Here is a 59,875-nt window from a genome sequence, read left to right on the forward strand (position 1 = left end):
GTGGCGGTCTCCGACGCCGTGGCGGAGGAGGCGCCGGGCGGGGGCGGAGCGGGGCGGCGGGCCCCGCAGGGCGTGGCGGTGACCAAGCGCCGGCCTTTGTGGTCCGAGCGGTTCGTCTTCGCCGCGGCCGTGCGGCTCGGGGACGGCGCGCACGCGGCCGCCCAGGCCGCGCTGCCCTACGAGGACGCCGACGGCCTCACCAAGTACTTCGCCGTCGGCGACTCCCTCGGCCGCGTCTTCGTCTTCTCCGCCGCGGGGGACGCGCTGCTCGAGCTCGGCCTGCCCCCCGGCGAGTCCTCCTCCAGCCCATCCTCCCCGGTGACCGCCCTGCTCGCCTACCTCTCCCCGCGCCGCGCCGACTGCCTGCTCTTCGCGGGCCACGCGGACGGCTCCATCGCGGCGCACCGGCTCACCGAGTCCTCCCCGCACGGCGACGACTGGCTCACCCTCGCCGCGGCCTCCTCGCGGCTCCTCGTGCGCGGCCTCGACGGCGCCCCGGTCCTCCACCTCGAGGCGCACCACGCGGGGCGGTCCCGCTACGTGCTCTCCTGCGACGCCGGCCGCCGCATCCGCGTCTTCACCGAGAACGGCACGCTCTACGGCACCGCCATCGCCTCCTCCACGCCGCTCGCCTTCGTCAAGCAGCGCCTCCTCTTCCTCACCGAGGCCGGCGCCGCCTCGCTCGACCTCCGCTCCATGACCGTCCGGGAGACGCCCTGCGAGGGCCTCGCCGAGGCGCTCAACGGCTCCCGCCCCAGGTCCTACTCCTTCGACCCTTCCGAGCGCTTCAAGGCCTACGGCTTCACCGACGCCGGCGACCTCGTGCACGTCCTGCTCATGGGCGACGTTGCCAACCTCAAGTGCCGGGTCCGGGCCGTCAAGAAGGCGGAGGTCGACAGCCCTGTTGCGATACAGACCATCAAAGGTTACCTCTTGGTGGCCAGCCAGGACAAGATCATGGTGTACAACACCTCGTCTCAGTACTATGGGAGGGTCGGGGCGCCCCGGCCGCTGTTCACCACTGCCATTAGGGACATCAAGGCTGTGTTTGCGGGTTCTAGCGCCGTCATGTCAGCCGCACCAGCTGGGAAACCTCTTATTGCCGCGGACCGTGAGAAGCTCGTCATCTTGGGGCTTGGGGATGGTTACATCGCCATATACCGTTCCAACTTCCCGGTGTACAAGCCGGAGAGCAATGCTGTTGTGTGGAGTGGCCCGGCGCTGCTCTTCCTCCTCTTCTTGATTGGCATCTGGCAAGTCTATGTGAAGAAGAAGGATTCGTTGGGATGGACACCGGAGGAGACGTTTAACACCTCGGTCACAGCTCCTACAGGGAGCATCTTGAATCATCCAGCCAGTGAGCGAGCATTCGCAGACAGCACGACAAGAGCTGCTGATCGAAGCTATGTGGATGGCACGACCAGAGCAAGCGACAGAAGCTATGTGGATGCCACTGCAAGATCTACTGACCGAGGCTATGCTGAGGCTACCAGGGCTGTGGACCTACGCGGCGGGGCGTTGAGAAGTGCTCCGAGAAGGTACGTGTCCCCTACTAGGTATGCAGGGGCAGCCGGTATTCCGTATCGACCTGTTTCGGCCGAGCCCGGGCTTAGAGGAGCCACTCCAGAGCTGAAGTACCGAGGCCCAGGTATGGAGCCCCCTGGTTTCCCCAAGAAAAGGGAGACATTGTTCTCGAACAACCAAGCCGTAGTAGATGATCACGTCGAATGAGGCCGCCGGACTGTCGGTGCAGACAGTCGCCCCTAAATTTTGGTCTGGCTTGAAGTTCCTGCACCTAAGAGGGATATATGCCGCTGATCCACCCGCCTGTTGTTGTAAGTTGTAAAACTCAGGAAATGTTTGTATGGTACGAGTACATTATGGCCATTAGGATATCCGGCTGCAAATGGTGGAATAACATGAAGACTATGGGTTGCATCTGTGCATTTTACAATTAGAGGGACTCCAACCGTCTAAGCATGTTTACTTTGCTTTTCACCTTTAGCAATGTAAGGCAATCACTCTAGTCTCAAGTTTACAATGATCTCCAGCTGTGCTGGGATGCTTGGAGTCCCTCTACTTCTGAAGTGGTTTTCTAAGTAGCAGCATAAGATTCTCTTTTTATGGTAAATAGCAGCATTAGATTCTCTTTTTATGGTAAGTAGCAGCATTAGATTCTCTTTTTATGGTAAGTAGCAGCATTAGATGTCTTAGTTGCATGTGAAGATTTGCCCCAGCATTTAAAGTTTTAAACTAGGAAGAACCAGTAGATTCAGTCAATTACATTAGCATTCTGGTAGCCATAGGCCATATGTTCAATGTTGCTGAAGATGCAGGGACATCTTTTTGTTCTTCTGAGAACTTGCGAAGGATCGATCTGTGCACTCTAAAAAGTTTGGTGCGTCACGTGCTGCATTAGAGCTTCCGTTTCCTGTCACTATCTAATCCCTGTTCTATTTTTTTCTGCATCAATGTAAGGATGATCTGCTCACTTTCATTGAAGATACTTTGGCAGTGCTTGATAGCGCCATTTACCAAATCTGCTGACATGGACATGGGGGTGCAGTTATCCAATTTTGAGTTTTTTTTTCTCCTTGTCCGTTTCTCGTCAGTTGTGGCTCCTTCTATCTGCTTATCTGCTTCACATTTGGACGATAACAACGTTTTGTCTGCTTCATATATGTATGCTCCCAAACGTACATAAACATCTTTCTTTTAGTGAAAATGTACATAAATATCTTGTGACAACAAGGCCGGGTTCCGTCTATGCATTTCATACTATCCATGGGTAGGTCTAAGTCATTTTTTATATGCTTTTCATCTTCAACTTTCACCTTTAACAATGTAAGGACATTGCTATCAAGTTCATAATTACCTCCAACTTGCTGGGATGCTTGAGATTGCTTTGGGACTGAATTTCTAAAGTAGCGGCATTGGGCGTCTGAGCTGCATGTGAAGATTTGCCTCAGCATATATTGTATAGAGGTTGCGTCAATCAATTCGGATTGGAGGGAGTAGAACCAGTAGATTCAGTCAATTACTTTTAACATTCTGGTAGCCATAGGCCATATGTTCATGTTGATGTGAAGATGCAGGGGTATCTATTTTTTTTCCAAGAACTTGCGATTTGTGATTTTTATTTCAGGAACATGTGACTACTCAGGAAGGGCACGGTTTGCCATGTCACGCGCTGCATTGAGCTTTCATTTTCTGTCGCTACATAATCCTTGTTCATGATATTTGTTGACATTAACGTGATTTTTTATCTGTTTTTTAAATATGCATATAATATATTTTTAAATACACGATGTAAACTTTTGAAGTGCACGGCAAACTGTTTTAATGTAGGGTGAACTTTTTTTAAAAACACATTGAAAATTAATTCAAAGTCCACGATGAACCTGTTAAAAGTACACCGAACGATTGTGAAAACACCATGAGCCCAAAAAGAACCGGAAAAAAAAGAAAAAAAGAAAAAAAATGGAAAGAGAAAACTGGGTAAAAGGAACGAACAGGATAGGAAAAAAATCGAATTAAAAATCCTGATACTAGCGGGCTAGTAGGAGGAGGAAGTAACACACAGAGGAAAAAAAACGCACCAACTGTAGGTGGAATGAAACACACAGAAGGAACAAACAAGTTGTAAAGACAACCGTGCTACATGAAGTTGCACAACAAGTGCAGTTTGGTGCTAAAGTTGAAAAATACGGAAAATTGGTGCCAGAACCTGTCCCAGCGTGCACGCACGGTCCAATTCTCGTCTACATAAGTCATATGTAACGCTTCGCCAGTTTTCCTCTCGTCCCTGGCGGCTGCAACCCTAGCCGCCGCCAGGGCCAATCTCCCAACGCCGTTCTTCGGCGGCTTCCCTCCGCCGGCGACCTCGGTCGTCGATGGTGAGGGGGGCCGCCAGATCCATGCGTGTGGATCGATTTTTCTCCTTTATAGTTTAGGTTTTTAGGTTGTTTATCGTCTTTATTTCGGTGATGGCGATGGCGGCGCTGAATAATGAATCTTCGGATCCTTCTCTGACGAGGCCATCGGTCCTATGGTTGGGGATGGATTTGGAAACCAGTCTGTTCAAGCAAGGATGGTGTGGCGGCGGCGGCATCCTTGTGGTGGACCTGTGCCCTCGGGCTCCGCCGTTGCGACGACGTTTGCTCCAGCGTCGACGCGGAGCTTGGGAGGTAGTCCAGGAGCGGATGCAGATTGTGGTCTGCATCGGCGACATCTGGAAGACGGAATATCTACTGGGTTCGTGGTTTGTGGATGGAAGGTATGGTTTCCTCCTTCGGCGTCTTAGTCGTGGTGGAGTGCCAGATCTGGAATTCGATGGCGTGTCCGGGGTGTTGCCCCGGTCTGATTCGTTCAACGGCAAGGGCTTCACTTTTGGTGAGCCACTTTGGAGGTCCGCAAAGCTGCATATCAGCGATGGAGCCGCGTCGAGCTCGGGTGAGGTGGTGATTCGTCATTCTTTTTTTCGGTGGCTGCTGTGGTGGTGCCGGAGATGTTCTACTATCTTTTCAGTATTGTCATGTCGGTCTTTACGTGATTTGTACTTTGTTCTTTATGATATGAATGAGACATATATGTAAAAAAAAAATCTCGTCTACATACGCCGCTCACGTGGCATGACAGCATGGCGCTATGCCCACTGACAGTGACGGTTGGAGGCTGGAGCATTGCTGTTTTGCAGAAAACCCTAAATTAGTACAATATCTCGTAAAAAAAAAACACCCTGAAACGGCACCTATGCTTCTATATGACTGTCGGCTCCCATCTGTCGATGCACAGTACAAAGAAATACTCCCTCCGTTTCAGAATATAAGGTGCATAAATATCCATGAAAGTCAAGAGCATGTATGTTTGATCAAGCTTCTAGAATAAAATATCAACATCCACGATACAAAATAAGTAAAACATAATAATACTTTTCATGATGGATCTAACTATACGAATTTGGTATTATAGATATCAATATATTCTTATGAAAACTTGATCAAACATGCACAAGTTTGATTTTTGAAAAAACTAACACACCTTATATGCGAGAGTATCAGCTGTGACATATATGAGCGTAGCGATAGCGGTATCTTTTGATAGAAGCCCACATGCCCACTCTTCTATCCCACCTATCCACATAGGGTATCATTGGCCTCGTGAAAACAACTATATGAAACGGACTTATTTTTTAAATGACCAAAAATACAAAATGGAACTTGAAAGAACAAAAATCACGAGGCAAATCGAAAAGAAAAGAAGGCATAGGGAGAGAGATATGGAGCGCTTCTTCCAATGGACTATTAAGAGCGACTAGAGCAGTGGCTTCGTCCGCTTCCGCAGCGGCTTCTTGATAATAATTTGATGCTTCCGCAAAATTTGCTTCGACATCACCAAGGGCCTTTTTTGCCATTGTTGCTTGCTCTTTCTAGACAGAAGCTTGCTTCAGCTCCTCCGCTGCGTTCTGGATCCGTTGCACTTCTTGTATATGAGCAACAGCCCAAATGAACCTCTCACAATGGTACCTGTTTGTGATTAAATCCAGACAGAGATCAGCCGGCCCTTCTCCCCCATTTTTTGAAACATATAAACGTGATTTTTCTAAAATGGTATCATCGGAGCATTTAGGGTGTGGTATCACTGGATATTTGCCCGCCATATTTTTTGGAATGGAGGGATCATTCATATGAAAAATCGTGCCCACACAATCGTGTTTGATGTCCATATAAAGGGATAACTGCGCTCAATGTCTGGTGGGCTGCAAGCACATTTATCCTTTGTAAGAACACGCTCTTGGGGCTTAGATGGGCTGCAATCACTGCAGCCTATTTTTACATGTTAGCTTATTTTCTTATTTTTTTTTGTAATTTTGCAATACATTTCTAAATTCTAATCACAGTAAAAATTAAAACTTGGAATATACGTGTTCATATATTTTAGAATATGTTATAGAAAAAGTGTTCATATATTTAATAAAAAATATTGACTAATGTTCGTAATATATTTCATAAAACATATACACGTAGTAATTGGAAAAGTATTCATATAACTAAAACAAATTTAAGAATTAGTAACCTTTTGTCTAATTTTAAATAATATTCAATTAAGGATCTGCAGTCTAGGGGCTTACTTTCATACATCTTTTCCTACTTGTTTTTAAGAAATATATAAATATTTTTTTGGCAAACACACAAACTTTATTAAAGCACATGAACACTTTATAAGAGAACATACCACATTTCTCATATATTACATGAATATTTTATTAAAACCATGGACATCTTACAAATTATTCAAACGTTTTCAAAAATATTTTTAAATTATAATGATATTTTTATTATATATACGTACACGTTTTCAAATTATACAAACATTTTTATAATTCATAAATATTATTTTAATTATACGAACATTTTAAAACAATAAGTGGTTTTTTAGAAATTTTGAAAACGATAAGTTTTCTTGGGAAATTTTTAAAACAATAAGTGAAATATATTAATCTTCATGCCTCACGCAAATAAGGGCACCGGAGAGAAAAAGAAGCGTCGGCTGTGGCACAAACCTCCCATCAACCACGCGTCCCTCTAGCCAAGACCATCTCCGAAAATGATGCGTCCAATGGTAATAGTAGTAGTTTTTCCAAGAAACCAAGAAGATGAATAATATAACTTTGAAGCTGTAAGTAAAGAATTAATCTGGGCCGTCCGATTTTCAGAGCCTGAACCTGAGCTCTTCAGGTGTACCGAGGCCAAGGTCCTAACTCCTAACAGGAGAGCAGCGACTGCGGAGAGCTCGGAGACGGGAGAGGAGCGGGGGAGGAGAAGGTGTGGGACTGCCACAACAGTGTTGGAGTCTCAAGTTTACAATGTTGTGCTGGGATGCTTGGAATTCCTCTACTTCTGAACTGGTTTCCTTTAGTAGCAGCATGCGATCAGTTTTTTCCAACGGTAAGTAGCAGCATTGGTTGACTTAGCTGCACGTGAAGATTTGCCTCAGCATATAGACTAGGAAGAAGCAGTAGATTCAGTCAATTACATTAGCATTCTGGTAGCCATAGGCCATATGTTCAATGTTGCTGTGAAGGTGCAGGAACATCTTTCCTTTTCCTTTCAAGAACTTGCGAGGACTTGTGAAGGCACACTGAAAAGTTTGGTGCGTCGCGTGCTGTATTCGAGCTTTCGTTTCCTGTCACTATCTAATCCGTGTTCTATTATTTCTGCATCAATGTATGGAGGATCTCCTCACTTTCATTGAAGATACTTTGTACAGTGCTTGATAGCGCCACTTAACCAAATTTGATGACACTGACATGGACTCCTTGTCCTTTTGTCATCATTTATGGCTCCTTCGATCTGCTTATCTGCTTCACATTTGGATGGTAACAAATTTATACGTTAATCTTACCATAATTTAGTCTGCTTCATATATATATGCTCCCAAATGTACGCAAATATCCTAATTTTTATGGAAATGTATATAAATATCTTGTGACTAAAAGACTGGGTTGCATATGTGCATTTCATACTGTCCTAGGGTAGGTCTAAAGTCATGTTTGATATGCTTTTTCACCGTCAATGATGTAAGAAAGACATTGCGATCAAGTCCATATATAATCGCCACCAACTCTGCTGGGATGTTTGAGATTGCTATGGAGCTGAATTTCTAAGTAGCAGCAGTAGGTGTCTTACCTGCATGTGAAGATTTGCATCAGCATTTAAACTAGGAAGAACCAGTATATTCAGTCAATTACACTAGCATTCTGGTAGCCATAGGCCATATGTTCAGTGTTGATGTAAAGATGCAGGGATATCTTTTTATTTTTTTTCCTTTCAAGAACTTGTGACGACTCGTGAGGCGCGCAATTTGCGCACACTAAAATGTCCGCCACGCACGTGCTACATCTGAGTTTTCGCATCCTTTTCATTTTTTGGGGACCGGAAGCTTTCCTTTCCTATCACTGTCTAATCACTGTTCTATCTTTCTTGCATCAATGTGTGGAGGACCTGCTCACTTCCTTTGAAGGTTTCTCTTGCATCAGGAAACTTGTTGACGTCGACATTATGTTCCATTGTTCAATTGTTCAAAAAGAAATTTTCAGTTGCTCCCACATTTCTGGCTCTTCTCTACATATAGAAGATCACACGCGCAGAGATCTGTACTAGTGTTGGGCCATAGTTGGGCTGTACTTTCACAGAGACCTCTACTAGCTGTTGGGCTATAGATAGACTTGTACCAGTGTTGGCCTATGGTTTGGCGGAAGCTCCCGCGTTGGGGGGAGCCCCAGATCGGCCGGCCCAGCCGCGCCGGGAGGCCATGGCCTGTTTTTTGTTTCATTTTTTTCTCGTTTTTTGCTTTTTTTGTATTTTTCTTTATACTTTAAAATATTTTACATATATACAAAAAACACTCTTCAAAAACATATTTGAAAAATGTTGAACAAGTAATTGAAAAAAGTTGAATAAGTATTAAAAAAATTGAATCAGTTATGGTTGGGCGGAAGCTCCCGCGTTGGGGGGAGCCCCAGATCGGCCGGCCCAGCCGCGCCGGGAGGCCATGGCCTGTTTTTTGTTTCATTTTTTTCTCGTTTTTTGCTTTTTTTTGTATTTTTCTTTATACTTTAAAATATTTTACATATATACAAAAAACACTCTTCAAAAACATATTTGAAAAATGTTGAACAAGTAATTGAAAAAAGTTGAATAAGTATTAAAAAAATTGAATCAGTATTTAAAAAATGTTGAGTGAGTATATGAAAAATGTTGAATAAATATTTGAAAATGCTGAATAAGTATTAAAAATCTTGAACACATATTTGAAAAATGGTGAATAAATATTAAAAAAAATGTTAAATGAGTATTTGAAAAATGTTGAATAAGTATTAAAATGTTAAACAAGTATTTAAAAAATGTTGAATAAGCGTTCGGACAATGTTGAACGTGTATACAAAAAATGTTGATCACTTATTAAAATATGTTTTTGACATATACGAAAATGTACAGTGAAAACGAAAACAAACATAAGGAAAAAAACAAAAAATGAAGAAGAAAATAGAAAACCAAATAAAAAATGGAGAAGAAAAAAGATAAGCAAAAAAAGGAAGAAAAAACAAAGAACTATGAAAAACAAAAATAAAAAGCAGAAAAAAAAACCCCCATGAAAACCAATGGAAAAATCGGCTTTGTTCGCCTCAAGTATATTACACGCCTAGTCCTAACCATGTGCAAGACAAGTGACCTCCTAGGAGACCACAGATCGATCCCCACTTCTCCTATATCTTTCTCTTTTTCATTTAACTCTGCGCGAAAAATAGGCTGACCCAATTACTGTACCCTTCAGCGAGAGTTCCTACGTTCTCTGGCTTAAAGCGAGATATAGTCGCCGCGATAGTATACCCCGACTTTCAAGTCCCTTTTATTAGGAACTTCAAAACCCTAGAAAGGAAACTTTGGCTCCCATGGTAGGAGCAAGGCGCTGGTCGGGCTCACACCGCCGCCTATTCAGGGCTAATTGACGATTGAGTTCTGGCGGACGATGGGGTTCATGATGACTGGCGGGTCAGCGGTGTGAGGCCAGGCCTGGAACTTGGCGTCTGTGGCCTGCCACCACTCCTTGTCGACCACCATCTTGCAAACGGTGCTTGGAGCCAAATGGAAGAAGCAGTGTTAGATGCATTCTTCCAAGAGGTTAGGGGCACAAACCTCCAAAGATCTTGTCAGAAACGATCGTGTCGCATGTTTGAAATAGAGATAGATATCTTTGTAACAACTTGTGTGTAATCTCAACAAACTCTATCTCCTCTCCCTCTCCACGCATCTATCCTCTCGATGTAACAAACCGAATCCTAGCGACCGGTTCTGATGTAAACGCCACGGTAGGGGCTTTTCCTACCCAACATCAATATAAACCACGCGGCTCTCCTCCAGGAGAGTAGGAACGCTTCCATCTAATATGGTATACAGAGCCATCCTCTTCCTATCGATCTAGCCAGAAGCTTTCTTCCCATTGCCTTCGCCATGTCCTCCACCTCGGCAACCATCACCCTAAACCTAGGAGCTCCACTAGCCGATAAACTCACCAAAACAAACTTCATCCTATGGAAAGCTCAAGTCATGCCTGGCCTGCGAGGAGCACAGGTCACCGGCCTCCTTGACGGAACCGACGCTGCGCCACTGAGGACGGTGCAGACGCAGCAGACGGACAAAAGCACCACCACAGAGCCCAACCCTCTGTATGCGCAGTGGGTCTTGAAGGACCAGCAGGTCCTGAGCCATCTTCTGAACTCCTTGTCGAAGGAGATCCTCGCCCAAGTCATGAGTAAGGAAACATCCTTTGAACTTTGGACTGCCATCACCATACTTTTTGCCTCGCAGTCTCAATCCTGCATCACAAACTTGCGGATCGCCATCACCAACACGAAGAAGGGATCCATGTCCTGCAATGCCTTCATGGCCCGGATGAAAAATCTGGGAGACGAGCTCGCTGCAGCGGGCCCGCCGGTCTCGGACCTGGAGATGGTGGACTACGTTCTCGCCGACCTTGACAGAGACTATGATCCTGTCATGGCGGCCATCGGCGCTGTCAAGTCCACGATCACCGTTGATGAGCTCTTCGCCCAGATCGCGATGTTCGATCAGCGGGTGGAGATGCTCGGCGACGGTGCAGATGCCGGCTTCAACTCCTCCGCAAATATGGTGTACAGGGGGCACGGACATGGCTACAGCAAAGGCCGCGGTCGCGGCTACAGCAGGGGGTGCGGCCGAGGCAGGCGCCCCCCTTCAACTCCCTCTGGTGGCAGCGGCGGTGGCCGCGGCCGTCCACAACAGCAACGTCAGCAGCAAACCCGCGACTACCCGGAGTGTCAGATCTACCTCAAGCATCATCCAGGAGGTGCTCGAGACTGAAGGAAATATGCCCTAGAGGCAATAATAAAGTTATTATTTATTTCCTTATAATCATGATAAATGTTTATTATTCATGCTAGAATTGTATTAACCGGAAACATAATACATGTGTGAATACATAGACAAACAAAGTGTCACTAGTATGCCTCTACTTGACTAGCTCGTTAATCAAAGATGGTTATGTTTCCTAACCATAAACAATGAGTTGTTATTTGATTAACGGGATCACATCATTAATAGAATGATCTGATTGACATGACCCATTCCATTAGCTTAGCACCCGATCGTTTAGTATGTTGCTATTGCTTTCTTCATGACTTATACATGTTCCTATAACTATGAGATTATGCAACTCCCGTTTACCGGAGGAACACTTTGGGTACTACCAAACGTCACAACGTAACTGGGTGATTATAAAGGAGTACTACAGGTGTCTCCAAAGGTACATGTTGGGTTGGCGTATTTCGAGATTAGGTTTTGTCACTTCGATTGTCGGAGAGGTATCTCTGGGCCCTCTCGGTAATGCACATCACTTAAGCCTTGCAAGCATTGCAACTAAATGAGTTAGTTGCGGGATGATGTATTACAGAACGAGTAAAGAGACTTGCCGGCAACGAGATTGAACTAAGTATTGGAATACCGACGATCGAATCTCGGGCAAGTAACATACCGATGACAAAGGGAACGACGTATGTTGTTATGCGGTCTGACCGATAAAGATCTTCGTAGAATATGTAGGAGCCAATATGGGCATCTAGGTCCCGCTATTGGTTATTGACCGGAGACGTGTCTCGGTCATGTCTACATTGTTCTCGAACCCGTAGGGTCCGCATGCTTAAGGTTACGATGACAGTTATATTATGAGTTTATGCATTTTGATGTACCGAAGGTTGTTCGGATCCCGGATGTGAACACGGACATGACGAGGAGTCTCGAAATGGTCGAGACATAAAGATTGATATATTGGAAGCCTATGTTTGGATATCAGAAGTATTCCGGGTGAAATCGGGATTTTACCGGAGTACCGGGAGGTTACGGGAACCCCCCGGGAGCTATATGGGCCATGATGGGCCTTAGTGGAAAAGAGAAGAGGCAGCCCCTCATGGGCCACGCGCCCCTCCCCTCCCTTGGTCCGAATAGGACAAGGAGAGGGGGCCGGCCCCTCTCTCTCTTTTCCCCCTTCCGCGAATCCTATTCCAACTAGGATTGGGGGGGGGGGAATCCTACTCCTAGAGGGAGTAGGACTCTCCTGGATCGCCCTCCTTGGCCGGCCAGCCTCCCCCCTTTAGTCCTTTATATACGGAGGCAGGAGCACCCCAGACACACACAAGTTGATCCACGTGATCTTTTCCTTAGCCGTGTGCGGCGCCCCCAGCCACCATAGTCCTCGATAATATTGTAGCGGAGTTTAGGCGAAGCCCTGCTACTGTAGTACATCAAGACCGTCACCACGCCGTCGTGCTGACGGAACTCTTCCCCGACACTTTGCTGGATCGGAGTCCGGGGATCGTCATCGAGCTGAACGTGTGCTAGAACTCGGAGGTGCCGTAGTTTCGGTGCTTGATCGGTCGGATCATGAAGACGTACGACTACATCAACCAAACGCTTCCGTTGTCGATCTACTAGGTATGTAGATCACACTCTCCCCTCTCGTTGCTATGCATCACATGATCTTGCGTGTGCGTAGGAAATTTTTTGAAATTACTACGTTCCCCACAGAGACTGCTGGCATAGGTATGATGATGATGAGCATGAGGAGAAGGGGACAAACCTTGTCACCGACTCCTATGGCGTTGACACAAATTGGTACGCGGACACCGACGCCACACACCACATCACCGGCGAGTTGGACAAGCTGACAACAAGAGACAAGTATCATGGGCAAGATCAAGTCCACACCGCAAGCGGTTCTGGTATGAACGTTACTCATATTGGTCATTCAATTGTTCAAACCCCTATAAAAACATTGCATCTTAACAAAGTTCTTCATGTGCCCCAAACATACAAAAATCTCCTTTCTCTTCATCGCTTTACTCGAGACAATCGTGTCCTTATTGAATTCTACCCCTATTTCTTTTTGGTCAAGGACTTGGACACGAGGAGAATTCTTCTTAGGGGCAAATGCGTGGGAGGTCTTTATCCTCTCATATCTTCGTCATCATCATCATTGAATAAACAAGCACGCATCGCCATCAAGCCTTCATCATCAAAGTGGCATAGTCGTTTAGGGCATCCTTCTTCAGTTATTGTCAAGTTTGTTCTTAGCAAAAATAAACTCCCCTACTCAAATGAGTCTAGTATTGAGTCAGTGTGTGATCCATGTATGCAAGCTAAAAGTCATCAGCTACCATATCCTGTATCTACTAGCATATCTACTGCACCCTTACAACTTGTCTTCTCAGATGTTTGGGGGCCGGCTCCCACCTCAGTTGGTAGATATTCATACTATGTAAGCTTGATTGACGATTACAGTAAATATACATGGATCTATCTTCTCAAAAAGAGGTCTGAAGTGTTTCAAGTTTTCTCAAACTTTAAGAATCTTGTTGAGAGACAACTAAACACTAAGATCATTGCTATGCAAACTGACTGGGGGGGGGGGGTGAGTACAAGAAGTTGAATTCCTTTTTTCAACAACTTGGCATCTCCCATCATGTTTCATGCCCTCACACACACACCAGCAAAATGGCTCCGCTGAAAGAAAGCATCATCATGTCGTCGAAGTAGGCCTAGCCCTACTTGCAAATGCATCTATGCCACTCAAGTTTTGGGATGAAGCATTCTTGACTACCACTTATCTCATTAATTTACTTCCCAGTAAAGTCATCAAGTTTGAAACTCCTGTCACACGTCTTTATGACACCACACCTGATTACAAATCATTATGTGTCTTTGGTTGTGCGTGCCGGCCCAACCTTCAACCATATAATTCTCGCAAACTCGCTTTTTGTTCCAAAAAGTGTGTCTTCCTAGGATATAGTCCTATTCACAAAGGAGTAAAATGTCTTGATGTCGCCAGTGGCAGAGTCTACATATCCCGTGACGTTGTCTTTGATGAGTCCGTATTTCCCTTTGCATCTCTACACCCAAATGCCGGAGCCATTCTCAAGAAAGAACTCATTCTCCTTCCTCCTAGCCTTCGAAACTTTGAGCAAGGGGGCGATGATTGTACTGAAAAATATGATAACCCAACCAGTTCCAGTTGTGTATCTTGTCCTGTGCAGATCCATGGAGAAACAACAGAAGAAAACGATGCTCAAAATGACCAAGATTTGATGCAAAATGGTGCTATATTGCATGTGCTGGAGAATCTGGAGGCAGGCGCGGCGAACGAGGCTGATTTGGAGCAGCATGCGACTCCGCAGAAACTGGCGGCCTCGGATCAGGCGCAGAGATCTTCGTCGGATCGCGCGCTCGCCAACGGCCCGTCTCAGCTGGCCACGTCGTCCGCCAGTGGGCCAGCTTCGAGTCGCGCGCCCACCAGCTCGTCCCAGCCGGCCACATCGTCCGCCAGTGGGCCGGCTTCGAGCCGCGCGCCCACCAGAAACCGGCCCCAGCCTGACACGGTGGGCTCGGGATCGCCAACTCCCATGCGTGTGCGCGCCTGGACAGCAGCGCCTGAAGGATCCTCTGCGGCGCGCAACTCTGCAGAAGCTGACTCCGCAAGTACAAGGGCAACCACACGATGGGCTACAGAATCAGGGTCTGGATCTGCTTTGCAAAGTGATTCGGGAACTGCTCCTGGATCCTCTGTGGCAGGCTCGCCCATGTCGTCTCCTGTGCAAAAATCTACTCCTGTTCAAGCACAACCGGCTCCAACCTCACGCGTGATGACTCGTCTGCAGAAAGGTATAAAAAAAATCCAAAAGTCCGAACTGATGGCACCATGCCCTATGGCATGTTATGTATTGCAGGAGAACCAACTTGCTTGAAAGATGCATTTGAAGACTCAAAGTGGAAAAATGCAATGGATGAAGAATATTCCGCACTCATGAAAAACAAGACGTGGCATCTTGTACCAGAAAAACGTGGTAAGAACATTATTGACTGTAAATGGGTGTACAGAATCAAGAAAAAGGCAGATGGTTCCATAGACAGGTATAAGGCACGGCTTGTTGCAAAAGGTTTTAAACAACGTTATGGTTTAGATTATGAGGATACCTTCAGTCCAGTTGTTAAAGCTGCAACCATTAGGCTTGTGCTAGCTATTGCTGTTTCCAGGGGATGGAGCTTGAGACAGCTAGACGTTCAGAACGCGTTTTTGCATGGTGTTCTGGAAGAGGAGGTTTACATGAGGCAACCACCTGGGTATGCAGATAAAAGGACACCTCACTATGTGTGTAAACTTGACAAAGCTCTATGGTTTAAAACAGGCACCAAGGGCATGGTATTCAAGATTGAGCTCTCAGCTGAGGTGTTTTGGCTTTGTTGCATCCAAGGCTGACACATCACTCTTCATTTACAACAAGGCAAACACGACTATCTTTGTTTTGATTTATGTTGATGATATTATAGTTGCTAGCTCTTCACAAGATGCTACTAATGCTCTCCTACATGATTTGAGTTCAAAGTTTGCCTTGAAAGATCTTGGTGATCTACACTTCTTCCTAGGCATTGAGGTTAAGAAGATTTCAGATGGCATAGTGCTAAGTCAGAACAAATATGCTATTGAGCTTCTAACTCGTATGGGAATGAAGGACTGTAAGCCTTCACCTACACCTCTGTCATCTTCAGAAAAACTTTCAGCTTTTGAAGGGGAGTCACTCAAGGAAGAAGAAAGCACAAAATATAGGAGTGTTGTGGGAGCCTTACAGTACTTGACACTGACAAGACCAGATATATCGTTTGCAGTCAACAAGGTTTGTCAGTATTTGCATGCACCTACCACTGTACATTGGACAGCTGTTAAAAGAATTGTACGATATATAAAGCATACTGTGAGCCTAGGACTTCAATTCAAACGTTCTAGCTCCACCCTTGTTAGTGCCTTTTCTGATGCTGACTGGGCAGGATGCAGTGATGATAGAAGGTCAACAGGGGGCTTTGCAATATTCTTTGGTTCTAATCTTATTTCTTGGAGTGCTAGGAAGCAAGCTACAGTGTCAAGATCAAGTACTGAGGCTGAGTACAAATCACTAGCCAATGCAACTGCTGAGATCATCTGGGTTGAATCATTACTCAATGAGTTGGGTGTTAAACAACACCGTACATCATGTTTGTGGTGTGACAATTTAGGGGCCACTTATCTCTCTGCTAATCCAATCTTTCATGGCAGAACCAAGCATATTGAAATTGATTTTCATTTTGTAAGAGAAAGGGTTGCAGAGAAGAAACTGGATATCAGGTTCATTCCTTCTAAGGATCAGGTGGCAGATGGCTTCACTAAAGCACTACCAGTCAAACCATTTGAAGAGTTCAAGAGGAATCTTAATATAGGATAGTTGAGATTAAGGGAGAGTGTTGGAAATAGAGATAGATCTCTTTGTAACAACTTGTGTAATCTCAACAAACTCTATCTCCTCTCCCTCTCCACGCATCTATCCTCTCGATGTAACAAACCGAATCCTAGCGATCGGTTCTGATGTAAACGCCACGGTAGGGGTTTTTCCTACCCAACATCAATATAAACCACGCGGCTCTCCTCCAGGAGAGTAGGAACGCTTCCATACGCAACGCCAAAGAATCCGACCAGCGCGTCGATGATGCACTTGGTCGCCATTGCTGCAACACAACAGAGAAACATGGCATATATCATCAAATCTAATGCACTGCTCTGAAGAAATTATTCACATTTCGTGTAAATCGTCAAAAAACAAACACCGCAGGATGGAAAACAAACAAGCACCACCACTAACACACACAATCAGCTGTTTTCTCGATTCGCAAAGACATGGACATGGCACATGAGGGCCAGCCGCTATGAGACAACAAAACCATCTAGTTGAACACGGGATGGATTATGATATTATTGGGTAAATGAAGGGCCATGCAACTCTCTGCATGGATAGGGTAGTTTTGTCAGTGTCTTCCTTACCCACAAACTTGTCACTCCTAATCTCAAGTGCAGGGGCAGGGGCAGAGGAAACTTACCCACAAACTTACCACCCCCACTAGGTTGCCCAGCAGCCAAAACATTTGTACATTTTGTTCCAAAATTCTTTGGATTCAGGATCTTCTTCCGCATCTTCAGTCGCCTCAGAGAGATGAAGCCTCTCTCCTGACTGCCCAAGCAGTCCAAATTTTTATCTTTATTGCACTTTGTGTGCAGGGATATGATCCTTCTAAGCTTGTGTCAAAGAGGGGAAATTGGCAGTACACAACATAACTGCCTCATACTATGGCATAACCACAGTCCCCTGCTCTGACAAAATAACTGCAGGAAAATCATTATTGGCTTCCTCTTTATTGCACTTTCCATCACCACCAGCATCATCATCAAGTTTTTGTTTTTTATGAAGCCTATATTCCTATGAGAAAATGGATTATTTGCCACACTTTACTTCTAACTTCGATCATTTGCCCCTCCCCTCCCTCCCTCGAGATTGACGGGTGGGGCCGGGCCCACTAGACATTGAGACAATCCTGGGGAAAATCATCAGACCCCATGTAAAGTGGGGCAAATGATCCAATTGCCCCATACTACATAAGGGTTGTCTAGTGGTGCACAATCTTTTTATCTAATGATCTTTTGGACATGTCTGCCATGGTGGGTTTGAAGAAGGATGTGCTCGGGGTTATGCACCTGTTGCAGGAATTTACTTTCCTTAAGATTATAAGAGGGAGGCCAACTTGCAAACTAAGGCATAGTCTAGTGGTGTGAAGGGGCTGATGCCTTCCCACCCACCCAGGTTCAAGACATGGTACTTGCAATTTGGGTTTGTTGCACCAATTATACTGTAGGGGGTTCCCTTACAGTCTTTCTGTCAAAAAAAAAGAGGGAGGCCAACTTTGTGGCTCATGAAGTTGCTAAATTCTGTTTCAATAGTAGAGTGGATGTCCGTTAGTGCGTGGAGCTCCGCTAGGTGTGGCGTGGTGGGTTGCAAATGATTGTATTTCTTGATCAATATATAGAGTGCTTTCGAAAAATAAAAAAAAAGGTTCCACATTATATTAGAAAAATGTCAAGGCGTGTCACGTAAAATGCTCATGGGTATCACGAAGCCCGAAGACCCATCTGGTTGTGCGGCACGCTTGTTTGAATCATCGATTAGCAAACCCGAAGCCCCATCTGGTTAAATTTGTCATCTTGCTCTAGAGTTGCAGTTGTTTATGAGGTACGGTAATACTATATTTGATTCGTTCTGACCAACTAAGGTTTAGTAGCACTTGGGGTTGGATGCATGCACACACACACATAAAGAACTCATGTTTGTTTGAAGAGAGTAGAGACCTCGGATGCTCTTGGTGGAGAGGCAGATGGATGAGCCATTGCATTGGGCCGATCTGGTTTTGGGAAACGAGTAGGCGGCATTAGAAAAGTTGCAACGAGCCGGCGTTATTTCCGGTCGGAGCCAATGAGGTTGAAAAGCTGTCGGCTTGATCCATGCCGCCTACTCGTTTCCCAAAACCAGATCGGCCCAATGCAATGGCTCATCCATCTGCCTCTCCACCAAAAGCATCCGAGGTCTCTACTCTCTTCAAACAAACATGAGTTCTTTATGTGTGTGTGACAAAATATTATGAGAGATAGATGTGTGTGTGTGTGAAAAGTTGCAACGAGCCGGCGTTATTTCCGGTCGGAGCCAATGAGGTTGAAAAGCTGTCGGCTTGATCCATGTCGCTCACGTGTACCTGCTGGAAACAATCAAAAGCCTCCATATTTTTTTCTACGCCTCACCACTTGCAAGGCGCCTCACTCAGCTGAAATAGCCTTACGTTTGCACTATACACCGTAATCCTTCAGTCCAGAGTTTTCCTAGCGCAAGTTTGTCCTTGGGTCTCGCCTCCTGCAGGTTAGTGTTGAACTGTTGATTCGTCCTCTCCCAACTCTAGATTTGTTCTTTTTGCTATTTCTGTTAGTCAGCGTTTGGAGACTGTTGTTTGGGTTTCTTCCTTCTTGCTAATGGGTGGAGAAGATGCATGTCTGTCTCTTTTCAGACTGTTCTGGTCTTTTTTGCCATCTGTTTACCATCACAAAATATATACTGTTTATGGACTATCATACTTACCTATCCAGGTTGAGGAGTACACAGCTTCGATCTAGCTCGGTTTCCAAGTAGCTTGATCCGAGATGGATCCTGACGGCAGTGAACTTCTTGCTCTGGAGATGGCACTATATTTTTTTTTTTGAACGCAAAGAGATGGCACTATATGATGAAAGCGTGGATCCAGCCCCCCTGTCGCTGCCACTTTTGAAGGCCATCACAAAGAATTTCTCTCAAGGTCAACAAATCGGCACTGGAGGGTTTGGAGAAGTTTACAAGGTAATTAATATGATTAGTAATGCATGTGCCGACTTAAAATCTCCTAGCCATTTGGCCATGAGGTTACACACGTAATCAAGGTTGACAATTTAAGCCTTGAAATGCAGGGAGAGCTTCGAAATGGGACGGTCGCCGTAAAGAAGCTTTACAGCGCAATTGTCATTGATGAGAAGAATTTCCAAAGTGAGGTTGATTCTCTCTTAGGGGTCAAGCACAAGAACACAGTACGGTTTCTAGGATACTGTTCCGATACTCAACAAGTAATGGACAAATTCAACGGAGTAACTGTCTGGGCAGAACAACGGCAGAGATTGCTCTGCTTTGAGTTCCTACCAAAAGGAAGCCTCGCCGACTATATTACAGGTACAATCTGGCACATTCTCTTGTTCTATAAACTTCCACGGGCTTGCCTACATACATTTATAGTATTTCTTTTGGCCTTCTTGCCCAAACAAATATAAGAGGAATCACATGCCTTTGGTGTATACACCCAACAGATCCATCTGCTGGACTTCTGTGGGAAACACGATATAAGATTATTAAGGGCATTTGCGAAGGTGTACATTATCTTCATCAGCAGCATATCATTCACATGGATCTAAAGCCCCAAAATATACTACTAGATGGTAATATGATGCCCAAAGTTGCGGACTTTGGTCAATCAAGGCGCCTAAGTGAAGATCAAAGCCGGACCATCACACAACACATAGTTGGATCATGGTAGGCAAGCTAATTCTTTTCGAGAAGTCCATTGTTTTTGTCTGATACCACCAGCTTTGTACCCTTTGTTTGTTAACATGTGAAATCACATCAATCATGATGCAGGAGATATTGTGCACCGGAATTCATAGGAAGCGGAGTAATAACAAAAAAAAATGACATATATGGTCTAGGTGTTATTTTTCTAGAGGTGCTGACGGGGTGTAAAGGGACTGACAAAGTTGAGGATGTAATTACCATTTCTTCTTATTCCCAGCGAGTTCTATACATGGAAATTTTTATTTTATATTTGAAGTTAACAAAAGATTAAAAACAATACGATGAGCATATCAAGCGCAAAACACAGGTTTGTTGCAAAAAATGCAAGCCACAATTGATAAGCGTAGGTAAATAAGATTCATATTCAGAAAGAAGAAGATGTGAATGCTGTTTTTATAGTAATCAATCTTCTGGTAATGTAACATCTATCTATCTATCTATTATACACTAAAATCACAATATGAACCAAAAAAATAGTAAAATTGGCTAGAAAATCCCACAATAATCAGAAACATCCAACCCCTCTCTAAACTAATGAATCACAACTATTGAAACTTAAATTCCATATATTTGTCAAATTTGCAGGTACTTGAAAGTTGGATGAACGTGCTTGAAACAACGCAAGGGCACCATATACCGCTCGAACAAGTAAAATTATGTGCTGAGATAGGGATACAATGCATGAACGATGATCCAAAGAATAGGCCTACTACATGGGATGTCATCCTCATGCTCTTTGATGAAGAAGAAATTTCAAACTGGTCTGCCAGAGGTGTCGTAAGGAGTGCATCTATAACACAGGTGCGATCACTTGGAGTAACTTCATTGAATACTTGTGGAGTGGGTGAAGTTTAAGTTTCCATTAGTGTTTTCTCCCTAAAACTTGTGACATAGCCTTGCTTTTTTGCTCAAAAATCGGACCAAAATATTTCCCTTTTTGTTTTCGACGAATGTTAAGTGCAGGTACGATATGGTGGTGTGAACCTTCTCTTAATACAGCCAAATAATAATGTTTGCTTAGACTAGTAAAAAAGAAGAATGAATAAATGGAGAAAGAAGCGATGGTGACTCTAAGACTTACTGAGCACAAGAGCTGCTTCGGAACAACCCCACCACTCACTTTAAAGTGATTTTTCATACTTCACTTAATCTAATCACTAATCAAAATTAGATCGCTAGTTAGATCCTAATCTGCCTCTATCTCATAGTCCCACCGCCGCCTAGTTCAGGGTAAACTCTTGCACACAATGGAGTAGTTTCTCACAGTCCCCGGAATTACTTCATGTACAATCACTTGTGTCTGATTTTTGTACGACGTCAGATGGATGGATGTGGCAGGCCCTTGATAGCTGATTAATCCATGGTTGTGATTATGTGACATATCAAAATTATTCAAATTCAACCGTATGTGCACAACAGACCGGTTATAGGGTTTACGGTACAGGGCGCACACCCCTTTCTCCATGCTCGGCCGGCCCACGTTCCTTTTTTCTGTTTAAAGACGCAAAAAAAACATGTGTACAGCGATTCAAAAAGGCGATCTCCTAGCTCAGTGTTACTTGTCACAACCAAGCAGCCACCTGCCTTGACGTGTTAACTTGTAGCTTTTTTCTTCTTTTGTCAAATTCGACAAACTTTTTTCAAATTCAGTGAACATTTTCAAATTCAATGAACATTTTCCAAATTTGATGAACTTTTTCTAAATTTGATGAACTTTTTTCCAAATTCGATGAGATTTTTTGAAATTCATCGATGAACTTTTTTAAATGTGATGAAATTTTCCAGTAAATGTTTTTTTCCGAACTCGACAAACTTTTTTCAAATCTGATGATTTTTTTTTCAAATTCGATGAACTTTTTTTTTAAGTTTGTGAAAAACAATAAAAGTCCGTAAAGCATTTTTGAATTTACGATTGTTTTTGTTTTTTAAGAAAATCCTATTTTTTTTAAATCAACGGTTGTCCAATCAAATGACCAACCGCGACTTTCTATTTTGGAGGGAGTGGTCCATGACTTGAGGGCGCTCAAGCAATCAGGGAGGGTGGCTGTTGAAGCGACCGGAGCAGGGGAGAAAAGGTGAAGCGCTCGCCTCACATGGGCCAGCTCACGAACAGGGGCTAGTGAGCGCCTGTTCCCGATAATTCTACACTTACGGGCAAGCTGACACGGAAAGCATCTACAAACTACTCCCCACCAATCTTTTTCTCCCCTTGATTTCCAGCGCGGGTCCCACCCCCTCCTTATTTCCAATCAAGGCTTCACACTTCAGTCTATAACTTCAATCTGTAAAAATCCATCGGTAAGTGTAGCATTTCTCGCCTGTTCCCCACGTGAAGGGCAAAGTGCGGCCATCGTGGGCGGTTGGCGGGGCGGGCTCCAACGAACTGCAACATCTGAAGCCCATTTAGGCAGGTCACGCACAATAGGGCTGGACGGGATGCTTTGCACACTAGTGTTGGACCAATATAATTAACAAAATTTGATTATTACTTGATTCATGTATCAATAGCTACCGATTCTGAACTTTCACTTCAATCTTGTTCAACTCTTTTTGCATGCAATGCTTTTTTTAGGGGCTGCTTCTAGGCATAACTGATTGCGAATTTAGCTCATAGAGGGTGTACCAAAGCATGAATACTAAATTTATTTCACAATACTGGTACTTTTGTGCTTGTCCAAACTCAAACCTCCCTAAGTTTGGAAAACATTACAGAAAACAAACTGAAATCTACAACACCAGATTGGATCCAGATTCATCATAAATCATATGCTTATATTGTATTTACTTGGCATTATAGATGTTAATGTATGTTCTCTAAATCTGTCGTTAGATTCATTATAAAACATATGCTTATAATGTATTTATTGGGTGTTGTAGATGTTAATATATTTTCTATAAATATAATCAAACTTAGAGAAGTTTGACTTAGGATAAACCCAAATGTACCACTACTGATTTCTAGAATCTTCGCTTCCACGTTTTCTGTTATAGGAAATGCCTCTCATTGCCAAGTTGGAGTATGAGATGAAGTTGATGAATTTGTATGGACGGCCATTCTTACCGAAGCGAGTTAGTGCACTCAAGAGAATAGAAGAGGCAAGCACTAAGGTTGGTTACCACCTAACATGTAGAGAAATCAAGCATACGCATGGGTAGTAGTAGTAGTGTAAGGCAAATTAATTTGAAGTATGCACTTGTTGTAGTCCCCTCACTTAATTTGACCCGTGCATGTATCACAATATTAGTGAAAAACGATATCTTTACTAGAGATATAACTGCCAAATAATTCCTGAAAAGCTCATCATGGTGCCACCCGTGTTGGCATATGTTGTTTGCAGACAATACACCTTGGGTTTACGGATAGTAAGATCCTGGATATCCACCCTCTCAAGCTCCAATTTGGCTTCGAGGCCGGCAAGCGAACCAGTTGCCCGTTGAGCCTAACCAGCAAGGCAGATCAGTATGTTCTCTTTAGCATTATACCGGAGTTCAAGGATATGTACTCGTGTGAAGAGAATGAACTTGTGCATCCAATGTCCACTTGTGACGTCAGCATCACATTGGTGGAGCAACAGCAGCGACCGCTAAAGATGATATATATACTGATGATTACGTCTGAGAGCAAGTCTGCGCTCGACAATTTCATGACATCCATTAGCTGGGATGATATGATGGAAGAGGTGGATTTACCGCAGCGAGTTGAGGAGCTGGGGTGCCAGATGCATGTGGCGATGGTGACGGGTGCAGTCTGCCCACAAAGTTCAACGGCAATAACCCCCAAGGTGAGCTAGATTGCTCTAGTAACCCACCAAATTAAAATCAATCCACATTATCTATTATTAGTCGTCACAACTAGCATTGGAGGTTTCACTAACCTAGCTAGGTTTTATTGTTTGGTGGTAATCGATCGATCAGATTATAGTCACCGAGGAATTTAAGTCAACCACTACGATGGATGTACATCCAACGGAACCATGGTGAGTAGATTCTTTCACGATGGCACCAAAACTAGCATGCATGATGTCATATTGAAATATATTTTCACACTTTAATTGTGCCTTGTTTACGTACTACAGGATTTTGGTAGTTGAGAACTTAAGGCAAGTTTCCATTTGGGACTACCAGACACAGTCACACAGGTAACTGTCATATAACACCTTCTATGTTAAGTTCATTATTCTGTTCATGTTAAGTTCATTATTCTGTTATTTTTTCCTTTCAGTAGTCTGAGACGAAACCTAGCTAATAAGGGCTCTATCTTTAATGAATCAACAGAGAGTAGTGATGTCGTTTGACTCCAATGAGAAACAACGTTGGGTTAAGAAGATAGTAGATAACTATGTCTGGGTTCATGCGGCAAAGTTCATCCCACGGAAGCAATGGTTTGTAACTGGGGAAGACTTTGGGAAAATCCGTGTGTACTCGTGTGTTACAATGACAGAGATAAAGAAATTCCGAGCTTATTATTCTGCTCATATCCATTCTTTGGCGGTTCACCCAACCTATCCATTGCTAATAACGCTAGCAACGTGGGATGATTGTGAGGACCCCATCAGGCTTTGGGACTGGGATAAGGGCTGGAAATGTTGTCAGAGAATTAGCGGGGGCTCGGCATGTGGACCTGACACTCAGTTAAGGTTTAACCCCAAGGACACAACAACATGTGCTGGTGCTCAAGACGGAATTTGCCATGTAAATGACTTGTTTCTTTCTACATCATTTCATTTTCAGTGGTAACTTAATGCATGCACTTGCCATAGAGTTGAATTTAATTTTGATCTCTATAATTAACTAAACTTTCCAGGTCTGGTCAGTTCATTCTTCCAAGCCTCTCATCACAATAATGCCCCCGAACTGTTATGGAGACGTGTGTGACTACCTCTACACTGATAGTCACCGACAATATCTTATTACCATCACTGAGGACTGTGCTTTAAGGGTATGCCATATCTCCGCTCAACAACATGCATGCCTGATTGCAGTTTTAATTGAACTTCTTTTACCTTCTGTACGTGTTCAATTAGGTATGGGATTTGCAGACAGAGAAGTGTGTTCATGAACTCTCTTTATGTGGCAAGTCGATTGGCCTTGTCGTTTGCCACCCGGAACTTCCCCTATTAGTTGCAGCAGCCTCAGGAGAGGGGGATGACAAGACCGTTTGCTTCTGGAACTCCGCTAACTACAGGTAATTAATACTACTACTGCATCAGCTCAATATTTCTTTTCTTTACAGACGGAGTACTTGCCATGGAGTAGCATTTTGAATGAAAATGTCATTTACTGAAAAATTAATAAAACTACTGCTGATTTTTTGCATATACTACTGTCTACATAAATGCGCTAGCACTAAAATTCTGTATCCAACCATGCAAAAATGTGTGCCTATTTCTCAGGTGAGTGTAAAATATATGTGTGTGTGGTCCGAACAATACACTGTCTCGATTAATACCAGGTTTCTTGTGTGCTTGATCATAAAGGGTTTCTCCCCGCTTTATATTGCAACCATCCCATACACCCTCCGGAGAAGTTCCACCACACTCCTTGCACTCTGAAGCATCGTACGGAGCAACAACTTCAAGACGGAATGGAATGAGATGACGACGCCCGTACATATCCTAGGGGCTAGGGTTTGCCTGGTACGCGGAGGCAATGGGGGATGGGTATACCCGACGCCCTTCAAGAAGGCCCGTCGATGGATAAGCTGCCAGGGAATTCTCCCGACCCAACCACCCACCACCACCCCGGACGATCTGTAGTGTACCACCGAACCTACCGCCAACCAGCCTGTGCCACCATGGTCACCGGACCAACTTCGGCGTCTCACTGAGGCCACCGACACGAGACCTGGAGGACGGAAGAGGGAGACAATGGGCTCGGGGGCATCCGCAACACAGCCGATGGGAGGGACATCCTCCATCGCCGACGCGGAGCCGACGACAAGGACCTACTAGACCCCTATTGGCCCGACCGGAACCAAAATGGTCCAGACAGCCCCTGCCGCCGCGCTGCAGCTCGTCGGCCGACAAATCCTCCCTCGCCTCCTCACCACCACCATTAGGGAGCAGCGCTGCTTCCCGGTGACCCACCGGCCCACCCCAACCCAGATGGAGCACAAAAGGGCCCATGTCTAGGCACCACCACGCCGCCCCACGACCAAGGGCCGCGCCACCATATCATGGGATACATACCGCCAAGCCACACTGCCGCTGGCTGAGCAGCACCACCGCCATCAGGAAGCCCCTGCACCCCCATACACGCGCGCGGGCAAAGCTCGGCCAACCGCCACCAGCACCGCGCGGGCAGGGCCTAGCGGACCATGCCAGCGGCAGTGGGAGGGGAGAACATCGGGGAGGGGGCTAGAGGAGAGCGGGATCAGGGGGTTCACCTGTCGCCCCCGCGGGGGGGGGGGGGGGGGGGGGGGTGGTGAGGGGCGAGCAGGATCAAACAAGAATATATGCATTATATGCCAGTTACTTTTATGATTTCTCATCTAAAATGTAAAGACTATGATAAACTAATTCCCCACGTAAAAGCGAACTAGAATTATGGTGTTCAACGATGCGCAAGGAGATGTGTATTCGCAAAAATAAATGGTTATCCTTCTTTTGGGGAAAAAATGCTCCATGCATGGAAGTCAGGCGGGTACATATGGATATTGCCAAACAGTATTACATACCATATTTTCTTCCAGTGCCAAAAGTTGGTGTCGATAGTGTCAAGATATGAATATAGAAAGTGTCTACATATTAAGAATATGGAATGAACACACCAAAAAATATGATATGGAATGAACACATTGAAAACACCGCTTGGTCTCAACTGCTCCCGCGAGCGGCTAGGCGAAGCCCTAGCCCACCTCCCACCTCACCTTCCCCTCGCCGCCGCTGGAGGGCGCGGGCGGGCAAAGCCTGGTCCGCGTCGGCGGCGGCGGGGCTCTCCTTCCTCCTTGTCTGGCGGCCCGTGGTGCGAGACGCGGTGGTCAACAGGGGCGCAGCGCTTGGCGTGGGGTGCGGCGGCTGCGGCGAGGCGTGCAGGCGTCCTTGCTGTGGTGGCTATGCGGACACGTGCGCAGCAGGGGCAGGTGGTGCGTGCTTGCGCGGGACGGCGGTGGTCGGTTTCTTGATTCAGATCTGGACCAGGGGCGTCTCCAGTCGTCTGGTAGCGGGAGGCGCGGGCCATGGCGGCGCGGGATGCTGGGTGGTGTGGGGGCAGACATGCTCTGCGGGCGTCACTCCTTTGGAGTTGGTGCAATGAGCGGCACGGTCGCCCCGGCGGATCCGAGCTTCCGTCGATCGGGGGAGCCATGGGTGGCGAGCACGGGTTGGCGTCGGCCTGGCTGGCCCCGTCGCAGCTTGCGGTTGCGCCGATGGGCTAGGGCTCGGTCCGACAGCCGGTGGTTGTACCGTGGGTTCTCCCTGCGAGCGTGGAGGCAGGGTTGTGGTCAGCCGGCGGTGGCCTGGGCGTGGTCGGCGATGACGGGACCATGTGCGCGGAGCCGAGGTGGGGCGGGTTGCCGGCTGGCTCGTAGGTGGCCGGACTTGCCGGCCGCCATGTGTCGCCCCCATGGTTGGGCCAATGACCGCCTGCACTGGATGCGTCTGCTGGCAATAGGCCGACGGTGTGGACAAGCCGCCAGGCAGGAGTTTGACCTGGTCCTCCTGCCTAGAGTTCTTTGATTCCTTCGCGTGGTTTGGTTGCCTTTGGCTATGTCAAGGTGGGTGCTGCGGCCCAGTTGGCGAGGCTTCCTCACATTATAGCGTCGGTAGAGGTCCTGGGTAGTGCCGGCGGTTGGATCGGTGCTTCAAGCCACGGCCTTGGCGTCGTCTGAGCTGGTTTCTTAACGATGGCCGTCGGAAGCCACTGAGTCATGCCCCCGGTTCATCGGGATTGGTGTGGGACTGCAGGCGTGGGCGCCCCGACGATGGTGGCGCTGACACTGGCTCGGTGGCTGATGCCGGGCTTATCCTCCCGTAATTTGTGCACTGTGAAGCAGGCGATGGGCGATCTCTCGTGGCTTGGAAGCCGAGGCGGTGGCCCTGGAAGGTAGTCCTCTTGGTTGGCCCTCCGAAAGGCACCATGGCGGTGGTGGTGGCTATACCTCTTGGTCATGTGGGCGGCATGAGGTATAGTGATGGGTGGCTTGGGCAGGCCATTTGTCTTCCGCAGTGGCTACGCGATCCGGAGCTGGGGATCTGGACCCGCTACGCCTCTCTTGAAGAACTCATGGTGGCATGGGGGAGCTACTGAGCGAAAGCTCTGCGCCTTGTCACCGACAATGGCGACGCTCATGGGATCCGTTATCTTCTCGAAGACATCTTCGTGGTGCTCTTCTCCATGCCTGAGTTTCGGGTGCAAACCCTTGACCGTTGGACTCGACAGCGGCGACGCCTGGTGCCGTTCTCCCTCCTGAGGGTGTTGTCGTGGAGCTTAGGTGTTCTAGGGTGTTGTGTGGCAGTGTTCTCAGGTCTTCCTATGATATTTTTCAGTCACGTAGTCTCTAGCGGTCTGCGTTTCCCGTTTATACCGGAATCTGCTTTGTAAAAGGGTCACCTCATCATCTTGTATCATTCAGCCGTGTACTTTGTGTGGTTGGGGCTTTATTTATAAAGCGGGGTGAAAGCCTGTTTCAAAAAAAATATGATATGTTAAAAGGTTATACTTAGCCAGATATTTCTAATAGGAAAAATCTATTTTAGAACCTTCAAGAAACTTGGTCGTATCTGGGCGGGTGGATGCGGCGGATCCCATCTGAGGCGGCGGGGGCGGCTCCTCTCGTGCGATCCAACAGCAGCGGCTGGGACGGCGACTCCGGGCTGTGCGGCGGGGGCCGGAGCACCATCGCGGCGGCGGCGGCCCTGAATGGGTGGCAGCCCATCCGGCGGGGTGGGCTGTCCTGGTCGTGATGGTGATGGCGGTCACTGCGGATCCAATGCCCCGTTTGGATCTGTCGCGAGGAGGCCTTCCGCCGACCGGCGGCGCGTGGAGGGACCGGTGAGGAGATGCCGGATCTCTGCCGGACTACCGACGACGACATACGTCTTCGTGACGAGGTTTCGCTCGGTTCCAGCCAGCTGCGAGGTCGGGAAGACGTGGCTTCTGGTGAAAATCGCGCCTGACTGCGGTCTTGGCGGACGATGGCAGCGTCTCAGACGTCGTTCCCTTCTGGAGGCATCGTCGTTGCTGGTCACATCCACCTGATCGGGAAGTTCCAGGGGAAACCCTAGATCTGGGTCTACCGGAACGGACAATGACGATGCCTTCGGTATCGTTCTCCCTCATGGGGGCATCGTTTTGGAACAAGTGCTGGTTGGAGGGGACAAGAGGAGGAGCGGTGATTCATCTGGTCCATTGATGACGGCGGATCTCGGCGGCGTGGCGCAATGGAGACTCAGCGCCTGATGAGCGGAGATGGACTCGCGCAGGAGGGTGACGCTGCCTGGCGTCGTGGTGGTGTCGGCGGTAGATAGACCGGGCAAGGTCGATGCAGCAGTACAACTTTGAAGATGGATTGGTGGCAGGTGGCCGCGGCGGCCTCGCAGACGTCCTGGTTGAGGGGCACGCCGGACTGGTGGGTGCTCATACCCGGCAGGCGTCCTGATTGGGACCTCAAGTCTTAGATGTTAGGTTTGACTGTGAGATCTGTTTGGTATTAGGCCGAGACTTTCAGCGCCACTACATCAACTGGATAGGGATAGCGACATGTGTTGCTTAGTTGGTGGCTTTAGACTTATTGTTGTATGACTCTGTAAGGTTTTGTGTCAATATTTAATAAAATGGCCATATGCATCTTCCAGATGCAGAGGCAGGGGGTCGTCCTCCTTTAAAAAAAAAAACTTAGTCGTTCACATAACCCTTTGATGTTTTGTTCGCTTCCTTACCCCCTCAACTATCTCATACGCGTCAAAAAATGTCCTTGGCTGGTTTGCCCCGATTGGATGCTGACGCGGACGCGGTCAAAGACGATATATTTGACCTACGGGTGCATCCCCCTCGTTAAGTTAGGCTGCCATTTGGGTAGGACACTCTCTCCCTTACGTGTGGGGACCATGGGAAAAAGAAAAGTTAGATACTATCTTTGTTTTTATAGGTGGGGCCCTCCAGGAAAAAAAACAAAAGGAAAAAAACAAAAGAAAAATGAAACAGTGGAGCAGACGCACGCGGTGGAGCCAGTGGCCATGGCTTCTCCGAGCGACCAATACATACGGTGGAGCAGCAAGGGAACCTGCGGTCGACGCCGGCCAACTACAGGTCTCCTAGAGCTGCAGCACGAGCATGCATGCGGTGGTGCCGGCCTCCATGTACGCTGAGCATCTTCAATAGACGATATAAAATACATCATCAAATTGTGCTTCGAGTAAAATTTACATCATAAAAATATGGTTTTACATCATAAAAACCCTTCAACTTCAATAGATGATGTAAAATTTACTTCACCAAAAAAAAAATTCAACTCTAACCGATGATGTAAAATTTACATCACCACGGAGACGGCCATGGTGAGGTGTGTTGGAGCGGTGTTGGCGGCGTCGGTGTCCGAGGAGGTGTCCATAGGATTTGGCAGGCGACGGGCACATGGCGGGATGGTTCCACTCGGCAGTTGGGGTTGCGCATGTTTTGCCTTAGTTTTGCTCGAGCACCCAAGTACTGCAATGGTGCACAATTTTATATCATTTTGAATAAAACAATTTGCATCTATCAGCGGTTTTGTGCGATGTAAGAATTTGTTCGAGATGCTCTAAGCTCCACCAGGCCGGCGGCATCGACAGGACCGGAGGCAGACTAGATGATGGAGGCGCCAACAATTTAGGATGCGTCGATCTGATTCTTTCGGTTGGGTGGCTCCATGGGGCTACACGAATTCATTTGACACCCTCGCAACAAAAATCATTTTCACAACTGACTGTGGACTGTATGTTTACAGGCTTCTGAAGACTTTTCAATGGACACATGACAGTGAGAATTTGGATTTTGCATTTGTAGGCTCAAGAAGGTATATAATGCATCTTTTTGGTCACTTTTATACCATATTCAGATGTGCGAATGAAGGGACACCTTAGTGGATTGCATAATATCTATTTTTTTGAACCGATGGATCGCATAATATTGGCCTATAAATGGTTCAAAGTTCATTTTTAAAAATATATCTTTGGAGCCAAAGATTTTCTATGGAAAGACGTTCAATTTTTAGTTTCTTACTGCCCGTGTGCAAACTGAGCAGAAGTACCCACATCCTAGAAATGTGGAATAATTAAAAAGTCTTAAATAAACAAGAAATATTTGAGGGTCAATCAAAGCATTAACAGTTTCCCCGCAAAAAGAAAGCATTAGCAATTAACCATTTCTCAAGCTCTATTGTCTTGTACTCCCTCCTTCGGGGGTGCTAGATACATCCGTTTGAGCGTCAATTAATATGAGGCAAAGGGTGTATTACTTTTGACCCTTTCCAACATCTAACTCTATATGTCCTTCTAGTGAAGTTCTCTTTGAAATGTAGCAATTGAACTGCAACATGGATGTTTTTATAGAAAGTAGTTGAGTTTTTTTTTATTTCAGGCACACTGAAACGTGGCTTATATATATTCCCTCCGTTTCTAAATATTTGTCTTTCTAGAGATTTCAACAAGTGAATACATACGGAGCAAAATGAGTGAATCTATACTCTAAAATATATCTATATACATCTGTATGTAGTAGTCCATTTGAAATCTCTAAAAAGACAAATATTTAGGAACGGAAGGAGTACATACTAGTGTATTTTACAAGCGTGGGGTTATAAAACGGTCATTGGTATACTAAAGTGTAGGATAAAAGCATCAGTAGCTGGCCTCTCTTAAGCTCTGTTACTTTTTGTTAGTTTTTGGCAGGCAGTTTCCGACTTGTAACTCCATCCTTTGGTGAAGTTTTGCTTGAAATGAAGATAACTTATATATTAGAGGTACTGTAAATGGTGGTATCTTAGAATCGTAGAGATATTAAACGGTCTTCACTAAACTACGTATAGTGAAGAATCAAGGCATCATTTCCTTCAGCTCTATTGTATTGAGTTTGTTTTTTGGCATTTCGGACTTAACTCTACCTTTTGAGAAAATTTCAACCTATAATGTATTTTCCGTGTAGGGTTATCATCGCACATGATGAAGGGATAGAAGTCCTGGACATGGACCTGGAAGCACTATCGCGTCAGCAATAGGGACAGCAAACCAAACGCCACCTAACTATCTGCCTGCAGTGTAATAGTACCAACTACGTACAGTTGAAATGTCAAGTCATTTTTGTTCTCCACAAATCCAAGCGCAGTACAGATAATTTATGAATTTTCTACTGAATTAATTTGATGTGAGGTCCGGAGCGGTGCTCATCTCAACCCAGCCCGATCAATTTCCTTGCGTAACAGACGTGCGATCCGATCACCATGCCCTCTCTGAACATGCCATCCCGCCATCCTATGGATCAAGGCCACACATGCAGCTACTGCCCCGCCGTAAAAGAAGCACGACTCGGCCCTACTACTTCTACGCAAAGAAAACAAACTAACGTGACACCATGCAAGGTCCTCACACACATGCTCAGTTCTTTCTTTTTTGTCTTTTGTACAGCGTATTCTCACCTGAGAGGTACTGAACAACCCATCCACTTGTCATCCTTCCAAACCAAACATAAAACTGATTATCCCCAACCACCATTATCCTCCCAACCAAACGAATGAAATTGACTATCCTTAACCAAACGAATGAAACGCCCCCTTATTTTGCATACGGGCAGGTCATTTGTTGTGCTTTCTTGTGCATAGCGTGTCATGTATCATGACAGATAAGGAACTTTACATGAATCAACACCTTGAAATCCCAAGTGACGTGGTGTAGTGCCTGCCATGTTGGGATCTGAGATGGGGTTTTGTTAGCCGGCCGAGTGACAGGTTGTACATATTGTACGAAAACTCTGCTAAGTGCAACCACTGAGAGCCCACTTGGGTCGGCACGATGAGTAAAGCATATTCACTCTCTCTGTTTGACCGTCTATCTGGGAGTGCCTAGCTGAGCGCATTTGCAATTTTGCATTATCCAATCTGAACAGTTCCTGTCACATTTCGCTGCTTTGGAGTTGAGTATTTTCTGAAAGAGCAGCCAAGCAAAGATTTGCACGCGGAGATTTGGCTCGGCATATGACCTAGGAAAAAGCAACGGATCCAGTCAATTACATTAGCATTCCAGCATCGTTCTGATGCAGAGGCCGGGGAGCCTCCCCTTTTCGAAAAAAAAATTTACATTAGCATTCCGGTAGCCATAGGCCATATGTTCAGTGCCTGTATCAAGATGCGGGGATATCTTTTATTCCCCGAGAACTTGCGACGACTAAAAAAGTTTTGTGGTTCATTTGTGATTCTAATTCCTCTTTTTTCTAGCGGAAGCTTTCGTTTTCTATCACCATCCAATCCCTGCTCTATCTTCCCCTCCATGAATGTAAGGAGCCACATCACCAAATTTGTTGACATTGACATGGAACATGGGAGTAGTCATCCAATTTCACGGTTTTTTAGCTTGTCCTTTTGCCATCATGCGTGGCCCCTTCGATGTGCCCCATCCGGAAGCAAACACATTCAGAAGTCTTATGTTCATGTTACCATCATTTTAATCTCCTCCATGCATGTACTATGCTCCTAATTTTACAGAAATCTGTTGTGTCAAAGACGCTGATGTTAACTACAATTGGCATGTAAACCATTTCAGCGGATCAAGAACATCAGGTTCATGTGAATGGCTCGTGGCCATTGTGTTACATTGTTCAAAACGCAAATTAATTGAAGTTGATCGCACAGTTCTGTCCAAAAAGGAAAAACATCCTCTCTGCATACAAGCCCACAGGTGCAAAGGCTTGCACTAGTGTTAGGCCATAGTTTGGCTTCAGTGGGCACTGATATATCGCAAAACTCCAGCTGAGTCCAGCGTTTTCAGCAAGATAACACAAAACGATATGCAATCTAAACAGCAGCTGATGTATTCTTGTCAATAAAAGTTTGCAATTGTGCAGTAACAGCAGCACAGGCAGGGTGCAAAGGCAGCATAAATCAAGCAAAAATAATTATGGTGCACTACCAGACAAAAACAGTAGGCTGGGTATCATCACAGCATAAACGTGCAGCATCATCAGGAAGAAACACAGCACATGAAATACAATGCAGAAACTACAATGCAGTTATTTTACTGCCTCGTGGGAAATTTCACCGAGGAACATAGTTCATCGAAAGGCAAGTGAGCGAGCGGTAAAGCCCCCCAAAGTTGCTCACGGAAACTGAAATTCGAGAAAAAAATAGTATACCCTGACTTTAAAGTCCCTTTTATTAGGAACTTCAAAACCCTAGAAAAGAAACTTTGGCTGCATGGTGGAAGCAAAACGCTGGTCGAGCTTGCGCCGCAGCACATTCAGGGGTCCTTGACGATGAAGTTCTGGCGGCTGATGGGGTTCATGACGACCGGCGGCCCGGCGACACGGGGCCAGGCCTGGAACTTGGCGTCCGTGGCCTGAAACCACTCCTTGTCTGTCGCCGTCTTGCACACAGTGCCTGGATCCGAATGGAACAAGCAGCGTCAGATGCATATTCTTCCGAGGGGTTAGGGGCGCAGGCATCCTACAGGCATGTTATGTAACAGCATGGTACTCACCTCCAAAGATCTTCTTGTCGGAAACGATGGCGTCGCAGACATATGCAATGCCAAGGGATCCAACCAGCGAACCGATAATGTACTTGCCCGACATTGCTGCTGCACAATGATGAAACATGATGCAGATCGTCAAATGTAATGGACAGGTATACAGAACTACTCACATGTATCAAAATTCAAATGCATGGCATGACAGAAAGCGAGCAGCCCCACTAACACAGTCGGCTGATTTCTCGATCCACATAGGCGGCTGTTTTCTTAATTCGCATGGCATAGTCATGAACGAACGCAATCCGCCATGTGACAATGGAAGATGGCGCGTCATGGAAGGGAAAGGGGCGTGCATATGGGGTGCATTATGTGCAAGGGTACACATGAACCACCAAGAGATGATTTATGCGCCCTTTTGACCATGCTAATCACAACTAGTACCGTATCAATGATCAGGTTGAAGGGGAACTCAAAAGGTATGCATGCACATGTGCAGAGATCAAGATGAGACATTTTTATATGAAAAGCCACCACAGATCCACCGGGTAAAAATGACGACCCACCCATCCATCCCGTCGGCAACGAACCGAAGGATACGAATCATGGTAACAAATCACTACGTATCCACCGACCATCCTGAGACCGCGGCCTTGATTTCCCAAAATCAAATCCTCCCCGACGAGACAAACGACGACGATCATCGAGGAGCCAAACCCGGCGCCACCAATCACGGACCGTGGAGAGCGCGGTTGGATCCGATCGACGCGCGCGGAAGCGCCCTTCACGGCGCATGCTACGGATCCCGCGGTATCCTCGGCAATCCCCGTACCCTAGATTAACCGTGGGAAATGAAAACGGCGGCAAACCTCGCTCGAACGCGCGCGCGCACACGTACGCGGTCGGCGGCGGAGACCCAGGTTCGCACGTACAGAAATGGGGAAGATGGGGAGAGGGGTCGGTGGTGAGATTACCTCGCGATCGATCGGTGTTCGCCCGCCGCCGCCGCCGGGGAGAGGGAGGAGACGCACGCGTTTGTGGGGGAGGGAGAGAGAGAGAGAGGGAGCGAAGGCGAGCGAGAGAGTGGGCGGAGAAATCATAAAGGCTCCGCGACCCCTTGACCGCTTCTCCTCTGGGCCGCGTTTACTCCACGGGCCGGGTCGGGCCTCATTTCGCGTTGCTGACCAACTGACCCAACTCTCTCTCTCTCTCTGTACATTTAATGTAACGATTCTCTTGTATAAAAAAAACTAATGTAATGATTCTCTAGCGTGCATAAACGAAGGAGGAACGCATGCGAGAGGTGGGGGGACCTCGGATCTTCAAGACTTCTATGTTCTATACCATCGTCTAGTCATCATCACAGTTTTGTGAGAATATATTCCTTTCGTTCTTTTGGCGGTGCCATGAAGTTAGAGAGTTCTCTGTCCTCATAGATCCGGTATTAAGATCTGATGAGTTTATGTTGTTGTGTCAAGCCTTTTTTTGCTGGTCTGATTATTTGTGGAGATGAAATCAATTTTCATCGACACCATGGTAATAATAGTTTTGTGAGAATAAATTCATCTCATTCTTTTGGCGGTGCCTTGAAGTCAGAGAGTTTTCTGACCTCGCAGATCCAGTTATTCAGATCCAATGAGTTTATATTGTTGTGTCAAGCCTTTTTTTACTGGTCTAATTATTTGTGGAGGTGAGATCATTTTCATCGACACCATGATGAAGATATAGTGATTTGACAACCTGCACTTCTAGGGGGTCATACCCGACCCAAATACATTCATCGATTAAGGCTTCCCATCTCTTTGGATGGGCAAGGTGCTTTCAAAAACCATTATTGGTACTCCCTCCTTCCATCTATATAGGGCCTAATGCGTTTTTTAAGACATCCTTTGACTATTGACAAGATTAATAATACATGACATGCATAATGTGAAAATTATATCATTGAAAACTCCTTTCACATACGAATTTGACAATGTGCTTTGTGTAAATTGCATGTCATATATTATTGCCCTAACATTTGGTCAAAGTTAGCCTCGAAAAACGTATTAGGCCCTATATAGATGGAAGGGGGGAGTAATGTTTGTGCAGGTGAAAGAATGACAATATCGTTGCTCTATTTCAATTGCAACCTCTTTACCGAAGTCTTTGGAGTATTTCTTCAAGTAGAGATTGCTACAACGAAGAAGATGTTTACAAGAGATTTCATTGTAATTCTTAGTCATAGGAGTTAATTTGTATTTTCTTGGATTTTAGGTACAATCAGTGTATCTATAATTGTTATGATCAATAAAGTTGTAGGTGTTTCTAGAAAAAGGAGCCTGCACGGGCTTTGCCGGCATACTCCTCCGGCAGCAGTGAGATGAGGGGGAGCGGGAGAGGAAGGTGGCGACGGATCCAGCAGGTTTCCACGATAGCACCGAGGAAGGGCGAACTCGGCGGTGGCAGGGTGACTTTTCTTGCAAAAATGCTAGACTCACGGGTCTTTACAGGAGCATTACGGAGGATATGGGCCAATTTTCTCAAATGGACAACCACAAACTACCAGATGGATCCACGACGTAAACCCCCGTAATGACCCCGTGCGTGTACCATTACTGCTTTTCTTGCAACATCTTATTAGTGGTGCGAAACAAAAGGCAAACACGCTTGATACTCCATCCACATGGGAAACACCGGCTAACTAGTCCTGCCAACCCGGCCGCTACATACCACGGGGCTTTGCCGAAGTAGAGGAGCTTACGCACTTTGGTCGCCGCCTCCTCGTACACGTCCGCCGGTGTGGTCGACCGCCTTGGCCTTGCTCCTCGCAACGGAGCATGCTGCTCAACTGGAGGCCTTGCTTTTTTTTTTGACGAAAAACAGCATTGTGCTGATTTCATTCATTTAAGATAGGATGAGACACCCCAAGAAATACAGGTCAAGATTCAGGACGGCTGACAGCCAGAAAGGGGAAGAAAAAGCTATACAAATGTACACTAGAAAAAGAAAGAAAGAAAGAAATTATCTCGTGCCTGTCCATTTTGCTCCTTTGAATCCAGCGATTCTCCAAGAATTCAGCTCATTGATAATGTTCTCAGCGACCTTCAGGAAGTGGTTTGCCTTGTTGTTGAATATGCGGTTATTTCTTTCTTTCCAAACCTGTCAGGACACCGCCATTATAAGCGATGATAGGTCATTTTGTTGGAAATATGCCCTAGAGGCAATAATAAAAGGATTATTATTATATTTCCTTGTTCATGATTAATTGTCTTTTATTCATGCTATAATTGTATTATCCGGAAATCGTAATACATGTGTGAATACGTAGACACCAACATGTCCCTAGTAAGCCTCTAGTTGACTAGCTCATTGATCAACAGATAGTCATGGTTTTCTGACTATGGACATTGGATGTCATTGATAACGAGATCACATCATTAGGAGAATGATGTGATGGACAAGACCCAATCCTAAACATAGCACAAGATCGTATAGTTCGTTTGCTAGAGTTTTTCCAATGTCAAGTATCTTTTCCTTAGACCATGAGATCGTGTAACTCCTGGATGCCGTAGGAGTGCTTTGGGTGTACCAAACGTCACAACGTAACTGGGTGACTATAAAGGTATACTACGGGTATCTCCGAAAGTGTCTGTTGGGTTGACACGGATCAAGACTGGGATTTGTCACTCCGTATAACGGAGAGGTATCTCTGGGCCCACTCGGTAATGCATCATCATAATGAGCTCAAAGTGACCAAGTGTCTGGTCACGGGATCATGCATTACGATACGAGTAAAGTGACTTGCCGGTAACGAGATTGAACGAGGTATTGAGATACCGACGATCGAATCTCGGGCAAGTAACGTACCGATTGACAAAGGGAATTGTATACGGGGTTGCTTGAATCCTCGACATCGTGGTTCATCCAATGAGATCATCGAGGAGTATGTGGGAGCCAACATGGGTATCCAGATCCCGCTGTTGGTTATTGACCGGAGAGCCATTTCGGTCATGTCTACATGTCTCCCGAACCCGTAGGGTCTACACACTTAAGGTTCGGTGACGCTAGGGTTGTAGAGATATGAATATGCAGTAACCCGAAAGTTGTTCGGAGTCCCGGATGAGATCCCGGACGTCACGAGGAGTTCCGGAGGTGAAGAATTATATATAGGAAGTGCAGTTTCGGCCATCGGGAGAGTTTGGGGGGTCACCGGTATTGTACCGGGACCACCGGAAGGGTCCCGGGGGTCCACCTGGTGGGGCCACCCATCCCGGAGGGCCCCATGGGCTGAAGTGGGAAGGGGAACCAGCCCAGCCCCCCTTGGCCCACCCCCTGCGCCTAGGGTTGGAAACCCTAGGGTGGGGGGCCGCCCCACTTGCCTTGGGGGCCACTCCACCCTTGGTCGCCGCCCTCCCTAGGAGATCCCATCTCCTAGGGCCGCCCCCCCCTAGGGGAGCCTATATAAAGTGGGGGGAGGGAGGGGCAGCCGCACCCTTGAGTCTTGGCGCCTCCCTCTCCCCTGCTACACCTCTCCCTCTCGCAGTAGAACGGCGAAGCCCTGCTGCGGTGACCCCCTGCATCCACCACCACGCCATCGTGCTGCTGGATCTTCATCAACCTCTCCTCCCCCCTTGCTGGATCAAGAAGGAGGAGACGTCACGCTGACCGTACGTGTGTTGAACACGGAGGTGCCGTCCGTTTGGCGCTAGGATCTCCGGTGATTTGGATCACGTCGAGTACGACTTCCTCATCCCTGTTCTTTGAACGCTTCCGCGCGTGATCTACAAAGGTATGTAGATGCAATCTGATCACTCGTTGCTAGATGAACTCATAGATGGATCTTGGTGAAACCATAGGAAAATTTTTGTTTTCTGCAACGTTCCCCAACACATTTTTCCTGCCTGTACCATCCAAAGCCTTTAACCACCAGTCCAATATAGAGCCAGTATGAGCAATAGGTAAGAGGTTGAATGGAAAATTATATATCGCCAGACAATAGCCCCAGATTCCAGCCGTGAAAGGGCAGCTAGATACAAGGTGCAGACCATCTTCCCACCCTAAGTGGCATAATTGACAGATCGGGTTGTGAGGCCAACCTTGCTTCGCAAGGTTGTCCGCAGTCAAACATTTGCCCTGTACAAAGAGCCAACTGAAGAATCTTATTCTTGGTGGAACCTTGATATGCCAAATGATCTCAGGAAGAGGAGAATCAATCTTGCCCCAGAATTGACATAGGTAAGCTGACTTAGTATTATATCTTCCATCTGCTGACCATTTCCAAATGAACTCATCCTTCAGGTTGGACAAAGTGACCACACTGGATCTGTGTCAGAAGTCAATGTATTCGTGCAACACCTCGGTGCCCGGGTTGCGCTTGAGAAGAGTGACCCATTTTCTATTGGTGAGTCCTTCAGCCAATGATATTCTTCTGTTCTTGCTATGATTGAAAAGGTTAGGAAACGAAACAGCTGGAATCTCACCGTTGAGCCAGTGATCATGCCAAAAGGATATCTTAATACCACTACCAATTTTGATGGAGGTACAAGCAATGAAAAGAGCCTTAACGTGCTTGTCAACAGGGAGCTGCAGACCTTGCCATGGTTTATCTGGGTCTGTGACGCTTTTCCAAAGCCAGCGTACTTTAAGCGCCCGCCCCTAAGCTTGAAGGTCATGGATGCCAAGCCCGCCTAGAGAGATGGGTGAGCACACCTGGGTCCAGCGGACAAGGCACTTGCCACTGCAGACAGCATCAGAGCCTGACCATAAAAAAGCACGACGTAACTTATCGATTTGCTTGATGACCCATTTCGGTTGATGAACAACCAGAAGCATGAAAATTGGCATTGCCGAAAGTACAAACCTCACGAGTACCATTCTTCCAGTGGAGGAGATCCACCTAGCCTTCCAACCAGCAATCTTCTTAAGTAACTTGTCAAGCAGGTCTTGGAAGTCAACGAGCTTCAACCGCCTACCAGACAGAGGCATCCCAAGGTAAGTGCAAGGGAAGCTAGCCAGCTGGCATCCAAGAGCCAACTGCAGGGGAGTAAGGCCAAGGCCATCGCACCGAATAGGAAGGATCTTGCTTTTAGCTGGTGGAGGCCTTGCTTCATCTCTGCCAGCGCCCACTTTGCGAGCTCGTCGATCTTGGGGCCATCGTCGCAGGATTTCCACCCGGGTGTGGGGGCGACGGCGGCCCATATGACGGCGAGGACGTCGCCGGTGGCAAGGAGGAGGCTGGCTGTCCTCATCCTCATGCTCGCTGGGTAGACAATTATTTGTGGCGTGTGACAACATACCTAGCTAGTCAGCATATAATAGATAATAAATAAATCAAATAAAAAACCAAAGCCAGATGACGGCGATTTATTAGGAAAACTTATAATAAGAAAGTAAATACTGTATACTCTAGACTTGAAGGTACCAGCTGGCCTGGCGTGATGCCTAGCTTCTTCTTCTTGGACGGACCGCGATCGGCCGACGTGCTATTCTTCTTCTAATTCTTCACTGGGGGTGGGGTATGTTCTTGTACCACAGCTCTCTCCTCCTCCTCCATGCCAGGGTGCCCTGGTTATTTGTACTCGTGAACGGAACGGAACGGAACGGCCTCGGCACGTACATCCGTCCCTGCGGCTGCATGCATGCATGGCTTGAGTGGACCGACGCGTGCGGACGACCTCCATTTTACTCCGCGCTTGTCACTTCGCCCTTTTCGCGTCCCGGCTGGCTGTATGTACGTGCATGCTGCCAAACGGACGGGCGTGTACGTACAGACATAAAACACGCCACACATGTACGTATACTACACCTTGTTTTTTCTACTAGACCGCTAGGTGAAAATTAGTAAATGCATGGCAGTGAGGTGAGCTGGTTAGAGCCCGGCCAGTGGTTTCCTTTTCAAGAGAAAAGGGCCAAGCAGCGCCCCACACTACTGGAAGGAATTTGCTGCTTTGCCCAGTGAAGGGCCAAAAAGGAAAGAAAAATAAACTCGGCAACCCCTTTGCCGAGTTAATTTCTTGGTAAAGTGTATTCGGCGTACACCTCTCGGCCAAACAGGATTTTACCGAGAACCGTCCATCAGGATACTCGGTAGATTTGTTGCCGAGAACCAAAAGGGTACTCTCGGCAAAAGCAAGTAACTTCACGTTCATCAGGTCTTTGCCGAGATCAATGCCATCCACTCGGTTTACCAGGCATTACAGCATCTCCAACAGAAGTGCAACGCGCCGCGCGATAAAAACTCATTTGCCGTGCGTTCTTTGTCTGGTTTGGCGCGGCCGGTAGCGTTGGCTTCAGCAGCCGCGCTAAAATTGAGCGCGCGCACGTAGCTCCAGCTGCCGCGTTAAAATGCAGTGCGCGCTAAACATTGCGTATATTTTTTAAATAAAAATGATAAATAAAGTTTATATGTAAAAATGATATATAGATATTTTGCATAGTTCCATAGCATAGATAGATTAAAAAACTACGATACAACGACATAAAAAAACTACTAGATAGTGCAACAACATAGTGCAACTACATCCTACTTCCAGTCGTCATCATTATCATCATCATCGCCATCCTCGCTGGTCTGGTCCGAGGTATCGAGCCACATGTCCTTCCAACGGTCATCATCAGACGAAAAGATCGTCTGCCCACTATTTTGAACGATTTCGCACTGTGATAACGCCAGGACCTTCCGCCGACGCCTGTCCAACCGCTCCGAGCAGTGCTTTGCCGTCTGCTCCTCGCAGCGCCTTGCCCAGAAGGCTTCCTCGTTGGCGACGTCCTCCGGGTGGCGCCAGCGCCACACCGCCATGGCCCGCTCGTCCTCCTCGGCGACGAGGAGGCGGAGCTGCCGCCGAGCGTGCTCCGCACGGTCCTGGTCCGTGATAAGACGAGGCAGAGGGGCGACGTCCTGCGCTTGCTGGCGCGTGTGGCCATCCTGGAAGTTCATCTGCTGGCACGGCCTGTCCAGGCGCCACGCCGCCGCGTCGTAGGCGCGTGCGGCCTCGTGCGAGGTCTGGAACGTACCGAGACCGAGCCGGACGTCGCCGGACCGAATCTCGGCGGAGTACCAGCCGTTGGGGCGCTGGCGGACGCCGCGGTAGCCCGACGCTCCTCGGCGGCGCGGCGGTGGCGGGGCGCTGGAGTGGCGAGGAGAGGAAGCGGTGGAGGCGCTGGAGCGGCGAAGAAGCTACGAGGCGCGTGTGGAAGTGTAGATAGGCGCGTGGCGAGCGCCGCAATTTGTAGGTGCACCGTAAGCGGCGCGCCAAAAGTAGTGCGCGAGCTGCCGCCTTTTCCTGCGCCCGCGCAATTGTTTCCCGCACGAGCTTGTTTACAGCCACCGCTAGAGCGCGCGAAACCGTCCAGCGCATGCTAAAAATCAAGTTTACCGCGCGCGTGCCTTTTGACGCGGCTAGAGCGCGCGAAACCGTCCAGCGCATGCTAAAAATCAAGTTTACCGCGCGCGTGCCTTTTAACGCGGCTGTTGAAGATGCTCTTAGCAACTCCCAGATAGTACCTTTTGCGGAGCACCTCCTACTTGTTCTCGGCAACCCAAACAAACACTACCTCTTAAACAACTATGCTGGCGTTTACCTGCTCACTAACTGACGGGTAGTGACCAGTTAACCGTCAATGGTTGCGTTCACCTACACCTGAAATTCACAAGTCTGACGCGTTCCTCCGAACCAGCCGACTCTGACAGCACTGGCCATCGTACCTCCTGCGTCATCGTGTCACGCTGCACCGACCATCACGACGCCGCATAACCGATGTTAGCAGGATGCTGCCTCTCCAGCCATATCCTGTGGTTCTTCTCTACAACCACTTGCCAAAATACGTACAGTTATCGTAATTTCCCGGTAATAACTAATAACACATCAGCCATCTGCAACACATCAGGTTAACCCCAACAGTCGTTACAACTGACCTGGGATAGTACGTAATGCCCAAACACCTGTCAGGCCGTCACAACCATAAGCATACATACAGTTTGTTTCTGCAAGTTCTTCAGGCAGAAATCACAGGTAGCCTCCATGGCCCATGCAGCGACCACGCCCATTGTTTCTCCAACGCATAAAAGCTCGTCACCAACATATAGTATGAAATGCATGACACTTTTCTTTACCAAAGAAACGACCAAGATAACATGAAAGGTGCCTTGGCTTCTAATCAGTGTCGCGTCGACATCGAATCAGCCAGCATTTGCGTCTACTGCAAGGAAGTGCTAGCACTGCCTTTCATGCATCATCTGAATGCGGTCCATGTAACCAAGCAGCAGGATGAGGTGGAGGTCTACATGCCCGTCTAGCTTCACTTCCTGCTCACATCAAGGTTTAACTTGTCAAGATATTTCACTTTTCCATATGTTGTGGTATAGTTGCCAACTTAATTGCACATTGATAGGTGTATCAGCTTAATTCCTTTGCAAATAATTTAACGTATCACGACAACATCAAATGAACGAGCAACAATACAAGAACTGTTATGCGTAAGCACGATGCAGGGGACCATACAAGTTATAGGCTGGAAGATGTGGCAGAAAAAACAGTACCAAGTTAAGCGATGATGACGTACGGTGTGCTACCCCTCTTCCTGGCTAGCTAGCTATTCTTCCTCTGCTGCTCGTGCATGCGTGCGTGCATGCTTCTTGTCGCACTTTAGTTGCCCCCTGAGCTGGAAACTACTTCCTGTTCCTGGTCTGCATCTAGGGACGAAGAAAGACTGGAATCAGCAGGACGGAGTAAATAGAACAAACTATGTGGACACAAGAACCTCAATAAATTAAGACTTGGCTAGCTAGGAGCATCTGTGTTGATTTACCTCCAGATTGTGATGGCATGCTTGTCAAGCAGTACTGGGCCAATACATCCCTTGTCCTGACAGCGTCCTCATTTGCCAACCTCCGCACTTGCTGGCTGTAATCCGACTCCTCACTGAACGGTGCACCTTCACCTTCCTCCATGTCTATCACTATGTTATGCAACAACAAGCACGCCCAAATTGCATTACCAGGACTTTTCGGGTGCCACGTACCTGTGTACAACCACTTATATGTGTCTTGAAACCTTGCCATCGCCTTCAGTGTGACGGTTCGGGCTGCAGAGTGTCTCCTGTTGAACTCGACTTGATCAGGGAAGTTTGAGTGATCCTCCTTTTCCAGCTGGTTATAAGGTGTCAGCAGCCAGGGGAGAAGAGGGTATTCTGCACCACCGATTACATATTCCGCAACTTCCGATCCATCTAAAGATACCTTGAGTTTGTTGCCGTTCAGCAACTTGCCCTCCTCGCAGAACTGGAAGAGTTCAGAGTCGTGCAGAATAATACCAGGCTGAATCCTGCTACCTGACCATTTCCATTGACCAAGAATGAACCTCAAATCTGGGCCAACGACGGCTTGCAATACAAAGCTGTAACCTCTCTCATCATCTTGTGGTGTGGTGTGAATTGTATGTACAACACCGCAGCAGTTTGGCAGACCATGGATCTTATGATACTTGGGTTTGGTCTTCTTCATTTCATCGGGGTATGGCCAGCGCAGGTGGTGTATTGCTTTCGCCACCACAGCATCAACAAAGCTATCAGTTACCAGCGAGACAGTAGACTCGTTCACACCAACGGAAGATCCAATGGTCTCCAGAGGCTCACCAGAGTTCAGCACTAACAGAGCAAGGGCTACTCGATCTTGTAGAGACAGCACCCCGCCATCAGCAAAGGTGCAGATGCTCATATCTTCTAAAGATGGCACATACACCAAGCCGCAGACATAGTTGAAGGTACTTCTGTTCATTTTGAATACAGACTCAAATCCTTGTGCGTCCACCACAGAAGAGGATAACGTTCCTGCGAGGCAAGAAAATACACAACTGTCCATGACTTGCAAGGCAAGAGCCAAGAGCTATACATTAACTTTGAATAGACTCCAACAGTCATGATATGAACTTTTTAACTATAAAAAGGATAGCGCCCTAGTTTTGTTGAACTCCAAGAAACCAAGGAAAACAAGTGGCAGAAATACCCAGATATTTAGCAGCATGCGGGAGAGAAGCCAAATCAGAAAGTAGGCATTACACATCGCGCATGCACAGCTAATACTTGCTAAAACTGAATTCACATATCTACTAATGATGTATTCAAATGGAGCAAAAAGGTACGAAATATATTTAGAACTGAGCATGTCGAAGGACACAGAATGAGACTAAGCAGAGCACTTGAATAAATAAAGACACAGCTCATATGTCAATTTACCTGCAGATACAAATGGCCATCACACAGCCCACATGCACAGCTAATACTTGCTATAACTGAAGTTGCATATCTACAAACGACATACTCAAGTGGAACGAAAAGGTACGAAATATATTCAGATATGAGCATATATGGAAGGACACAAAATGAAACGAACTAATGTCAGAACACTCGAGTAACATAAAGACGAAGCTCCTATGTTAATTACCTGCAGATACAAATGGGTGGTTGATGTTTGTCCGCAAGCTGCAGGGATCCCGTGTGTACAACATGAACAATGCTCTGAAACTGTTTCCATCGTCTGCATATGCCTTGACATGTTCGACATGGCTGAACTTGTCCCACTCAGTGCCAGATTGCCCTGCAGCTACTGAGGCGAGCAACAATGGCTTGCAGTCTACCTGCAAATGTCTTGGCTTTATATCTCGCATGTATTCTGGAAGTACTTCCATGGTGTAATCATTTAGCACCAGAATCTGGAGTGCAGGAACAACCTCTAACACATTCAGCTTTGGGCACTTGTTGATGGTAAGCTTCTGAAGATTGGGGAGATTAGTGATCCTCTCCAGGTCGGGGCTGTGAGTTACTTCAAGCTCGGTAACAGAAGCAAAATTCTTCCGTAATTTGACTTGCTGTACAAAAGATATGACCAATTTTTTCAAAGCCCTTGCATTGGAGACAAGGCCAGGAGGAATAAGCCTAAGCTTGCACTTCGTGAGGAAAAGCCCCTCCAAAACAGGAAAGGCTTGAACTTGCTCATCCCATGCCCACTCATCCCACTGAAGCATTCCGCTTAGGTCCATCACGCGTAATCTCGGAAAGGCAAGTGCCACCTGGAAAGGATGAGCGCCATGGTGATGGTAGGGCTGGAGGAATTCTGGTCCAACACGCTTGATGGATGGAGCGTGCAGGATTTGAAGTGCCTCCAGATAGGGGAGTTGGCACAAGCCATCTGGGAGTTGTGTGCAGCAAGCCAGGTCTATCATCACTAGAGTTCTCAAGCTCCTGAGGGAGGATGCTAATAATGTTGACGTCATCCAGCTTGGGAGTTGTCGGCCAAAATATCCTTGCATACCAAGAACATCTAAGCTGGGCGGAGGGCACAACTCATCAAACACCTCCTTAATCTGTCGTTGCTCAGAGACACCTTCTTCATCTTTAATCAGCCCATCAACCCAAAGTATACTACTGCACTGTAAGTACAAGTTAGTAAGATGAATCTTCTCACTAACCCTTGCCTTTGTGGCGGACAAGGTAGTAGATACATTCTGCAGTCCGCTCAAATCAAGAACCCTGAGCTGGGAAAGGGGGCCCAACTCTTCCAAACTACACCAATCACCATCCACCTGGACTGGAAACCCACGTAGTCTCCTCAAAATTTTTAAAGCACAGAACCCCCTAGGTATACCATTTATTCTAGTTCCTCTGAAGTCAAGAGACCATAGCTTTCCTAAATTTACAATGCTATCTGGAAGTTTCACAAATTGTTGGGATCCTATAATGCTGATGTACTGCAAGAACTTCATCTTCCCAATGTTCTCTGGCAGACAAGATGTATCAGAATTCTTTATGGACAAGTACCTCAAGTGCTTGAGTTCATGTAAAGATTCAACCAGTAGAGCGACATTTGCAGAATACATATGTAGAATCAGAATCCGCAGGCATGGAAATCCAACCAACGAGTCACCAGGCTTTATGTTTACATGTCCGACACATATTAGTGTTCTCAATGCCTTTTGTGCTTGTAAAGAACTCCAGTCCAGCGCTTCTGATTTTGAAACTTTGCTTTCTATAGATAAGTGCAGAAACTTTTGTCCAGTGAGTTCACTAATATTGCCATTTTCTCCACTCTGGACAGCTACTGCCTCGTCTCTAGCCACAAACTGAGCAAATGAGCGAACAACATCATGCATATTGAAAACTGGATCATCAATATGCTGTATCCCTGGCTCAATAAGGTTCCTAAGTATCAGCTCACTATAGTACTTTATTCCTAATTCTTCCAAGTGATCTGAGGCTCCATGAATAAATCCTTCACTAATCCACATGCCAATAATGGCACTACGATAGAACAATCCACCTTTAGGGAGAAGGGAGTAGTGTAGAAAGCACTGCTTGATGCAAGGAGGCAAATCTTCATAGCTTAAATATACTGCATAGTTTAGTTCTTCGGGCATTTCAGATACTGACCAAATAGAATCATTCAGAACCATCTCCCAGTCATGGCGTTGCTTCCCTTTCTGACGCAAAAGTCCTCCCATTACTTTGACAGAAAGAGGCAAACCATCACATTTTTCAATCACTTGCAGTCCAATATCCTTAAGCATATCGATATCAGGTCCATCTTCATCGCCTGAGACTACCTGTAATCAAGTTAGTCTTTAGAGCAGATTCAATGAATTGGCAAGTTATTGGGGGAAAAAAGGAATGTGAGCTATATAGAACAGTCAGTCAGCATACTGCATGCTAAAATGAATTGGCAAGTGGAATTTAGAATTGCCCATTGGTTATTAATTTACAGGTGCAATCATGCAGATTAGTTAATTGATCGCCTTTTCTTGTTCTCATGAACCCGGATGGAGCTAGCATATAATTATGTGGTGTCAAATGACACCATTAATTTTTTACTAATGCTCTTTCGAAGAAGAAATGCCCAATGTCACCAGTATGTTTATAGGAATGGTACTGACAATGTTTTTTCTGGTGTCACACGTGTGACCATGAGTACATGCAGCTCGTAGTTGCAGGCTCACAGCACAAATCAAATTGACTTCATTTGGATAGCATAAATCAACTGGCTGGTCACACAATTAAGGCTACCTACAAGATGCAGAGATGCCCACCCAAACAAAAAACTCGATGCTTATTTCTTTTTGTCACTATATTATCTTTAAAAAATAGTGACTTCTTATTCTATTCGAATAGAATAAGTTATTCTGTGAATAGTCGCAAATATTGTCAAGTACTCCCTCCATCCCATAATATAAGACGTTTTTTGACACTACGTAGTGTCAAAAAGCGTCTTACATTATGGTTATGGGACAGAGGGAGTAGGTCATAATTCTGTAGAAATAAGTACAAAGAGAAAGGCACTCTATTCATGGATATATGTGCGACTAGGAGCTCCATGAGTGGAGGTGAAAGACGAGGAGGTAGGACGTTGTCTGTGTGTGTGTGGGGGGGGGGGGGGGGGGGGGGGGGGAGAAACTGGTATGGCTATCGCCAAGCAATGCGGGTCACGCATCAGTGGGTGTGGGTGTGTGTGAAGGGTGAGGTCTCTCCTGCGTGTATCTGGAGGAGCTGCTATTAGATTGTTTTCAAGTTGACCCATTGATTCGATGGACCCATTTTGTTACCGGACATTAATACTACATAGTATTCAAAATTTAAGTCTTATTATCAACATTTGACCAGTCGAGCCTTTCCAAATTTGACCATCTATAAGAAAGAACCATATAATCTGAAACATCAAATCGATCGTGAAATATAATTTTATAATGTATAGTTACTTTTATGTGCGGCAAACATGTTTATAGAAAAATTATGGTGAAGTATCATCTTGAAGGCTGTGTCATTGTCCTAAATGGCCTACATTTTTTATCAGAGGAACTAGATCTTTACAACTGTACCTAAACATCACATTTCCATTTATCTGGTGGACATCTTTGTTACTCTATCTAAACATAATCAGGCCATTTATCTCATAGACCCTTATCTAATTATTAACGGAGCTCATCCGGTAGAAACTACACAAAATGTACATATTAATGCACGTACCAATCTACATTACAAACCATATTCAGTGCACAGAGCCGAAAATTTAAATAACTCCATGTACTAAACTAATATCAGTTAAAACAATCGATGGAATCGGCATTTTAATTACAAATCATAATGTTTAGTCGGACAAATAGCCAATGATATTGAGGTGACATCTCCGATTATGGTTTTGCTATCCACTTCTAAGGTCAACTAAAGTATAAAACACTTACAAATAGATATACAGTATTAACGAAAGAAACATATAATCAAAACTTTGATTTAGAGGTCACTACCAGTTAATTATTTACGCACCTGTTTCCTGAGCAATGACCAGGCATCCTCGGGCCCTAATTTGTCAATGCGGTTGTAGGGCTCTCTGGCTCTCATGCCTCGGGCAACTGTGTCATTTCTGGTGGTGATAACAATCCGGCTACCAGGGGCACCGTAGCTGAAGGGAGCATTGAGCAAGGAGGTCCATGCTCTATCACTCCACATATCATCCAAAACCAGAAGAAACTTCTGATCTTTGATGGCATTTTTAAGGGCCGGCATAAGCTGAGATTTTTCTTGCGTCCTGGGGAGTTCTCCATTGGCGGCAGTGATGGCCGACCTTAGTAGCTCAACCTCGCTGAAGTCCTGTGTGATGCTCAGCCACATCTTCTTTTCAAACTTTAGTTGAATTTTCTCGTGGTTGAAGACCTTCTTGGCAAGGGTGGTCTTCCCAATCCCGCCGACACCGACGATGGTGACCACCATGATACCATCGCTATCCTTTGTCAACTCCTCAACCAGTGCTCTTGTATCCTCTTCAATCTTCTCACCTACCACAGCTGAGCGTTCCAACACCGAATCCGTCTTCCGGTCAGCTGCAGAAGGTCGGCCGGTCCTGTAGTCCTGGTAGGTCTCCAGCTTGATGAAGCTGAAGGCAGCACCCAGCTTGCAGATGTCGTCCAGCCTCTTGTTGAGCTTCCTGATGCGGCTGCCAATATCATGGGCGAACATGGGATGCCGCAAGCAGAAGAGCAGCGGGTTGCAGCAGGGTGAGGGTGCTGCGTCCCGCCGACCCATGGCCTTGAGCTCGCAGAGGTCGAGGATGTTGGTCGCCTCGTACATGACGCCCTTGAGCTTGGTGACCCACCCCTGCACCCTGCGGTCGGTGATGCGCTTCCTCTCGGCGTCGGCGAGGTAGTCCCTGAGGCTCTCCAGCTTGTCCTGCAGGCTGTCGATCTCCCCGGTGACGCCGAGCAGCATCCCCACCTCGTCCGCCGCCATCTGCTTGATCGTGTCGGCGATGTAGGACGCGAAGGCGTCCAGCACCATGGCCATGGTTGATTTCTCCTTGCTTTGTCCTCAGACCAGCGAAGAAATTAATGGGTAATCAACAGAGTGTGTGTGTGTGTTTGGCTTCCAGACTTGCTAGGACATGTTGAAGGGGACGGTAGCAATTAGGCTGAAATGTGGTGCTCTGCCTTGCTGGTGGGTGATGGATCTGGATGCTTTGCTGGCTAAACAAGCCAGGCTGATGCTTAGCTTTGGGCTCGCCGGCGGGGGCACCGGAAGAAGCCGTGTAAGAAAGACGGTGCCTTGCTTGAGTCGCCGGCAAAGCCACCCGCGACCATGGCCCCTGTTTATTCATTTCTCCTCCTCCGGCTTTTTGGTCCGGGGTGGCAAGAAAGGGATCGAATCGATCTGATCTGACCTGAGACCTGAGAGGGTTGATCCCTTTCCGCGTCAGTAATTTCAGAACAAAAGGCAAAGAATCAAACCCCTACCTAGCAATGGCTGGTGGGGGGCGGTCGGTCACTCACTCACCCGCCGTTGCGCCGACGAGCCGCCGGACACGGGGGAGGATCCATCGATGCGGATGCGGTCGGTGTTGCAGCAAGGCTGTCGGCGCGGAAGGGAGCCGGCTGCCGCCGTAGAAAACTGAAGACACATGGAGGGCCCGACGAGCTACGAAGACGGCGGGCGGAGTCGCCAGCGCCGCCGCCGGCGGCGTACCGGTCGCCGTCACTTGGGGGAACTCTCATGGTTTACTGTTCTTTTTCTGGATTTTGAAGTTTCTTCAGGAGGTAATATCACTCTAAGAGCATTACTAGTAGAACCCTCAAATCCTCAAACCCTCATTAGCATTTTAAGGGTCCAAAAATGATTTTTTTTTTGTGCACTTTTACGGGTTGAAAAACAGGGGCAAAGATTAGAACCTTCAAATCCAACCCTTATAACGGAATATTCCCCATGAACGACGTTGTCGTTGCACGCGGGAGGTTGACAGGGCGGCCGCCGGCGACGGCGGCGACTAGCAACGGCGGTCGCGGGCGTGGGCGCGGGAGTTGGGAGGATTTTTCCCTCCCGCGCGAGGATAACCGTCAAATGAGGGTTGGGGTAGGTTTTGCTCCCCAACCCTTACTTTTGAGAATTGGGAGAGGGTTTGAGGGTTGGACCTTTAAAAAAATTGACACTCCGTTTGGATGTTGGCATTGGGAGCCTTGGCATTGCATTCGGTTGAATACCAATATCACAGTATATTGGTATTGGGATTGAATGCCAATATTTCTGTTTGGATGTTTAGGTATCTGGAACATGAGTTGATATTGAGGTTGAATGCCAAATTCTGTTTGGATGGTCAAAGTGAGGAATTAAGTTGAATGAGACTTTGCCGAGACATCAAGCAAAGAGGAGGCCGGACAGGGGAGAGGGGAGAAGGCCGGAGCTCTACAAAGAGGGTAGGAAGGCGGTCAGAAAGAAACCCGCGCCGGAGCTCGGGGTGGAGGCACGCCGGCCGCTGGATCTCGCGGTGGAGGTTGGGCAGAAGGGTGGCGCCGGCCGTTGGATCTCGCGGTGGAGGCGGGACGGAAGGGTGGCGCGGGCCGCCGGAGCTCGGCGTGGAGGGACGCCTGCCGCCGGACGCCGGAGCTCGGCGTGGAGGGACACCGGCCGCTGGAGCTTGCGCTGGAGGTGGGGCGGGAGGGTGGCGCTGGGCGCTGAAGCTCGGGATGGGCTGCTTGCGCTCGCCGGAGCTCGGGGTGGAGGGCCGCCGGCCGCCGGAGCCCAGGGCGGAGGCCGGGGGGGGGGGGGGGGGGGGGGGGTACCTGCGCCGCCGTCGTTCCTTGGCACGCGCGAGCGAGACCTTTTCTGTCTCGAGCAGGGACGCTGGTTTCCAATACCTAGCGATGTCGAGCACAGACCCTCCGAATTGGACCAGGGGTATTTTGCGTTAGGGACGGGTCGCTCGATATCGAGCCCGAATGCCACGGTTGAATGCCAAGGTCACCCAAACAGTGGTATTGAGGATATTCGGCCCAGATGAATGCCAATGTCCAATACCAGGCCTGAATATAAACATCCAAACGAAGCGTGAGGGTTTGAGGGTTAAGGGATTCTAGTCTACGGTTTTTTTTCGACGAAAACTGTAAAAAAGCAGTTATTTTTAGAGATTTGAGAGTTTGAGGGCTCTACTAGTAATGCTCTAAGTAAGTCATAGAACTTGCGTTCAATATTTAGTTTGGTGCTACAATGTTAAAAATACGGATTTGTGGTCATCTAACTTAACATCGCGTGCAAATATGGTCACAAAATACGCGTGCGGACATATCAGGGTGTATGGCCCCACCTGTTAGTGAGTGGTGGCGCTCAGCTTACTTAATTTTTGCACAAAACACCCTCACATTTTTTAATTTACGGGAAAAGCCAACCACACTATACTGCATATAGGCACGTAAATGTTTGAATTCATCATTTTGCATAATTCAAATATAAGCTGCGAGTCTATACATTTTGGATTCGTTAAACATATTTATTTAACAAACCTTTTCAATGTCGGTATTAACTATTTTTCATATAATACACAAGTTCATATTTAAATGTTTTTATGTACTAATGATAGTTTTTATGTATAATATTCTTAGAACATAACTTCATTAATTACGTTTTACAAATATCTTGAAGAAATTGCAAATGCAAAATCAGCCTCAATATGTTAAAAAATAAGCCATCAGCACAATCACCTTCCGAAAGACACGCATCTTGTGGATACTGCCAAAGAGAGCCAGCCAGAGTGACAGACGGAGAAAGAACAGATTTCCATGCGTAGAAGCTTGATTGATGAAATGTCATTGTATTTACTGCTATGTCAAACTGTCCTGATGTGCAATTAGTATCACTTACATTGTTTTACCACTCCACATGTAAGTACTGTGTATTTCTCAGAAGAAAAAATTTGTAAGTATTGTGTTGATGGCATTATATGTTGATCTTAATGTGTCAACCTACCTAGACATGACTTCTCATCCTGCTTAACGGAATCACTGTAGCAGTGCGCGCCTCTACATGTTTCAGGTAAGAAAAAAGGACCACTAAAATAGCTTAAATGGGCTGCAGATGTACATCCACTGCTCATAGATGCAAAAAAATAAATATCATTTAAGCTCTCAGTACATCTAACTTAGCTATCCATACGTTACATGCAAACAGGGATGGCTTGTTGGTTAGAGTGGCTTCTGTGGTGAACATTGGTCGTGGGTTGGATTCCAGGCTCTCCCCCATTTTTCACTAATTTGACTTTTTCGGAAATAAATAAATATGAGGGTGTTTTGTGCAAAAATAAGTCCATCATGCATCACCACTCACTAACAGGTGGGGCCATACACCCTGATACGTCCACATGCATATGTTGTGACCGTATTTACACACGATGTCAAGTTAGATGACCACAAATTCGTATTTTCAAAGTTCTAGCACCAAACTGAACGTCGAGCGTTTCTATGACTCCTGGTGATATTACCTCTTTCTTCAGGGAATACAACGATGTAGCTTTGATTCGTGTGAACAATAAATTCTTTAAAAAAACAGGTTGTAACTTCAAGATGTTTTTTTCTAAAAAATAATACAAAGAACAATTGTCTTGAAGTTACATCTAGGTCCATTTGTAATACAAAGAACACATAAGAAAAAAATACATCTAGGTCCACAGACTGCGTAGTGACGACTACAAATACTGGAGCGAGCCAACGACATGCCACTGTCATCGAAGCCGGGCAAACCTTGTTGTACCAGAGAGCCGGGAAGTCATCATGTTAAGGCCCCGTTCGGATCTTCTCTGCAATCCAGCTTCTCGAGAAGCCAGCGAGAAGCCAGCTGAACAGGACAGCTCCGAGAATCCTGCTTCTGGAGAAGATCCGAACGGGCTCTAAGGGCCTGTTCTGATCTCCTCCCAACTCCACCAACTCCACGATTCTAGCTTCCCATCCAGCTTCTCACTTCACGCAGCGAGACAGCTCCGTTCGGCTGCGATCGCTAGCTTCTCCCATCGCTACTATGGGTTGGCAGCAAGGGTGGCCTGCCTTAGCGCCATAATGGGCCGGTTGGAGGCAGCCCAGCTTGGCTTTCCAGCGAGAGAAGGAGCACAGGGTACCGATTCCATCGAGCGACATGTTCCAGCTAGCGTACCGGTTCGATCTGCCCTCACTTGGCGGTGGCAGTTGTACGTAATTTGGACGAACTTCTCCTTTTCCAATCGGTGGAGCTGGACTTTTGGTGCTTCACGTTTTTACACTAGCGGCTGGCCAGGCTTCTCGCTTCTAACTTCTTGGCCCAAACTCGTTCGGCTTAGCTCCACTCCAGAAAATTGTGAAGCGTGGAGCTGGAGAGCCTCCGAACATGCCCTAAGCCTCCAAAGATCAGCGCACGAGAATAGCAACCATGAAGAGAAGCGTAGACTGAAAGGATCCAACATGTAACACACGGACGCAAACAAACGAAGACCGGATCCAAGAAGATCCAACAAAGAAAAACGCGGGCAGAATCACAAGAGATCCACTGGAGACACATCTCCACACGCCCTTTGACAATGCTATAAACACCGTTTGAGTGGAGGTTTGAAGGAAATATGCCCTAGAGGCAATAATAAAGTTATTATTTATTTCCTTATTTCATGATAAATGTTTATTATTCATGCTAGAATTGTATTAACCGGAAACATAATACATGTGTGAATACATAGACAAACATAGTGTCACTAGTATGCCTCTACTTGACTAGCTTGTTATTCAAAGATGGTTATGTTTCCTAACCATAAACAAAGAGTTGTTATTTGATTAACGAGATCACATCATTAGTTGAATGATCTGATTGACATGACCCATTCCATTAGCTTAGCACCCGATCGTTTAGTATGTTGCTATTGCTTTCTTCATGACTTATACATGTTCCTATGACTATGAGATTATGCAACTCCCGTTTGCCGGAGGAACACTTTGTGTGCAACCAAACGTCACAACGTAAATAGGTGATTATAAAGGTGCTCTACAGGTGTCTCCAAAGGTAGATGTTGGGTTGGCGTATTTCGAGATTAGGATTTGTCACTCCGATTGTCGGAGAGGTATCTCTGGGCCCTCTCGGTAATGCACATCACATAAGCCTTGCAAGAATTGCAACTAATATGTTAGTTGTGAGATGATGCATTACGGAACGAGTAAAGAGACTTGCCGGTAACGAGATTGAACTAGGTATTGGATACCGACGATCGAATCTCGGGCAAGTAACATACCGATGACAAAGGGAACAACGTATGTTGTTATGCGGTCTGACTGATAAAGATCTTCATAGAATATGTAGGAGCCAATATGGGCATCCAGGTCCCGCTATTGGTTATTGACTAGAGAGGTGTCTCGGTCATGTCTACATAGTTCTCGAACCGTAGGGTCCGCACGCTTAACGTTCGTTGACGATATAGTACTCTTGCCTTTCGAGTGAAACCGACTTTGTGGAGGCTTTTACTCCAAGTTTCGACCCCAGGGCTCAACATATAAATAGAGGGGCAGGGCTAGCACCAAAGACAGATCAAGAAACACCAAGCCGTGTGCCGGCAACCCTGTCTCCTCTAGTTTATCCTCTGTCATAGTTTTCGTAGTGCTTAGGCGAAGCCCTGCGGAGATTGTTCTTCACCAACACCGTCACCACGCCGTCGTGCTGCCGGAACTCATCTACTACTTCGCCCCTCTTGCTGGATCGAGAAGGCGAGGACGTCACCGAGCCGAACGTGTGCAGAACTCGGAGGTGCCATGCTTTCGGTACTTGGATCGGTCGGACGCGAAGATGTACGACTACATCAACCGCGTTGATATAACGCTTCCGCAAACGGTCTACGAGGGTACGTAGACAACACTCTCCCCTCTCGTTGCTATGCATCACCATGATCTTGCGTGTGCGTAGGAATTTTTTTGAAATTACTACGAAACCCAACAAGGTTATGTTGAAAGAATCTTATTCTATCTTCAGGTAGCCACCGCCACCTCGCCTTCCTAAGCAGAACACAAACAATAATGAAACTAAAAAACACTTAAAATGATGCCCTCCCGCCGACAAGGGCTAGGATCCACCGCAGTTCCATGTCCCTAAAGCCACACAAGACAAGGCAAACCGGCGATGTTGATGAAGGAAATATGCCCTAGAGGCAATAATAAAGTTATTATTTATTTCCTTATATCATGATAAATGTTTATTATTCATGCTAGAATTGTATTAACCGGAAACTTAGTACATGTGTGAATACATAGACAAACAGAGTGTCACTAGTATGCCTCTACTTGACTAGCTCGTTGAATCAAAGATGATTAAGTTTCCTAGGCATAGACATGAGTTGTCATTTGATTAACGGGATCACATCATTAGAGAATGATGTGATTACTTGACCCATCTGTTAGCTTAGCACGATGATCGTTTAGTTTGTTGCTATTGCTTTCTCCATAACTATACATGTTCCTATGACTATGAGATCATACAACTCCCGAATACGGAGGAACACTTTGTGTGCTACCAAACATCACAACGTAACTGGGTGATTATAAAGGTGCTCTACAGGTGTCTCCGATGGTATTTGTTGAGTTGGCATGGATCAAGATTAGGATTTGTCACTCCGATTGTCGGAGAGGTATCTCTGGGCCCTCTCGGTAATGTACATCACAATAAGCCTTGCAAGCAATGTAGCTAATGAGTTAGTTACGGGATGTAGCATTACAGAACGAGTAAAGAGACTTGCCGGTAACGAGATTGAACTAGGTATTGAGATACCGACGATCGAATCTCGGGCAAGTAACATACCGATGACAAAGGGAACAACGTATAGCGTTATGCGGTTTGACCGATAAAGATCTTCGTAGAATATGTAGGAGCCAATATGAGCATCCAGGTTCCGCTATTGGTTATTGACCGGAGACATGTCTCGGTCATGTCTACATAGTTCTCGAACCCGCAGGGTCCGCACGCTTAACGTTCAGTGACGATCGGTGTTATGAGTTTATGTGTTTTGATGTACTGTATGTAGTTCGGAGTCCCGAATTTGATCACGGACATGATGAGGAGTCTCGGAATGGTTGAGACATAAAGATCGATATATTGGAAGCCTATATTTGACCATCGGAATGGTTCCGAGTGGTTCGGACATTTTTCCGGAGTACCGGGAGGTTACCGGAACCCCCAGGGGAGTATATGGGCCTTATTGGGCCTTAGTGGAATAGAGGAGAGGGAAGGGAAAAGAGGGAGGCACGCCCCCCAAGCACAATCCAAATTGGGAGGGGGGCCGGCCCCCCTTTCCTTCCTTCCTCGCGCCATAGAGAGGGCCGGCCCTCCCCCTCCTCCACTCCTTTATATACGGGGGAGGGGGCACCCCATAGACACACAAGTTAATCATTGATCTTTTAGCCGTGTGTGGTGCCCCCTCCACCATAATCCACCTCGGTTATATCGTAGCGGTGCTTAGGCGAAGCCCTGTTCCGGTAGCAACATCATCACCATCATCACGCCGTCGTGCTGACGAAACTCTCCCTCGAAGCTCTATTGGATCGTGAGTTCATGGGACGTCACCGAGCCAAACGTGTGCAGATCGTGGAGGTGTCGTACCTTCGGTGCTAGATCAAGCGATAGTGAAGACGTAAGACTACATCAACCGCGTTGTCATAACGCTTCCGCTTACGGTCTACGAGGGTACGTAGACGATACTCTCCCCTCTCGTTGCTATGCATCACCATGATCTTGCGTGTGCGTAGGAATTTTTTTGAAATTACTGTGTTACCCAACAGTGGCATCCGAGCCAGGTTTATGTGTAGATGTTATATGCATGAGTAGAACACAAAGGAGTTGTGGGCGTGGGTATATACATATTGATTGCCGTCACTAGTTGATTCTTGATTCAGCAGCATTATTGGATGAAGCGGCCTAGACCGACATTACGCGTACGCTTATGCGAGACTGGTTCTACCGACGTGCTTCGCACACAGGTGGCTAGTGGGTGTCTGTTTCTCCAACTTTAGTTGAATCGGATTCAATGAACAAGGTTCTTTCTAAAGATCAAAAGGCAATCACTATAACGCGTTGTGGTTTTTGATGCGTAGGTAAGAACGGTTCTTGCTCAGCCCGTAGCAGCCACGTAGAACTTGCAACAACAAAGTAGAGGATGTCTAACTTGTTTTTGCAGGGCATGTTGTGATGTGATATGGTCAAGACATGATGCTAAATTTTATTGTATGAGATGATCATGTTTTGTAACACAGTTATCGGCAACTGGCAGGAGCCATACGGTTGTCGCTTTATTGTATGAAATGCAATCGCCATGTAATTGCTTTACTTTATCACTAAGCGGGAGCGATAGTCGTAGATGCAATAGTTGGCGAGACGACAACGATGCTTCGATGGAGATCAAGGTATCAAGCCGGTGACGATGGTGATCATGACGGTGCTTTGGAGATAGAGATCAAAGGCACAAGATGATGATGGCCATATCATATCACTTATATTGATTGCATGTGATGTTTATCCTTTATGCATCTTATTTTGCTTAGTTCGGCGGTAGCATTATAAGATGATCTCTCACTAAATTTCAAGGTATAAGTGTTCTCCCTGAGTATGTACCGTTGCGACAGTTCGTCGTGTCGAGACACCACGTGATGATCGGGTGTGATAAGCTCTACATTCACATACAACGGGTTCAAGCCAGTTTTGCACACGTGGAATACTCGGGTTAAACTTGACGAGCCTAGCATATGCAGATATGGCCTCGGAACACTGGAGACTGAAAGGTCGAGCGTGAATCATATAGTAGATATGATCAACATAGTGATGTTCACCATTGAAAACTACTCCATCTCACGTGATGATCGGACATGGTTTAGTT

At 46.5% G+C, this 59,875-nt stretch overlaps 4 protein-coding genes across 7 annotated transcripts in view; 2 read left to right on the forward strand and 2 right to left on the reverse strand.

Moving 5' to 3' along the window:
• LOC125516970 (uncharacterized membrane protein At1g75140-like) overlaps nt 1–1,936 on the forward strand; it is a 3,656-nt gene extending 1,720 nt beyond the window's left edge. The window contains exon 3 of the mRNA XM_048682221.1: nt 2–1,936. Coding sequence (XP_048538178.1) covers nt 2–1,731 — 1,730 coding nt within the window. The 3' untranslated portion in view covers nt 1,732–1,936. The remainder of the gene's footprint in view (nt 1) is intronic.
• A 16,675-nt stretch (nt 1,937–18,611) lies between these two features.
• LOC125515128 (cysteine-rich receptor-like protein kinase 25) lies at nt 18,612–32,371 on the forward strand. Its single transcript, XM_048680558.1, has 15 exons — nt 18,612–18,853; nt 19,078–19,324; nt 19,432–19,687; nt 19,822–20,044; nt 20,150–20,273; nt 20,669–20,884; nt 23,075–23,191; nt 23,422–23,865; nt 23,999–24,060; nt 24,160–24,222; nt 24,359–24,775; nt 24,888–25,022; nt 25,108–25,268; nt 31,005–31,073; nt 32,201–32,371. The coding sequence occupies exons 2-11, from the start codon at nt 19,202–19,204 to the stop codon at nt 24,363–24,365; spliced, it is 1,635 nt and encodes a 544-aa protein (XP_048536515.1). The 5' UTR covers nt 18,612–18,853; nt 19,078–19,201; the 3' UTR covers nt 24,366–24,775; nt 24,888–25,022; nt 25,108–25,268; nt 31,005–31,073; nt 32,201–32,371.
• A 1,773-nt stretch (nt 32,372–34,144) lies between these two features.
• Nucleotides 34,145–35,801, reverse strand: LOC125512817. The gene is made up of 3 exons (XM_048677896.1): nt 35,706–35,801; nt 34,744–34,842; nt 34,145–34,643 (listed from the first exon to the last, which is right to left on the reverse strand). Exons 2-3 carry the CDS (start codon nt 34,835–34,837, stop codon nt 34,504–34,506), a joined length of 234 nt encoding a protein of 77 aa, XP_048533853.1. The 5' UTR covers nt 34,838–34,842; nt 35,706–35,801; the 3' UTR covers nt 34,145–34,503.
• Nucleotides 35,802–43,584: 7,783 nt separating this feature from the next.
• Nucleotides 43,585–51,765, reverse strand: LOC125515129 (putative disease resistance RPP13-like protein 1). Of its 4 annotated transcripts, none has more exons than XM_048680562.1 (7): nt 51,520–51,765; nt 50,020–51,413; nt 46,154–48,308; nt 44,734–45,540; nt 44,521–44,652; nt 44,252–44,404; nt 43,585–44,017 (listed from the first exon to the last, which is right to left on the reverse strand). In XM_048680562.1, the coding sequence occupies exons 2-6, from the start codon at nt 51,031–51,033 to the stop codon at nt 44,358–44,360; spliced, it is 4,155 nt and encodes a 1,384-aa protein (XP_048536519.1). In that variant the 5' UTR covers nt 51,034–51,413; nt 51,520–51,765; the 3' UTR covers nt 43,585–44,017; nt 44,252–44,357. The 4 variants fall into 4 exon arrangements, with proteins under 4 accessions (XP_048536519.1, XP_048536518.1, XP_048536517.1 ...); XM_048680561.1 differs by having other exon boundaries at nt 44,521–44,664; XM_048680560.1 differs by having other exon boundaries at nt 44,275–44,404; nt 44,521–45,540.
• Nucleotides 51,766–59,875: the final 8,110 nt, after the last annotated feature.

Source organism: Triticum urartu, chromosome 6 (assembly GCF_003073215.2).
Source record: "Triticum urartu cultivar G1812 chromosome 6, Tu2.1, whole genome shotgun sequence".
NCBI lineage: Eukaryota > Viridiplantae > Streptophyta > Magnoliopsida > Poales > Poaceae > Triticum > Triticum urartu.

Excerpts from the sequence above, each read along its gene's own strand:
- LOC125515128 (XM_048680558.1), top strand. The coding sequence starts at position 19,202 with ATGGCACTATATGATGAAAGCGTGGATCCAGCCCCCCTGTCGCTGCCA. Across the intron at positions 20,885-23,074 it reads GGAGTGCATCTATAACACAG|GAAATGCCTCTCATTGCCAA; the intron begins GTGCGATCACTT and ends TTTCTGTTATAG. Across the intron at positions 23,192-23,421 it reads TAGAAGAGGCAAGCACTAAG|ACAATACACCTTGGGTTTAC; the intron begins GTTGGTTACCAC and ends TGTTGTTTGCAG.
- LOC125512817 (XM_048677896.1), bottom strand. The coding sequence starts at position 34,837 with ATGTCGGGCAAGTACATTATCGGTTCGCTGGTTGGATCCCTTGGCATT. Across the intron at positions 34,644-34,743 it reads CGACAAGAAGATCTTTGGAG|GCACTGTGTGCAAGACGGCG; the intron begins GTGAGTACCATG and ends ATTCGGATCCAG.
- LOC125515129 (XM_048680560.1), bottom strand. The coding sequence starts at position 51,033 with ATGGCCATGGTGCTGGACGCCTTCGCGTCCTACATCGCCGACACGATC. Across the intron at positions 45,541-46,153 it reads CCACCCATTTGTATCTGCAG|GAACGTTATCCTCTTCTGTG; the intron begins GTAATTAACATA and ends CTTGCCTCGCAG. Across the intron at positions 44,405-44,520 it reads CATGCCATCACAATCTGGAG|ATGCAGACCAGGAACAGGAA; the intron begins GTAAATCAACAC and ends CTTCGTCCCTAG.